Here is a 60,948-nt window from a genome sequence, read left to right as displayed (position 1 = left end):
TTATCAAGGTGATTTACCTACCTTCAGCCCTTTCAGTTTCCACAGAATCTTCTCCCTGGTAACGTCACTCATTTCTGAGCCCCAATACTCTTGAACTTTTACCATACTGCTAGTGTCTTCCACAGTGAAGATTGATGCAAAATACTTAACTGGTTTGTTCACCATTTCCTCATCCCCTATTACTACTTCTCATTTCCAGAGAAAATTTATTGAGAAAATCACTTTTGTTCTACTTCCTCTTGTTCTGGACCTTTCTACTGGTAAGAACATGTTGTGTATATTTTCTCTGGGTACATAATGATATCAAACACTTTGTCCCGGGCAACAAGTAATCTGCAGCTTTCACAACCCATTTCACAATATGCCACAGTCCATTGAGAAAGCCTATTCCCCTCTCCTTTATAGTCATTTGCATTACCATCGATGAGTTCATCACTGTCAATCATTTGCACAGAAGGGTTCAGTGTAATTGGAAAGACTCCAGGATCAGCCATGTAATATCATGTGTTCTTTGTAGTACTCTGGGGGACATGACAAGAACTTCAAATGATACTAATGTTCCCTGTAATTTAGTTTTTCAGCAACTGCACAGGCCAACTATTGGTCTGAGCAAGAAATTCTTACACAGCCTGAAAACTATGTGGCACTTTAAATCAACATTAAAATTAAATTAAAATTCCAGCTGTGCAGAGACAAAGGCTATCTGTGTGAGTGTATTTCAGTTACTGCATGGCCGTGCACCCATGCAGCTTAGAGGGACAAGTGAATAATACTGTTGGAGAGAGTCAAATTGAGCCACGTCACAGATGAAAAGTCCCATTCCAATACAAACAGGAAAATCATCAAAGAATTTGATGGCCACTCCAGAATGTCTGATCTGTGCCCAGTTAGACGATGAGTTGTTCCTCCAATTTGGGTTCAACCTGGCTGCAAAAGTGTTATGTCAGAGACCACCATAGTGATGAAAATTAACTCAACTGAAGTGCTGTCCTTCACCCATTGATGACTTTTGTAAATCTTATTACAGGTTAGAAACGACAGAGAATCAGTGTACGGGAATCTCAAACACAACAACACGTCAGTTTTGCTGCCTCTGTCCAGATATTTCCTTTATAAAACCAATGTATCTGTTGTTGATCTTTGGAGATGAAGAAGTATCTTTTCCCAGCCTGAAACGTGCTTTGTGTCTGAAATGAAGTTTTCTGTTGTAACTCAATGGAACCAGGGTGCTGAAAATATACCAGCATTTGTTCACCAGAGATCAGTTCTTCAACTGCAGTAATTGTACAAGGATTTTCCTACGTCTGACATCAATTTGTTGAATTGCCAGAGAATTGATAGAGAACTGTGAAAAGGAATTCTCTCACTCATTCCAGAGGAAGACACACTAGCAAAATCACACGGAGGAGAAGCCGTTCACCTGTTCTGTGTGTGGGAAGGGATTCACTCACTCATCCAACCTACAGACACCAGCAAGTTCATATGAGAGAAAGGCTATTCACTTGTTCTGTGTATGGGAAGCGATTCACTCAGTCACCCAGCCTACAGGCACACCAGTCAATTCACACTGGGGAAATGCTGTTAACATGCTTAGACTGTGGGAAGGGATTCACTCGGTCATGTGACCTACTGGCACACCAGTCAGTTCACACTGGGGAAAGGCCGTTCACATGCTCAGACTGTGGGAAGGGATTTACTCGGTCATCCAACTTACAGAGACATCAGCGACTTCACACTGGGGAGAGGCCATTCACCTGTTCTGTGTGTGGGAAGGGATTCATTCGCGCATACAGACTGCAGACACACCTGTCAGTTCACACTGGGGAGTGGCCTTTCATCTGCTCAGACTGTGGGAAGGGATTCTCTCAGTCATATGACCTGCTAGCACATCAGACAGTTCACAGTGGGGAGAGGCCATTCACCTGCTCAGATTGTGGGAAGGGATTCACTCACTTATCTAGCCTACAGAGACACAAGAGAGTTCACGCTAGGGAGAAGCCATTCACCTGCTCAGACTGATGGAAGTGATTCACTCTGTTATTGAACTGAAGGTATATCTGCAAGCTCACTAAGGGGAAAGGCCATTCACATCAAATTAAGTTTAATTATTTTTTAAACCATATGTAAATACAGCTGAACGAGACAGCGTTCCTCTGGGGCCAAGGCGGGAAACATTCAAAAATACCAAGTGACATAATAAAAGTAGCGAGCAAAGAAAGATATTCACTCAATAAAAAATCATATATATAGTCCAGGACCCTGAGCGACAATGTCCGGTGACCGATGGTAGTCCCCCAGCATTGTGCAGGCACACGTGATACAGCTTGTCATTCCACCGCTCAAACACAAGATGGCAGTATGAATGGATGAGTCCAAGCCCCAGCTCTGCTCAGACACCAAACCTGGACTGCAGCAGCAGACAAGTCCTAAGTTTCAAGAATAGTCTTCAGTATCACCAAGGCTACACAGCTTCCATGTTGTCTGTCCACCCACCAGAACAGGGTAACAGGCCTGCAGCAACTTACATGATCACAGGTGAAATGTCCGAGCTAATCTCTGACGGTTATACTTCACCAAACTGTCTCCTTCAACGTCTTGGCAGGCTCTTTCAATATCCTGACCTCGGCTGGCTCCGCATGCTCTGAATGTGGGAAGAGATTCACTCAGTCATCCAACCTTGTTGCACACTGGGGAAGGTGGTTAAATAAGCTGCATGCTTAATGTTAGGATGTTTGGATATGGTCCAAGCGCAGAGAGAAGCTCAGCTAAGTGGGTCAGTAGTTCACAGGCTTTAATGAAACTTCGCAGAATTTTAAGGGAAAGAAAAACAATAAGCACTAAGCCAACAGGACCAATAATTAAAACTCTGAATCTGAATGTAAAATGTCAATGCTGCATTTGAAAGCAATATCTAAATACTAAACGAATACTGCTCATTTTCAGCGTCAGTCTAAACAGTAGTCCTCTTTCTCAGACACGGACAAAGGTAGGCAGGAAGCATAACGTTGCTGTGCTTTGCTCAAGTCTCGACAAGACTACAGTGAAAAGAAGGAAGTTAAATGCTGCCATAATGAAACAGTAATTAGCTGGGAAGTGCATATTCAAAAGTGCAATTGCCGAACCTGTTAGGCAGTCTGCCAGTGGAGGTGCATAGACCACGCAGTTGACACTAGATATTTCACCATCACATCTGCTGACTCCAGAGGCAAGTTCAAAGTTGGTGTTGAATTCAGCAATTATTATTGCTACTCATCAAACCTGGTCCTGCACCCTGGTCACTGGGCATGGGTGGAGTTTATTCTGCTGATGTTCATCTTTAACAGGACTGAAATTTAATATTCTGGATCTATGACAAATAAATCAGTCCCATTTGTAAACTGTGTCTCAGGAGTCCAGTGACTCTACAACACACCCAGTGTACAGTAGAGAGTCAACTCAGCCCAGCTGGACACTGGGTGTTTCTGTTCCACGTTCCGTTCTTCGTATATTGGTGGTTAACCTCATTCCCTGCTCATTTCAGTTATTGTTGTTACAAGGATCTACCCCTTAGTAATAATGATCAGCAAGCACATAGAGAATCTGTAATTACCGACAAGTGCCCTTATTGTCTCAATGACAGAACACGTGAATTTACACAATTGAGTACCTGTATACACATCTACGAAGTTTTTCTGACCCTCTGTGAACAGATGGATGTTCAATGGAGCAGAGTTTGGGGCACTGGACAATGGTCGGTGTGTAAGAGCATATGGTGAGAAAGGAATCAACAGGGGGTGTGGCAAAGAATGGCAGAGAAGCAACATTTGGAAGCTGACGGACAGTTTTGAGATACTTTGTTGAGCATGGGGGTCTTGGTATGGAGCAGACGTGTGTGCTGGGAGCTGCGCCTACCTTCACCTTTTACCTCACCCAAATAGCAGTTAATTCTATTTTTTAAGTGACTTAAGTGAGCTGTAACGGGCTGAACGAAATGACAAAGCCAGGTAAGGGGAAGAAACAAGAAAAGGGCGCAGGAGAAGAAGATTTTGGCGAGGGCTCCGCGAAGCTAGCGGGCCCAGCTACCATCGAAGAAGTAAGTCCTTGAGGCGGTAAACAAACTGTACAGTTTGGTAGACGGGAGACATGCAGAGCACAATAAGTCGATCATGAACTTAACAGCGGCTCTAACCGAGGTCAGTAAGCGTGTTTCTTTAATGGAAGATGCCGACGAATCGAAAGAGTTGGAGAGGCGGCTTGAAAGTCTAATATCCCAAAACACGCAGCTACAGGCTAAGATGGATGACCTTGAAGCCGGGTCTCGCCGTCAAAACATTAGCATTATCAGGATTCAGGAGAAAGCCGAAAACAATAAGCCGACGGATTTTGTAGCCACGTTGCTTCCGAAGTTGCTGGGGGAAGAACATTTCCATCAGCCGATTAAAGTGGACCGTGCCCACCGGAGCCTAGCACCTGCTAAAAATGGTAGGCCAAGAGCTATTATTGCGAGGCTACACCATTATCAGGTTAAAGAGCTGGTGCTACGGTTGTCCAGGGAGAGAGCTCCACTGCTATATGACGGGCGTACGGTGTTCATTTACCCGGATTTAACCTCGGCTACCATGAAGAAACGTCAAGATTTTCAGTACATTAAGGAGAAATGAAAGGCCAGGAAAATTAGGTGTGGATTCCGGTATCCGGCGACGTTCGTGGTTACAGTTAACAATAGCACCAGTACATTTAGCCCTGCAGCCGTAGCGGGGGAGTTCCTGAACCAAGAAGTTAAAGATTAGCATTCGGACACCGTATAAACCTAAAAACGGATTAACGCTGAGTAACTGGATTCATCGTTGATAGATAGCGGCTTCATCTGGAGTCTGTTATGTTCAGCGCACGAGGAACTGAAAAATAAGCTCACACTAAGATGTGAGTGAGGACTGATTGTTATTGTTTATTTTTATATTTCATGGTGTATTTGTGAAGAGGTGCTTCTCCCGTGTTTAGTGAGTAATGGGCAGTTATCTTGCTATTCGGGGCCATGTGTTGGCCCGTGGATATAACTTTGACTTTAGGTTAAGTGTATGGAAGTACTACTCCTGGTGTTCTTTTAAAAATCTTTGGGAGGGTTTTTTGTGTTTCTCAAGGGGTTGTTACAGCACGTCTATTTGTTCGAGTTGCAGTTTGTGTTATGCCACGACCATACAGCATATTTTTTTGTTAAGCAGCAGATATGACATCTAATTCGCATATGCACAGCATTGGTGAAGCTAAATTTGTTAGCTGGTATGTACGGGGGATGAATAGTCCACTGAAGAGAGGGAAGGTGTATGCACATCTTCGTATACTCAAAGCTGATATTTGTTTTCTCCAAGAAACGCACATTAAGAAAACAGTGGCGAAAGTACTTTGTCCCTCCTGGGCATCTCAGGTCTACCAGTCGAATTTTAGTACTAAAAACTAGAGGTGTTGCAATCCTAATAAAAAAAAAACCATACCGTTTGTTCACACACAAGCTATCGCTGACCAGCACCAATCATGTGGGCGATGTTGATGATTCCACTCTTTGGGAGGCCATGAAGGCGGTTACTAGAGGTTGCATAATAGCATATGAGACAGCAGAAAAAAGAAGATTCAAGAAAAGGTTAACTGAAATAGATAATCAGTTGGCAAATCTGGAAGCCTCTTATAAAATAAACCAGGAATCAGAATTACTTAATAAGATTACTGCCTTACCTTATGAGTATCATTCTATAATGTCCAAGAATGTTGCAAAACTACTGACACAAGTCAAGACAGAGGTATTTTGAGCTTGGTGAAAAGCCCCATAAGTTATTAGCCCGTCAGTTAAGACAGATGCAGGCCTCCGGGGCCATACATCGTATAAAGGCAAAAGATGGCTTTTTATTGACGGACCTGGAAAAAAATTATTAAGTGTTTTGCTGAGTTCTATGCTAATGTTACCAATCACAAGGAGGTCTGGACGTTGAAGTTATGGAAGCATTTTTTGATAATCAATCTGCCCACGCTGTCAACAGATTCAGTAAATACACTTGATGCCAATATAAGCCTAGATGAGATCAAGAAGGTCATCTCTTCCCTCCCCAATAATAAGGCAGCTGGTCCGGATGGTTTTAGCATGGAATTCTTCAAAGTATTTGGTCCAAAATTGTCACCTCTGCTCTTAAGAATGTTTAATCACTCCAGGACAGCTTCCAGATTGCCACTTACTTTATGTAAAGCCAATGTTTCTCTGATTCCAAAACTAGGCCATGATCCCGAGGTGGTTTCATCATATCGCCCCATTTTGTTGCTGCCCATTGAAACCAAAATTCTTGGGAAAGTCCTGGCCAATAGGTTAAAAGAATGCATTTGTTCTATTATTCATCTAGATCAAACTGGCTTTATGCCAGGTAGACATATGCATTTTAATCTGCGTCATCTTTTCAATATTTTATATGCAAAACATGCAGAAGAGGCTGCAGTCATTTCATTAGATGCGCAACGTGTGTTTGACCAAGTGGAATGGCCATATATGATGTTTGCACTTAAGAAATTTGGATTTGGACCATCTTTCATCAAATGGATTGAGATAATTTATTCACACCCATTTGCCTCTATTATCACTAATCAGAATATTTCATTGTGGGACTCGTCAAGGCTGCCCCCTTCCTCCGTTTTTGTTTGCAGTTATCATTGAGCCACTGGCTGTTAGCATCAGACAGGACCCTTTGATATTTCCCATTGATATGCATGGACATAAACATCACCTTTCATTATACGCTGACGATGTCCTTTTATATATCTCCAGCCCACAAACGTCAATGCCCGCCCTTCTGACTCTAATTAATAATTTTGGTAGTTTCTCAGGTTTCTCTATTAATTGGGATAAGAGTGAACTAATGCCAGTCACTGCAGTGGTTAATACAGAGTATTTACAGTCTATTCCCTTTAAAATAACTTTTGATAATTTTTCCTATCTTGGTATGTCTATTACAAAAAAACCCAGCTGACCTTTTGCAAGTGAATTGGCAAAACAAGGTTGAACAGGTTAAATGCAATATTGACATTTGGAAAACCCTTTCAATTTTTTTGGTGGGTAGGGTTAACAGACAGACAGACATACTTTATTGATCCAGAGGGAAATTGCAATCAAGATGATTGTACTGCCACGATTTCTTCATCTTTTCCAGTCAATTCCATGTTTTATTCCTCTGTCATATTTTAAGCAATTGGATTCAATTATTATACCCTTTATTTGGAATAATAAAGCCATTAGAATTACTAAAAAAAAACACTTGTCAAAGCTCAAGGAAGCAGGAGGTTTTGCCCTACCAGACGTTAAAATGTATGACTGGACTGCCCACCTATCCATTCTTGCATGGTGGAAAAAAGGCCTGCCCTCTACCTCAGACTCGTGCCCGGCATGGTTACTCATAGAGCGAGTGCTTTGTAAGAAGACTTCCTTACCAGCTCTCCTTAATAGCCCCACTGCAGTTAATAAGTCACATTTTAGTAACAGCTTTTTGGTTGGCAGCACTATAAGAATGGAAGCAGATTCAACTACACATTAAGGCCCCAAAAACTTATATTGTCATTCCAATTTGTGACAATCATTCCTTTTTGCCTGGCCTAAATGATACTGTTTTTTCATCCTGGAAACAGAGTGCCATTTTGTAGTGTAGGTGACCTATATATTAATGGAAACTTTGTCTCATTTGCGCAGTTACAAGCAGTTTACAATATCCCTGCATCTAGTTTTTTTTAGATATTTACAGATTCGAGATTATGTTAGGAAATATATACCTAATTTCCAAGTTCTAGAGAAACATGAGCCCCTGGAGGCAATAAATAAATTTGATCCGGTTACTCGTAGGGCCGTATTCTATTTTCATCAGATCCTACATAATGGAGCTCGGGTGAATACTGCAGGTCTTAAACAGGCATGGGTGGATGAATTGGGTATAGAACTGATAGAGGAGGTCTGGGATGAGTGTTTAAAGAGTATACATGATTGTTCAGTCAATGTCAGATACAGACTTATACAGTTTAAAACAATACATAGACTCCATTATTCCAAAGAAAAGTTGCACAGCTTCTATCCTGATGTTTCACCAGTTTGTAATAGATGTAAATCTGAGAACAGTAACTTGTCACATTCATTCTGGTCATGTTGTAAGCTTTATGCATACTGGAAAAGTATTTTTCACTGTTTCTCTGAGGCTTATGGGAAGTGATGGGAACCAGACCTGCTCATAGCCATCCTTGGAGCAACAAGCTCCCCATCTTCAGCCAATATGTATGAAAAAGTGGCTGTATTGTTTGGAATGGTGATTGCTAAGAAGTTAATCCTGCAAATGGACTCTGCGCCTATGTACGATCTGTGGCTGAGAGAACTGGCAAATACTTTACATTTGGAGAGATTGAGACTATGTAATGTGGACAGAGGGGACATCTTTGAAAGGATATGGGGCCCTGTATTGAACTTTCTTACGGGGTGAGGACTGAGGTTTTTTGGTGCAGTGCACCTCTGCTGTGTATGTTTACTTTTGCCTTTATATTATTCTCCCTCTTGCTGCTCAATATTTAATTTAATTTTGTTATGGTCGTGGTTTTTGTGGATGTCCTTTTTTGTTGTTGTTTGTTAAAAAATAAAAAAAAATTTTAAAAAACTTTGTTGAGCATGAAATGTGTGTGTTTGGAATGGCAAGTTGTTCTTGTTTGATTATCCTGTAATATATCTGGACACTTTATATATATAGTACTATCTGTAATTTGTAAGATTCTGACTCTAAAACTGGATCAGGCTTGTATTTATTGTAAGGCATAGTGCCTTTTATGAGTTTGTATTTTAAAGCAAGATATTAGTGAATGATATTTGCCACTTGATTATGCCTGTGTAAGTAGTTAAATTGAGTTAAACTGCCACACACAAACAATGCTGGAGGAACTCAACTGGCCAGGAAACATCTATGGAAAAGAGTAAACAGCTAACATTTGGGACCAAAACCCTTTATCAGGACTGGAGTAAAACTATGAGAAGTCAGAGTAAGAAGGTAGGACGAGTAGAGGAAGAATTAAAAGGTAGTAGGTGGGTGAAATCAGGGGTTGGGGGGGTGAAGTAAAGAGCTGGGAAGTTGATTGGTGAAAGAAATAACGGGCTGAAGAAAGAGGAACCTGATAGGAGAGGATAGAAGGCTATAGAGGAAAGGGAAGGGGTGGAGGACCAGAGGGAGGTGATAGGCAAGTAAGGAGATAAGGTGAGAGACCATAAGACACAGTTTGTTAGAAGCTGCAGCTGGATGCACCCTGCAGTTGTAGTCATTGGGGACACTGGAGGTTTCCCGACCTTCCCACATTCCACAAGAGGAGCATTTCACTATCCTGCCATCCTACCTGACACATCTACTGTTCTAGCTGAGCAGATATAAAGAAGAAAAGGGGAAAAAAAATGAGCTTTTCTTTGTTTTCTCTGAGTGAAGCCTCTTTTCACAGAAGCCTTTAATCACCTATGACGATGGCCCAGAGAGGGAAATGGGAATGGTGAAGGGTGGGGGGGGGGGGGGGGGGGGGGAGCATTACTGAAAGTTCAAGAAATCAATGTTCATGCCATCAGGTTGGAGGCTACCCAGATGCCCACATGTTTCACACGCTCTTAATCTTTTCCATGATTTAAAGTTCCCTGAACTTAATCATCTTATTTTCACTATGGATGTCCAGTCCCTATACACCATCATCCCGAATCAGGAAGCCTCAAAGCTCTCCGTTTCTTTCTGGACACCAGACTCAACCAGTTCCCCTGCATTACCACTCTCCTCCATCTGGCAGAATTGGTCGTCATAATAATTTTCCGTCAGATCCTCCCACTTCCTTCAAACAAAAGGTGTATCCATCGGCACCCACATGGGCCCCAGCTATGCCTGCCCTTTTGTTGGCTACGTGGAATAAACTGTGTTCCAAGCCTACACATATCACTCCCCAACATTTCCTACACTACATTGATGACTGAAATGATGTCCGCATCAAATTTGCATTCAACTTCCACCCCATCCTCAAATTTACCTGGTCTATTTCTGACATCTCCCTCCCCCCTTTCCCAATATCTTTATCTCTAGAGACAGCTTACCTACTGATAACTTTTATAAACACATTGATTCTCACAGCTACCTGGACTATATCTTTTCCCACCCTGTTACTTGAAAAAAAATGCCACCCCCTTCTCTCAATTCCTCTGTCTCCACCGCATCTGCTCTCAGGATGAGGCTTTTCATTCTAGAACTAAGGAGGTATCCTCCTTCTTCAAAGAAAGGAGCTTCCCTTCCTCCATCATCAATACTGCCCTCAACCGCATCTCTTCCATATCACGCACGTCTGCCCTCAACCTATTGGGGATAGGGTTCCTTTTGTCCTCATCCACCACCCCACTAGCCTCCATGTCCAGTATATGATTCTGTGTAACTTTTACCATCTCCAATGGGATCCCATCACCAAGCACATCTTTCCCTTCCTCCCCTCCACCCCCACTTTCTGATTTCCAAAGGAATTGCTACCTATGTGACTCCCTTGTCCATTCATCCCTCCCCACTGATCTCTCCCTCCTGGCAGTTAACATTGCAAGTGGAACAAGTGCTACACTTGCCCTTACACCTCCTCCCTCATGACTATTCATGGCCCCAAGCAGTCCTTCCAGGTGAGGCAATACTTCACTTGTGAGTCAGTTAGGGTCATCCACTGTATCTGGTGCTCCTGGATGGCATCCTGTATATTGGTAAGACCAAACGTAGATTGGGGGACCACTGAGCACCTACACTCTGTCCGCCAGTGGCCACCATTTTAATCTACTTCCTATTCCCATTCCGATAGTTGCAATAAGGCCACGCTCAGGTTGGAGGAGCAATCATCCTACTGCACTGATACTCACCCTGCTAGCTGCAATTTTGTCCTAATATATTCCTGCCCTTCCTGACAGTCTGACAGCACACTGTCTGCAGGTGCTATAAATCCAGGCAACACACACTAAATGCTGGAGGAACTTAGCAGTACAGGCAGCACCTATAGAAAAAAGTATGGTCAATGTTTTGGGCCAAAACCTATCAGCAGAACTGAAGAGAAAAAGCTGAGGAGTAGATTTAAAAGGTGGGGGGAGGGGAGAGATAAACCACCAGGTGATGGGTGAAACCTGGAGGGGGAGAGATTAATTAAAGAGCTGGGAAGTAGATTGGTGAGATGAGGTGAGAGAGGGAAAAGGGGATGGGAAATGGAGGGGAAGGGATTTTGGGGGGCATTACCACAAGTCTGAGAAACCAATGTTTATGCTAACAGGTTGGAGGCTACCCAAACGGAATATAAGGTGTTGTTCCTCCAGCCTAACTGTGACCTCATCACGACAGAGGAGGAGGCCATGGATGGACATATCGGAATGGGAATGTGAACTGGAATTAAAATCAGTGACCACTGGGAGATCCCACTTGTTCTGGCTGACGGAGTGTGGGTGCTTAGCAAAGTGGTCTCCCAATCTAAGGCCACACTGGGAGCACAAAGCACAGTAAATAACCCCAACAGACTCACAGGTGAAGTGTTGTCTCATCTGGAAGGACTGTTTAGGGCCCGTGGATGGTATGGAGGGAGGTAGTGTAGGGGCAGATGTAGCACTTGTGCCAGAGTGCCAGGAGGGACAAATAGACAATGGAGTAGGAAGGGATACCTGTGGAAAGCAGAAAGTGGTGGGGGGGGGGGGGGGGGAGGAGGAGGAGATGAGGAGATACGCTTGGTGGTGGGATTCCCTTGGAGGTGGCGGAAGTTTCAGAGAATTATGTGCTGGACACGAGGGCTGGTGGGATGATAGGTAAGGACAAGAGGAACCCTATCCCTGGTAGGGTGGCTATCTTTGCTTTTATACCATCTGTCCTATCCTGAGTCCCTTCACTCCAGTTCCCACCACCCCCCACCAAATTTTGAGAGTACAAAGCTTGTATGTGCTGTCAGAATAAAAGGTAAAGATAACAGGTGTGGGGAACACATAAAATGCTAGAGGAACTCAGTGGGTCAGGCAGCATCTACAGATGGAAATCAGAGTTTCAGGCTGAGAGCATTCATAAGGACTCTTGATACCCATTTATCTGGGATATCAACAAGCAAAGAAAATAGATCATAGTGCGAAAAGGGGAAGACTTTTGACAAAATTTACTTTAAGGCTAAAGAAAATCTTCCAAGCAGAGCTCGATAGTATAACAAATATAATAAAAGCAATAAGCCCTTTTGTTATACCCACATTGATGCATTCTTTAGGCAAAATATCTTGGTCCCATTCCGATCTGGAAAATTTACAAAGAAAAATAAGAACTGAAATGACAACTTTAGAAAACACTATTTACACTCAAACACGCTTAGATTAATATTATCTAGGACAGAAGAGGAGGAATAACATACATTAAAAAAATTACACAACAGTCAGATAAAACTTCTGTATATATTTTCACCATAAATAAGCATAATTCAGCACTCAATGCAAGCATATGCAATTCTGATTTTTTAAAAAAGTACACGTCATTAAATTTAAATGAAAGCACAACTCAGGAAAAAAAGTAAAAATTATCACTAGAGAAGTTAACCAATGGAAGAGTATGATGCTCCATGGAAGACATCCCAACGATCTGAGCAGACTAGATGCTTACATGGAAGAGTCGAACCCCTGGCTCAGAGTTGGAGACCTCTTCCCAGAAACAGAGGGATTCCTTCTGGAAATACAGGACCAGGTGGTTAACATAAAAAAAATCAAAAATAAAAGACCAACAAATTCAAGATGATAAATGAAGAAAATGCTGAGAAACCAGAAACAATTCAACACAGTACAGAATCCAGCAGCAATTTAATTCAATCTGATTACTTACATAGGCATATATCAATCACCAAAATCTTGCTTTAAAACATGAATACATGAGAGACACCATAACTTACTATAAATTCATGCCTGATCCAGTTTTAGAGTCAGAATCTTACAAATTATATGTTGATCAATACATTAATACAGATAGGACAATCCATAATAACAGTCCGGATATCACAGGATAAACAATCAAGAACAACTTACTTAATAGATATAGCCATTCCAAACACACACATTCCTTGACTAATGGAATGCTTCACAATAAGGTATTGTTTGTGTTAAGTCATTCAGCCAAATTATTTTCTCTGTCAATCAGCTTCCAAATGTTGCTACTGTACTCTGTAATTCGTTGCCACACCCCCTATTGATTCACTTTCTCATCATATATTCACTGTCATACCTACCATTGTCCAGAGCCCCAGTCTCTGCCCTGTGCTGACCAGTCTCTGATTTCTGACCCTGCTCCACTGACCATCCAACTAATAGTTCCCCAATCTGCTTTCAGACTTTAGAAGACAGTGGTGTATTCTAACAATTGCTTAGAAGCAGTGAAAATGGCACATAATTTTGAAGTGAGCAGGGAATAAGAAGATTAACTAGCAATGTCATTCTTCCTTGGCCCAGAGATCTGAGGGACAAATAACATGCCAGAGTTAACTGCAGTCCACTCACTTTCTTCTTCAGTCTGTAGAAAGTGAGACAGGAAATTCAAGGAAACCTTTTCACCCACAGAGAGGTGTCTGTTTGGAACCCATCACCACGGGGAGAGCGAGGGGTGAACAGCAGGGATGGATTTAAAAGATCTGTTGTGGAAAAGACTGCAGGGTCCAGCTGGGCTGAGCTGACTCCTGACTGTACACAGGGTGTGTTGTAGATTCACTAAGTACTTGAGAGTACCCATTGAAGGTGAATATCAGCAGAAGAAACTCCTTCCCTGCTGAGTGACCAGGGTGCAGAACTAGGTTTAATGAGCAGCAGCAATAATCGTAGAGTTCGTCGCCAACAGTCACTTTTTAAACTTGTCTCTGGATGTGATGTTTACATATCCAGCATGTAGCTTATATAAACTCTTTCCCAGTGTGACCTCCATAGTGTGTCATAAGGTTAGATGACCGAGTGAATCCCTTCCAACATTCACAACAGGTGAACAGCCTCTTCCTGTGTGAACTCAATTATGTACATTCAGCTGAGATGACTTGGTGAATCTCTCCCACAGTCTGAGCAGGTGAACAACATCTCCCCAGTGTGAGCTCACCAGTGAGTCTGCAGACTGTATGGCCAAATTAATCCGTTCACATACACAGAACCGGTGACTGCCCTCTATCCAGTATGAACTCGTTGGTGTCTCTGTAGGCTGGATGACTGAGTGAATCCCTTCCCACAGACTGAGCAGGTGAACAGCCTCACCCCATTGTGAATTCGCTGGTGTGCCATTAGGTCAAATGACTGACTGAATTGCTTCCCACAATCAGAGCAGGTGAATGGCTTTTCCCCAGTGTGAACTCGCTGATGTACCTTCAGTTGAGATGACTGAGTAAATCCCTTCCCACAGTCTGAGCAGGTGAAAGGCCATACTCCAGTGTGAACTAACTGATGTGCCAGTAGGTGAGATGATAAAGTGAATCCCTTCCCACAGTCTGAGCAGTTGAACGGTCTCTCCCAGGTGTGAACTGACTGGTGTACCAGTAGGTCGGATGACCGAGTGAATCCCTTCCCACAGTCTGAGCAGGTGAATGGCCTCTCCCCAGTATGAACTCGCTGATGTACCTTCAGTTGAGATGACTGAGTGAATCCCTTCCCACAATCTGAGCAGGTGAATGGCCTCTCCCCAGTGTGAACTCGCTGATGTACCTTCAGTTGAGATGACTGAGTGAATCTCTTCCCACAATCTGAGCAGGTGAATGGCCTCTCCCCAGTGTGAACTCGCTGATGTACCTTCAATTGAAATGAGTGAGCAAATCCCTTTTCACACACAGAACAGATGAACGGCCTCTCTCCAGTGTGAACTCGCTGGTGTCTCTGTCGACTGGATGAGTGAGTGAATCCCTTCCCACAATCTGAGCAGGTGAACGGCCACATCCCAGTATGAACTGACTGGTGTGTCTGTAGGTCAGATGACTGAGTGAATCCCATCCCACAATCTGAACAGATGAACAGCCTCTCACCAGTGTGAACTTGCTGGTGTACCTTCAGTTGAGATGACCGAGTGAATCCCTTCCCACAATCTGAGCAGGTGAATGGTTTCTCCCCAGTGTGAACTCGCTGATGTACCTTCAGTTGAGATGACCGAGCGAATCCCTTCCCACAGTCTGAGCAGGTGAATGGCCTTTCTCCAGTGTGAACTGATGTGTGTATCTGTAGGTGGCATGACTGAGTGAACCCTTTCCCACAATCTGAGCAGGTAAATGGCCATTCCCCAGTGTGAACTGGCTGATGTGCCAGTAGGTGGGATGACCGAGTGAAACCCTTCCCACAGACTGAGCAAGTGAATGGCCTCGCCCCACTGTGAACTCGCTGGTGTGCCATTAAGTCAGACGATCGAGTGAATCCCTTCCCACAATCTGAGCAACTGAATGGCCTCTCCCCAGTGTGAACTCGCTGATGTACCTTCAGCTGAGATGACCGAGTGAATCCCTTCCCACATGCTGAGCAGGTAAATGGCTTCTCCCCAGTGTGAACTGACTGGTGTCCCAGTAGGTCAGATGATTGAATGAATCCCTTACCACAGTCTGAGCAGGTAAATGGTCTCTCCCCTGTGTGAACTCGCCGATGTACCTTCAGTTGATATGAGCAAGAGAATCCCTTCCCACACACAGAACAAGTGAATGGCCATTCCCCTGTATGAACTGACTGGTGTGCTAGTAGGTGAGATGACCGACTGAATCCCTTCCCACAGTCAGAACAGGTAAATGGCCTCTCCCCACTGTGAACTCGCTGGTGTGCCATTAGGTCAGATGACTGAGTACTTCCTTTCCCACAACTTCAGCAGGTAAATGGCCTCTCCCCAGTGTGAACTGACTGGTGTGTCTACAGGTAAGATGATCAACTGAATCCCTTCATACACACAGAACAGGTGAATGGCCTTGCCCCAATGTGAACTCACTGATGTACCTTCAGTTGAGATAATCAAGTGAATCCCCTCCCACAGCTGAGCAGGAAGGAGGAGTGAGTGAATCCCTTCACACAGTTGAGCAGATGAATCACTTCTCCCCTGTGTGAAATGACAGCCATGCCAGTAAATCAGATGACCGAGTGAATCCCTTCCCACAGTCTAAGCAGGAAGGAAGAGAGAATGAATCCCTTACTCCACTTCTTAATTATCTGGACAGAGACAGTAAAACTGACGTATGGTGTTTGAGATTCCTGTACACAAATTCTTTGCCGATTTTAACCTGTAAAAAGATTTACAGAATACATCAATGGATGAAGGATAACATTTCAGATGAGATTTTAATTGCCAATGTGAGATCTGACATCACACTATTACAGTAAGATTTATCCCAAGTTGAAGAAACAAATACAGGGCAAAATGCAGGAATCCGGACTGACCATCAAATTCTCTGATGGTCTTCCTGTCTGTGTAAGAATGGGACAAGCTGTATTCAATCTGTGACTTGGCTCAATTTGCCTCTCTCCTTTAATATTCACTGTTCCCTCTAAGCTGCACAGCTGTGCAATAACTGAAATATTCTCGCGCAAAAAACCTTTGTTGCCACACAGCTGGAATTTCCTTTTATATGATGTTAATTTGAAGTGCTGTACAGTTTTCAGGCTGTGCATATATTTCCTGCTCAGACCAATCGTTGTTCTGTGCAGCTGTTAAAAAGATATAAGTGAACATTAGTTCTGGTCACAGAGTCACAGAAAAATACAGCACAGAAAGAGGCCCTATGGCCCATCAAACTCGTGCCAAACTATTTAAACTGCCTATTCCCATCAACCTGCATCCAGACCATACCTCTCCACCTAGGTCCCTATGCAAATTTATCTTAAATGTTAAAAATCAAGCTCGCATGCACTACTTACATAGAAACATAGAAAGCCTACAGAAGATTACAGGCCTTTTGGCACACAATGCTGTGCCGAACATGTTTAGAAATTACCTCGGGCTACCCATAGCCCTTTATTTTTCTAAGTTCCATGTACCTATCCAGGAGTCTTTTAAAAGATCCTATTGTATCCGCCTCTACCACCATCGCTGGCAGCCCATTCCACATACTCACCATTCTGCATAGAAAACTTACCCCTGATCTCTGTACCTACTTCCAAGCACCTTAAAACTGTACCCTCTCATGGTAGCCATTTCAGTCCTGGGAAAAAGCCTCTGACTACCCACATGATCAATGCCTCTCATTGTCTTATATACCTCTATCAAGTCACCTCTCATCCTCCATTACTCTACGGAGAAAAGGCCAAGTTCACTCAACCTGTTCTCATAAGGCATGCTCCCCAATTCAGGCAACATCCTTGTAAATCTCCTCTACACCCTTTCTATAGCTTCCACATCCTTCCTGTAGGGAGGTGACTAGAACTGAGCATAGTACTCCAAGTGGGGTCTGAACATGATCCTATATAGCTGTAACAAGCTATATAGGATTATATAGCTATTTGAGCTGTTACACTCACAGCTCATTCCCACTCTCTGTCTAATGAGTGAAGAAGTTTCCCCTCATGTTCTCATTAAACTTTTCACTTTTTCACCCTTAACACATGACTTCTAGTTCTAGTCCCACCCAACCTTATTGGAAAAAGCCTGCTTACACTTACCCTATCTGTACCTTTCATAATTCTGTATACCTCTATCAAATCTCCCCGCAATCTTCTACCTTCCAAGGAATAAAGTCCTATCCTATTCAATCTTTCCTTATAACTCAGGTCCTCCAGACCTAGCAACATCTTTGTGAATTTCTCTGCACTCTTTCAAACTTATTGACAACTTTCCTGTAAGCAGGTGACCAAAACTTCACACAATACTCCAAATTAAGCCTCACCAAGGTCTTGTACAACTCCAACATAACATCCCATCTCCTGTGCTCAATACTTTCGATTTATGAAGCCAATGTAGCAAAAGCTTTGTTTACGACCCCATCTACCTATGACACCACTTTCAGTGAATTATAAACCTGTATTCCCAGATCCCTTTGTTCTACAGACCTCCTCGGTGCCCTACCATTCACCATGTAAGACCTACTCTGGTTAGTCCTACTGAAGAGTAACACCTCGCACTTGTCTGCATATTCCATTTTTCAGGCCATTTTTGCAGCTAGGCCAGATCCCACTGCAAGCTATAATAGTCTTCCTTGCTGTCCACTACACCCTCAATCAGCAAATTTAATGATCCAGTTAACCACATTATCATCCATTTCACAGATATAGATGACAAACAATAATGGACCTAGCACTGATGCCTGCGGCACACCACTAGTCACAGGCCTCCAGTCAGAAAGACAACCATCTAATACCACACTCTGGCTTCTCCCACAAAGCCAATGTCTAATCCAACTTACTACCTCATCTTGAATGCTGAGCAACTGAATCTTCTTGGCCAACCTTCCATGCGGGAATTTGTCAAGTGCTGTACTAAAGTCCATGTAGACAACATCCATCGCGGTGCCTTCATCAACATTCCTGATAACTTCCTTAAAAAACTCTATAAGGTGGTTAAAGATGACCTACCACGCATAAACCCATGCTGATCATCCTTAATCAGTCCATGACTATCCAAACACTTATATATCTGATCCCTTAGAATACCTTCCAGTAACTTTCTCACTACTGATGTCAAGCTCACTAGTGTATAATCTCCTGGTTTATTTTTAGAGCCTTTCTTGAACAGCGGAACCACACTGATTGTCCTTCAATCCTCTGATACCCCACCTGTCACTAAGGATAATTTAAATTTCTCTGCTAGGGTCCCAACAAATTCTGCACTAGCCCTGCAGGACCTAAGGGAACAACTTGTCAGGCCCTGGGGATTTATGCATGCTAATTTGCCTTGAGACAGCAAACACCTCCACCTCTGTAATCTGTATAGGGTCCATGAAGTTGATGTTGTTTTGCTTCACTTCTATAGACTGTCCATCTCTGAGTAAATACAGGTGCAAAAGATACCCCCATCTCTTTTGGCTCCTCATATGGATTACCATTCTGACTTCCAGAGGACCAATTCTGACCCTAGTAATCGTTCTGCTCTTAACATTTCTGTGGAATACCTTAGGATTCTTATTTACCTTGTTGGCTAGGGTAACCTCATTCTTCTTTTATCCCTCCTGATTTCTTTCTTAAGTGTTCTTCTGAATTGCTTACACTTCATAAGCACCCCATTTGTTCCTATTTGTCTTAACTTGCTATGCATCTTTTTTCTGACCTGGTAGAGAAAAGTAAAAGGTGTGATAGGGGATTTGTTAGGAGAACAGAACTAGAAGGGGACTAATATTCTAGTGGTAAGGCTTGCTAGTGTTACACAGGGGTGGGGTGGGGGGGGAGGGTGTTTAAACTAAAGTTACAGGGGGATGGGAGCCAGAGTGCCAGAACAGATAGTGGAAAGGCTGTGGAGACAGATATTGTAAGACCTCAGGCAAAGTCAGGAATCAAAAGGTTGAGCATGGTTGACCGACAAATGTCCTGAGCTCCATCTACTTCAATGCAAGAAGTATCATAGGAAAGGCAGTTGACCTCAGGGCATGGAATTATGATATTGTAGCCATTAGTGAGACTTGGTTACACCCGACAGCCTGAAGGATTTAAAAGGCATAAAAGCATAAAGAACATAAAAAAGTAGGAGCAGAAGTAGGCCATCTGGCCTGTCGAGCCTGCTCCGCCATTCAATAAGATCGTGGCTGATCTGGCCATGGACTCATCTCCACCTACCAGCCTTTTCCCCATAACCCTTAATTCCCCTACTATGCAAAAATCTATCCAACCTTGCCTTAAATATATTTACTGAGGTAGCCTCCAATGCTTCATTGGGCAGAGAATTCCACAGCTTCACAACTCTCTGGGAAAATCAGTTCCTCCTCATCTCCGCCCTAAATCTACTTCCCCAAATCTTGAGGCTATGTCCCCTAGTGCTAGTCTCACCTACCACTGGAAACGACTTTCCTGCCTCTATCTTATCTATCCCTTTCATAATTTTACATGTTTCTATCAGATTTCTTCTTGTTCTTCTGAGTCCCAGGCAACTCAATCTCTCCTCGTAGTCTAGCCCCCTCATCTCTGGAATCAATTTGGTGAACCTCCTCTGCACTGCCTCCAAAATCAGTATATCCTTCCTCAATCAGACCAGAACAGCATGCAGTACTCCAGGTGCAGCCTCACCAGTACCCTGTACAGTTGCAGCATAACCTCCCTGCACTTAAATTCAATCCCTCTTATAGCAAAGGCCAACATTCTATTTGCCTTCTCAATAGCCTGCTGCACCTGCAATCCAATCTTTTGTGATTCATGCACAAGCATTCCCAAGTCTCTGCATGCTGCAATTTTTACCATTTAAATAATAATCTGCTCTTTCATTCTTCCTTCCAAAGTGGATGACCTTGCATTTACCGGCATTGTACTCCATCTCCCAGACCCTTGCCCACTCACTCAGCCTATCTATCTCTCTGCAGACTCTCTGTATCTTCTGCACAATTTGCTTTTCCACTCAATTTAGTATCATCAGCAAATTTAGCTACACTACACTCGGTCCCCTCTTCCAGATTGTTAATGTTTATCATGAGCAGTTGCAGGCCCAGTACCGACTCCTGTGGCACACCGCTTACCACTGATTGCCAACCAGAGTAACACCCGTGTATCCCAACTCTGCTTTCTATTAGTTAACCAATCCTCTATTCATGCTAATACATCATCTCCAATTCTATGCATCCTAATCTTATGGATAAGTCTTTTATGTGGCACCTTATTGAACATCTTCTGGAAATCCAAGTAAATAACATCAATCTGCATGTGTATAAATGTCTCTCACCAGCAGACTTCATCATGATCGTCATGACTCCAATATTTCTACTATTTTTTTAATGCTTCTTAATTGTACATGATTTTTTAATGTTCTGTCGCTGAGCAGCAGCGAACCATCTGATTGGCCTATCAGAGTTTTCTTTGGGAACTAGTTGACTTGATCACAGCTACCCGGACTATTCCTCTTCCCACCTTGTCTCTTGCAAAAATGCCATCCCCTTCTCGCAATTCCTCCGTCTCCGCCGCATCTACTCTCAGGATGAGTCTTTTCATTCCAGGACAAAGGAGATATCTTCCTTTTTTAAAGGGGCTTCCCTTCCTCCACCAACAACTCCACTCTCAAACGCATCTCTCCCATTTCACGCACATCTGCTCTCACCTCATCCTCCCACCAGCCCATTGGGGATAGGGTTCCCCTTGTCCTCACCTACCACCCCATCAGCCTCTGGGTCCAACATACAATTCTCCGTAACTTCCGCCACCTCCAACGGGATCCCATCACCAAGCACATCTTTCCCTCCCCCCACCTTTCTGCTTTCCACAGGGATCGCTCCCTACGCGACTCCCTTGTCCATTCGTCTCCCCCATCCCTTCCCACCAATTTCCCTTCCGGCACTTATCCTTGTAAGTGGAACAAGTGCTACACCTGCCCTTACACCTCCTCCCTCACCACCATTCAGGGCCCCTGACAGTCCTTCCAGGTGAGGCGACACTTCACCTGTGAGTCAACTGGTGTGATATACTGCGTCCGGTACTCCCGGTGCGGCCTTCTATATATTGGTGAGACCCGACGCAGACTGGGAGACCATTTCGCTGAACACCTATGCTGTCCACCAGAGAAAGCAGGATCTCCCAGTGGCCACACATTTTAATTCCACATCTCATTCCCATTCTGATATGTTTATCCCTGGCATCCTCCACTGTCAAGATGAAGCCACACTCAGGTTGGAGGAACTACACCTTATATTCCGTCTAGGTAGCCTCCAACTTGATGGCATGAACATTGATTTCTCTAACTTCCATTAATGCCCCCCTCCCCTTCTTACCCCATCCCTATTTATTTATTTATCCCCCCTTTTTTTTCTTTTCTCTCTTTTTTCTCTCTCTGTCCCTCTCACAATCACTCCTTGCCTGCTCTCCATCTCCCTCTGGTGCTCCCCTCCCCTTTCTTTCTCCCTAGGCCTCCCTTCCCATGATCCTTTCCCTTCTCCAGATGTGTATCCCTTTTGCCAATCAACTTTACAGCTCTTAGCTTCATCCCACCCCCTCCTGTCTTCTCCTATCATTTTGGATCTCCCCCTCCCCCTCTCAAATCTCTTACTATCTCTCCTTTCAGTTAGTCCTGATGAAGGGTCCCGGCCCGGCGTCGACTGTACCTCTTCCTATAGATGCTGCTTGGCCTGCTGCGTTCCACCAGCATTTTGTGTGTTAGTTGACTTGATCAGCATTTCTGATCTGGCTATTGTTCACAATTGCACTTAATTTAAAAAACCTGTTCTCCTCTATCCACTTCGCTCATTATATCCTCAAAGAACTCCAGTCAGTTTGTCAAACAGGACCTGCCTTTGCTGAATCCATGCTGCGTCTGCCTGATGGATCCATTTCTTTCCAGATGCCTCGCTATTTCTTCTTTAAATATAGCTTCAAGTATTTTCCCAACTACAGATGTTAAACTAACTGGCCTATAGTTACCTGCCTTTTGCACACTGGCGTGACGTTCGCCATCTTCCAATCTGCCAGGAGCTGCCCAGAGTCCAGAGAATTTTGGTAAATCAACACCAAAGCCTTTATGATAACTTCTGCCATTTCTTTCAGTACCCTGGGATGCATTCCATTAAGATGAGGGGACTTATCTATCTTCAGGCTCACAAACTCGTTCAGCAATACCTCTTTAAATGATAGCTATTGTATCAAGGTCCTCACCTTCCAACAGATCAACAACATCTCTTTGGCATGTTAGTTGCATTGTCCACTGTGAAGACCGGCACAAAATAGTCATTCAAAGCCTCAGCTATTTCCTCATTACCCAATATCAATTCCCCCTTCTCGTCCTCCAAGTGACCTAAATTCACTTGAGCCACACTTTTCCAGTTTACATAATTATAAAAACTTTTACTTTGAATGGGGCATGACTGCGCAAGCGCATGTTCGTCAGCCAGTGTATCAAGAAGAGTTTAAAAACAACAGATTTATACAGCGGGCATCAGCGTAGAGGGAGACAGAGTAGGAAGGCTTTGGCTCAACGGGATTCAGCGATAACAGGTCGAGGCGAGGTAGGTTATCTGTGTAGAATACAGACTGAAAGTATGTGTGTGAGGCCGGTTTTCTGTGCTCGGTGTCAGATGTGGGAGGTCCGGACGGTCACATCTGCACCAGATGCATCGAGCTGCAGCTCCCTAGGGACTGCGTTAGGGAACTGGAGATGCAGCTTGATGACCTTCGTCTGGTCAGGGAGGTGATAAGGAGGTAGTCACTCCAGGGCCTGGGGAGACAGATAAGTGGATAACCGTCATGAAAGGGAAGGGCAAGAGGCAGATGCTAGAGTATCCCAGTGCTGTCCCCCTTAACAATAAGTATTCCTGTTTGAGTACTGTTGGGGGAGACGGCCTACCTGGAGGAAGCAATAGTGGCCATGCCTCTGGCACAGAGTTTAGTCCTGTGACTCAAAAGGTAAGGAAAGGAAGAAGATGTCAGCAGTGATAGGGGACTTTATATTTAGGGGGTCAGACAGGTGATTCTGTGAATGCAGGAAAGAAACACAGATGGTAGTTTGCCTCCCAGGTGCCAAGATCTTGAATGTTTCTGATCGCGTCCACGACATCTTGAAGTGGTAAGGAGAACAGCCAGAGGTCGTGGTACATATTGGTACCAATGACATAGGTAGAAAAAGGGAGGAGGTCCTGAAAATAGACTATAAGGAGTTAGGAAGGAAGTTGAAAAGCAGGACCTCAAAGGTAGTAATCTCCGGATTACTGCCTGTGCCACGTGACAGTGAGTATAGGAATAGAATGAGGTGGAGGATAAGTGCGTGGCTGAGGGATTGGAGCAGGGGGCTGGGATTCAGATTTCTGTATCATTGGGACTTCTTTTGGGGCAGGTGTGACCTGTGCAAAAAGGATGGGTTGCACTTGAATCCCAGGGGGACCAATATCCTGGTGGGGAGGTTTGCTAAGGCTATTGGGGAGAGTTTAAACTAGAATTGCTGGGGGGTGGGAACCGAACTGATGTGACGGAGGAAAGGGAGGTTGTCTCACAAATAGAGAAAGCTTGGAGACAGTGCGAGAGGGAGGATAGGCAGGTGATTGAGAAGGGATGCACTCAGACCAATGGTTTGAGATGTGTCTATTTTGATGCAAGGAGTATTATGAAGAAAGTGGATGAGCTTAAGAGCGTGGATCAGCTCTTGGAACTATGATGTTGTGGCCATTACAGAGACTTGGATGGTGCAGGGGCAGGAATGGCTACTTCAAGTGCCAGGCTTTAGATATTCCAGAAAGGACAGGAAGGGAGGCAAAAGTGGTGGGAGCATGGCACTGTTGATCAGGGATAGTGTCACGGCTGCAGAAAAGGAGGAAGTCATGGAGGGGTTGTCTACGGAGTCTCTGTGGGTGGAAGTTAGAAATAGGAAGGGGTCAATAACTCTACTGGGTGTATTTTATAGACCACCCAATAGTAACAGGGACATCGAGGAGCAGATGGGGAAATCGGATTCTGCAAAGGTGTAATAATAACAGGGACGTTGTGGTGGGAGATTTTAATTTCCCAAATATTGATTGGCATCTTCCTAGAGTGAGGTGTTTAGATGGGGTGGAGTTTGTTAGGTGTGTTCAGAAAGGTTTCTTAACACAGTATGTAGATAAGCCTACAAGAGGAGAGGCTGTACTTGATCTGGTATTCGGAAATGAACCTGGTCAGGTGTCAGGTCTCTCAGTGGGAGAGCATTTTGGAGATAGTGATCACAATTCTATCTCCTTTCCCATAGTATTGGAGAGGGATAGATGCAGACAAGTTAGGGAAACGTTTAATTGGAATAAGGGGAAATATGAGCCTATCAGGCAGGAACTTGGAAGCATAAATTGGAAACAGATGTTCTCAGGGAAATGTACAGAAGAAATGTGGCAAATGTTCACGGGATATTTGTGTGGGGTTCTGCATAGGTACGTTCCAATGAGACAGGGAAAGGATGTAGGGCACAGGATCTGTGGTGTACAAAGGCTGTTGTAAATCTAGTCAAGAGGAAAAGAAGAGCTTATAAAAGGTTCAAAAAAACTAGGTAATTGTAGAGTTCTAAAAGATTATAAGGCTAGCTAGCAGGAAAGAGTTTAAGAATGAAATCAGCAGAGACAAAAGGGCCATGAGAAGGCCTTGGTTGACAGGATTAAGAAAAGCCCCAAGGCATTCTACAAGTATGTGAAGAGCAAGAGGATAAGATGCGAGAGAATAGGACCAATCAAGTGTGACAGTGGAAAAGTGTGTACGGAACCGGAGGAGATAACAGAGGTACTGAATGAATACTTTGCTTCAGTACTCACTACAGAAAAGGATCTTGGCGATTGTAAGGATGACTTGCAGCGACTGAAAAGCTTGAGCATGTAGATATTAAGGAAGAGGATTTGCTGGAGCTTTCGGAAAGTATCAAGTTGGATAAGTCACCGGGACCGGACGGGATGTATCCCAGGCTACTGTGGGAAGCAAGGGAGGAGATTGCTGAGCCTCTGGGGGTGAGCTTTGCATCATCAATGAGGACGAGAGAGGTTCCGGAGGATTGTGGATGTTGTTCCCTTATTCAAGGAAGGGAGTAGAGATAGTCCAAGAAATTATAGGCCAGTGAGTCTTACTTCAGTGGTTGGTAAGTTGATGAAGAAGATCCTGAGAAGCAGGAATTATGAACATTTGGAGAGACATAATATGATCAAGAATGGCTTTGTCAAAGGCAGGCCATGCCTTACGGGCCTGACTGAATTTTTGAGGATATGACTAAATACATTGATGAAGATGAGCCGTAGATGTAGTGTATATGGATTTCAGCAAGGCATTTGATAAGGTACCCCATTTAAGGCTTATTGAGAAAGTAAGGAGGCATGGGATCCAAGGGAACATTGCTTTGTGGATCCAGAACTGGCTTGCCCATAGAAGGCAAAGAGTAGTTGTAGATGGTTCATATTCTGCATGGAGGTCAGTGAACAGTGGTGTGCCTCGGGGAACTGTTCTGGGACCCCTACTCATTGTGATTTTTATGTGACCTGAATGAGCAACTGGAGGGATGGGTTAGTAAATTTGCCGATGACACAAAGTTTGGGGTTTGGGGATGTTGTGGATAGTGTGGAGGGCTGTCAGAGGTTACAGCGGGACATTGATAGGATGCAAAACTAGGCTGAGAAGTGGCAGATGGAGTTCAACTCATGTAAGTGTGAGGTGGTTCATTTTGGTAGGTCAAATATGATGGTAGAATATAATATTAATGGTAAGACTCTTGGCAGTGGGGAGTATCAGAGGAATCTTGGGGTCCAAGTCCATAGGATACTCAAAGCTGCTACGCAGGTTGACTGTGGTGCATTGGCCTTCATCAACCATGGGATTGAGTTTAAGAGCCGAGAGCTATATAGGACCCTATTCATACCCTACTTGGAGTACTGTGTTTAATTCTGGTCGCCTCACTACAGGAAGGACGTGGAAACCATAGAAAGGGTGCAGAGGAGATTTACAAGGATGTTGCCTGGATTAGGGAGCATGCCTTATGAGAATAGGTTGAGTGAACTCGGCCTTTTCTCCTTGGAGCGACGGAGGATGAGAGGTGACCTGATAGAGGTGTACAAGAGGCATTGATCATATGGATAGTCAGAAGCTTTTTCACAGGGCTGAAATGGCTAGCACGAGAGGACAAAGTTTTAAGGCGCTTGGAAGTGGGTAGTTTTTTTTTTTGTTTTTTTTTTAAACGCAGAGAGTAGCGAGTATGTGGAACGGGCTGCTGGTGGCAGTGTTGGAGCCGGAAACAATAAGGTCTTTTAAGAGACTCCTGGATAGGTACATGGGGCTTAGAAAAATAGAGGGCTATAGGTAAGCCTCAGTAGTTCTAGGGAAAGGACATATTTAGCACAGCTTTGTGGGCTGAAGGGCCTGTATTGTGCTGTTGGTTTTCTATGTTTCTACTAACCGTTTTAATATTTTGTGATAGTTTATTTTCACGATCTAGCTTCCTTTTCTTAATTGCTCGCTTAGTGGTTCTTTGTTGCTTTTTAAATTTTTCCCAATCTTACAGTTTCCAATACTCCTGGCAACTTTGTATACATGAGCTTTTAGTTTGATGCCTTCTTTTATTCCTTAGTTATCCAAGGCTGGCTCTCCCCACCCTTACTGTCCTTGATTTTAACTGGAATATAGTTGAGCACAGTGAAAAATTTATTTGAAAGTCTTCCACTGTTCCTCAACTGTCCCACCATATACAATGTGCTCCCAGTCTACACTAGCCAAATCCTCCTTCATCCCATTGTATCTCCATTGTTTAGGCAGAATACACCGTTTTAGATTGAACTATTGCACCCTCCATTTGTATGAGAAATTCAATCATACTGTGATCACTCTTTCCAAGAGGATCCCTAACTACAAGATCATTAAACCCTAACCCTTCCTAATGCTTCCGTATCCTTGGATATTTAATTCCCAATCCTCTCCACCTGTAACCACGTCTCTGTAATGACCATTAAATCATACCTCTTTGTACTGATTTGAGCCACAAGTTCACTGACCTTGATTCGAATAAAGTGCCCTTACACTCATCGTGCTTTTAAAATCTTGTAACCTTTTACTCTTTTGCACTTGACTTTTCTTCACTCTTACTCTTTTTTTCTTTTGCTTTTTCTTTAACTTTACCACACTATTTTTACTTTATCCATACTTCTCCAATCTGTTGAACCCACCCCACCCCACTATTTAGTTTAAAGCCCTATCCACAGCCCCAGTTATATGATTCTCTAGGATCCAGGTCCCATCACCGTTCAGGTGGAGCCTGCGCTATTGGTACAGCTCCCTCTTTCCCCAATACTGGAGTCAATTTCCCGTGAATTCAAACCTACTTCTCCCACATCAATCCTTGAGCCACACATTTAACTCTGTAATCCTCTTGATCTTATGCCAAGTTGCACGTGGCTCAGGTAGTAATCCAGAAATTTTGGTTCTGCTTTTTAATTTTGTCCCTAGTGGCTCAAATTCCCTCAGCAGAACTTCTTTCCTCATTCTACCTACGCCATTGGTATGCCTCATGGACCATGACAACTGAATCTTTCCCCTCCCACTGCAAATTCCTCTATAGGTCAGATAAGATGTCCCGAACCCGGGTACCAGGCAGGCTTCGGGACACTCTATGCTGATGACAGAGAACTCCGTCTATTCCCCTGACTATACCATCCCAATTACCACTACATTTCTCTTCTCTTCCCGCTCTTGAATGGCTCGCTGAACTATTGTGCTACAGTTAGGTTGGTCATCCTTCCTACAGCCCCCACTTTCATTCACACAGGGAGCAAGAATCTCAAACCTGCTGGACAAGCTCAAGGGCTGAGGCTCCTCCAGCACTGTCTCTTGGATCCCACTACCTGGCTCACTTGCAGTCACACCCTCTTTTCCCTGACCAGAGCTCTTGATATCTCTTCAATATCTCTTGAAAACCAAGGTTCCTTATACAAGTTATCTTTCATCTTTTATTCTGACAAGCATATACAAGCTTTGTACTTTCAAAATTTTACTTTTGAAGGCCTCCCACTTATCAAGTACACCTTTGCCAGAAAACAGACTGTCAAAATCCACACTTGCCAGATCCTTTCTGATAGCATCAAAATTGATGTTCCTCCAATTTAGAATCTCTACCCATGACCCAGATTTATCTTTTTCCATATTTACTTTCAATCTCATGGCATTATGATCACTAGATGCAGTGTCCCTTACAATCTTCTGTCACCAGCCCTGAATCATTTCCTAATAGCAGATGAAATATCACACACTCTGTCACTGCGGCTTCTTCATACTGATTAAGGATGCTTTCCTAACACATTTGACAAACTCTATCCTATCTCGTCTTTTTACAGCATAGGAGCCCCAGTCAATACATGGAAAGCTAAAAATAGTTCCTATAACAGCCTTATGTTTCTTGGAATAGGCTGCAATCTCTCTACAAAGTTGTTCCTCTAAATCCCTCAGACTGCTGGGTGCAACCAAGTCTCACCAGTAGCTACAATATCATAATTCCACACCCTGAGCTCATCTGCCTTTCCTATGATACTTCTTGCATTGAAATATATGGAGCTCAGGAAGTTGCACCATCCTCAACCTTTTGATTCCTAACTTTGTCTGAGGTCTTAACAACACCTCCACAATCTCTCCACTATCTGGGCACTCTGGTTCCCAAACCCCGCAACTCTAGTTTAACCCGCCTCCCAACCTTTGCAGCACCAGCAAGCCTTACTGCTAGGATATTACTCCCCTTCTAGTTCTGTTCCCCTAACAAACAAATCCCTTATTACCACTTTGACTTTTCTCTGCCAGGTTATTCGATCCTAACCAACAGTATCTAAAGAGGTATGCCTTTTGTTTAGGGGGGTAGCCATAAGAGTACTCTGCAATGGCTATTTAACTCCATTCCCCTTTTTGACTGACACCCATTTGCCTGTTTCCTGCACCTTAGGGGTAACTCACCTCTCTTCATGTCATATCTATCATCCCCTCCTACTCCCAAATGATTGTAATTCATCCATTTCCAGTTCCATCTCCTTAAAGTGCAGTGTTACAAGCTGCAGCTGGATGTACATGTTCTAGGTGAAGGTGTCAGGGACACTGGAAGTCTCCCTGCCTTCCCACAAAAGTAGCATTCCACTATCCTGACTGGCACCTCTACCTACAGTTTTTATTGCCTCATCGGACTGAAGCCTCAAAATCCCCGCTCTAACGTTGTCCACTCCACTTGCCCCTGGCTTATATTAATTTTTTCTTGCCAATCAATCCCAAATGCTGGTTATCAGCTGCTCAAAATACCAAACTGCCTTGAGTCGACCTCTTTTCTACTCGATCACTGCTCTATAAAGCACCACAGTCCATTGGGAGTTTAGCACAGTAGTGGTGTGAAAGCCATAGGTCACTTGTTATCCAGGACAAAGGTGTTTAATAAATCATTATGTACCCAGGAAGAATGGGACAAAACATGTTCCCACGAGCAGAAAGGTTCAGACGAGGAGGTAGAACAAAAATGATTTTTCTCAAGACCTATAACTGACGAAAGGATTTTTTCTCTTTTTTCCGAGTTCCTTATCCTTGTATTTAGTTAGCTGGAGCTCGCCTTTGTCTGAGAGGTCCATCCGCTCCCATTCCCTCCGTCTTCGCTCATTAGCACAAAATTCCCCACGGCTTAGGTACGGATCGTGGGGCTGAGAGAAAGGGAAAGGACCGGGACTGTCCCGGGTGTCCGGAGCTCACAACAATAGTCCCTCAGTACGGGTACGGCAGCTGGTGCTGATGAAACCCCGCCCAGATCCCCGCTCCTACCTGTTACGGAAACTCCTGAGCCTTTTGTCTACTGAGCGCGTGCGCGACCACTGCGAACATCCATGACCCCGACGCCTGCGCTTTTGACAGCTTGCGAATTCTGAAACACGGAAGTTTCTGGGTAAGCACGGTGCGATGAAAGGTGTCTGCAAGCTCCGGTTCCATGTCTCATGCCTCAGTGTTTTTATGTAGAAAATTCAGCAGCTACTTTAACGCAGTAAGCTCCCATAAACAATACACTCAATATTAACGAGCATTCCGCATGTCAAATGTCAAAGTCCAACCCACTTACAGATTCAGGTTTCAAACACAAAAGATGTTGCAGTTGCTGGAAATACAGCGCAACACACACGAAGTGCTGGAGGAACTCAGCAGGTCAGGCAGCATCTAAGCAGAAGAATATATAGTCCAGGCATGCTGAAGGGGCTCGGTCTAAAACGTCGACTATTTATTCCTCTCCATAGTTGCTGCCTGATCCCCTGAGATCCTCCGGTATCTTGCAGAAGTAAACAACACTTTTTTTTCAGTCAGTCTCCAAATCTGATCATTTATCTATAGCCACATCCGATCTGATTCCCTCCTCCTCCCCGTAAACTTTAACACCCATCTCTTTCTGGAGCCTTAAAGCCTCGCTCATGTTGGTCCCGCTGACCCTGCCCTATCAAAGGTTCAAGGGTTCATTTTTTTCAAAGGTTCAACGAAGATTTACCTACCATTCTGCTGTTAAACTTTAGAGGAGATTGGTGTATTGCACCAACCCAGTAGTCGTTGTCATGTCGGTACAACTACATATCAATTAAAATAAAAGCGCGCGCACACACACAGGAAGTGAGGTTAACGCTTACGTTCACTTTGCAGAGCGGGAGCAGATCAATGCGCATGCGTAGTAATCAGTCCCTAATCAAAGCTGAGAAGAGTCTGCGCTAAAAGAGATTACACATACATTACACGCACTCCCCCTTTAGATGATGTAACATATAACTATATGTAACAATTTCCCTTTAATAAACCATATTTAAATAGGCATGCTTTCACCATAGCAGTCCATAAGTAACTTCACTTTCCTAAAGAGTCAGTCTTTTGGACGGCGCTCTGTTTCTTTCACGATAGCGCTTTTGAACCTGTGAAACGGTATTAGGTTTAACAGGTGTCTTGCCAAAGACAGCTTTCTCTATTGCAGGTGGCACGTTGCTTTTAGTGACACGATCACCACTGAGAAGTAGGTCCGGTGGTGATAATGTGTACGTTTTGTTGGATGCATTCGACTCAGGTGTGTTCAGGTGTGTTCTTTGGCTAGGCATCCAGTAGTTGGTCCTCATGACATCTCCATGTATAATCTCCAACATCCACTGTATATATCAGTAGTCCAGTTCTTGTGGCTATCCTTGTCTTCTCGGGAATCATGCGCTAGGAGTTCCTGTCCAACCTCGAAGCTCCTTGCCAATTCACTTGGAAACTGGCTGAACTGTTTATACTGCAGTTTTCTCTGTAGATCTGATTTCAGGAGGTCTATGCAAAACCACAGATTCCTGCTTATGAACAGTATTGCAGGTCTTTGATTTGTTATCACATGAACAGAGTTCCGATAAAGAAAAAAGAAGCTGTCCATCTTATGCTGTGCAGCAATGTCCTCCCTGTCCATCGCTTTAATAGATTCCTTGAAGGCTTCAATAAACCTTTCAGCTCACCCATTCTTTGCTGGGTGGTGAGGAGCTGACTTAAAGTGTTTGATGCCAATTTTTTCATCAATAATCCAAACTCTTCTGATGTGTTAATAGTTTCAATAGAAACTATAGTTTCTAATAGTGTCAATAGAAGCTGGTGCTAATAGTTTACCAGGCCAAAGTATGACCTGAGGTGTGACACATTTTCCAGTTTGGGTGCCTGCGGCACTGCTTCAATCTTCTCTTGTGAGAAGATGAGCATGGCCAAGTCCCTCTACTCAACCTTGGTGATAATGCCAGATGCCTCCAAGCTCTACAGTGCAGCATCCTCTTTAGGACGTGCTTTATGGAATCTTGGTGTTGCTGCTTCACCTAGTTCAATTCAGGCCTTCATGCCTTTGAGTTTGCCAGTACTCTTCTCAAACACTTTCTCATTATCATTAAGCAGCTATGACAGTCTCTGGTTAGTACTATTGTTTGGACTGCAGTTGCCTGTTGATGACACATTGAGAGCTTTGAATATATGCCATTCTAGTTGGATTGTTCTCATCATTCATATCTGAAAAGTGCTGGCCCTCGACTTTTCAACACATAAAGCTCCGTCTGATGTGTTTTGCCTCCGTACATCACATTTACTTTCAGTTTGCCTCTGGGAGACACTTTTTCACCTGTGTAGGTCCTTACCGAAGTCTTTTCTAATGGTAGCTTACAAAACTGTCAGCCTCTGAAATTATAGACAAAGCTGACACTGTATCCAGCTCCATTTTCAGTTTTACACCAGTCTCTGTGGTTTTCCTGTTTGGTTGTGCTTTTTATCTGACTTGCACATTCTCTCAACGTGACTTGTCTGTGACAATTCCTGCAAATTTTTTTCTTTGAACCAACAGTTATTTGTATCATAGGTTGATATGCCATATTGATAACTTTTTTGGTCCCTTCAGGGACATTTATTTGGTTTCACAATCTAAATTCTCTTTCTGTGGTTCTGCTGCATCCTTTGCTGCAGTGTCTAATGATATTGCAATGGTCAATCTCAGTTCTAAGGTTAGGTCTCTTTCTGACAGTAGCCTTTTTTGAATGTTTTGACTATGTATGCTACATACAAACCTGTCCCTTAAAGCATCAGGAAGTCCATTTCTAAAGTCACAGTTACTGGGAAGTGTGCACATTTCTGCAATGTATTCAGAAATGCTTTCATCCTTTGACTGGTTGCTTTTGTAAAATCTAAATCTCTCAGCTATTACTAATGCTTTAGGACTTAAGTGATTTTGTAAAGTTGTGACAATTTCCTTGAACAGCTTGCTTGCTGTCTTTTCAGGAGTTGCTAAGTTGTGTAAAAGCCTGTACGTTTTAGCACCCATTAAGCTAAGAAGCGTGGAAATTTTATTTTCCTCATCCATATCGTTCATGTTACAATATAGTTCAACCCTCTCCATATACCGACAGCCCAATCAGCAGCAGGAGCAGGCCACGGTGATGAGGATTCTTGCAGGTCCACGATGCTTGTTTAAAAGGAGAGTTTTTCACTGTTCAGGCTCATTTTGATGGCTTAATCAGCGGCAGGAGCAGGCCACAACAACAAAGTTTCTCGCAGGTTGGCGACACTTGTTTAAAAGGAGAGTTTCACAGGAGTTTAGGCTCATTTCAGATGGGACAAGCGGGGCAGGCATTGTTGGGAGTGGACAAGTGGTGAAAGTAGGAGTGTCAGGCTTTGGCTCAAAATAGGTTTCGGCTTGGAAAAGGCTTTGGCTCTGGGCAAGTTTCTGGTAAGGTTAAAGTTTTTTAAATTTTTCTCTTACAGTACCAAATGTAGTAAATGGCTGTTGTGTGTTCTTCATGCCAGATGTTAGAGTCCTGGGAAGAATCTTCCAGGGAACTACCTCTGCATGAAGTACATCTGGCTGCAGCTCCTTGAAAACTGTTAGGGATCTGGAGCAGCAGCTGGATAAGTGAGGAGATAATCGATCAGAGTTACAGGGAAGTAGTCACACCAAAGTTGCAGGAGGCAAATAGCTGGGTGACTGTCAGGAGAAATGGAAAAGTGAATAGGCAGTTAGCGTAGAGCACCCCTGTGGCCATTCCTCTCAATAATAAGAATAGCATTTTGGATACTGTAATGGGGTATGACTTCCCAAATGAATGCCATGGAGACTGGGTTACTGGCACTGAGCACAGGTCCGTGATGCAGAAGGGAAAGAGGGAGAAGAGGGGAGTGGTAGTGATATGGGACTCATAGACAGGGGGACAGACAGGAGATTCTGTGCTTGTGAACGGGACACTGGGATGGTATGTTGCTCCCAGGTGCCAGGGTCAGAGACATCTTGAATTGTGTCCACAATATTTTGAAGAGGGAGGGAGAACAACTTGATGTCTTGGTACATATTGGTACCAATGACACAGGAAGGAAAAACAATGAGGTCCTGAAAACAGAAGTTAGAGAGGGTGCTGTGGTTATGGAGAGAAGGCAGGAGATTGAGGCTGATGGCTAAATGGATCAGCCACGATGAAATGGTGGAATAGAATTGGTGGGCCAAATAGCTAATTCTACTCCTAGTTCTTATATCTTAGACCTTATAACTCCAGCCCCCTCACCGGACTTGTATGGAAACTTGGCTCATTGCCAGTTCTGCTAACAGCCAAGGGACTCAACGTTGAGAAGGCTACCCTTCATAAAGAATAGGTGTCTAGAGTCGGTATGATTTGGGATTCAATCAAACAGGAACATCATGAGGTTCTGATGAAAGAAACTTGATTTCAGCAAATGCAGCATTAATATTGCCTATACACAATTGACAGTCGGCAAAAAGTGACAAATACTGTAAATTCCAGTGTATAAGCTGACCCGGAGTATAAGCTGGCCCCCCATTTTCAAGGTTAAAAAAGTGACTTTTTCATGTTACCTTTGTATAAGCCGACCCCTTTTGTAAAGGTTTTTGATTTAACCAGAAAAGATCACAAGATCTCACATGCCGGTACTCAGCTTTGCCGAATCCGGAAACTGGAAATTTTGTGAACCAGTACCTGCTAAGAAAATAAGCCTACACATTGTAGAGCATTATAAGCAAATTCTTAATAAGTAAATAAATCAGGGAGGGAAGTTTTGGATTACGTTCCCAATGGTAATGAATCCTCTGAAATGTAACCCCCGTGAAACCATTTAGCGCCCATCATAATCTCGTTAAAACATAACACAGAGTGGCAGGATCAGTACGCACACTCAGTATTGAGTTTGCGACCACCATGTACAAAAGATTAAAACGAATGCGATATGATGCTGGCTTCAAGCTGAGGGTTGTTGATTTTGCTAAAGGAACGGATAATTATGCAGCTGCTAAGAAGTTTAGTGTAAACGAGAAACAAGTGAGAGAGTGGAGAAAGGCATGCTGAGGGAAATGCCAAAGACGAAATGCGCGAACCGCGGGAAAACATGCCAGTGGCCAGAACTCAAAGAAAATGTTTTAGGGTGGGTGAATCACCAGCAATCGTCTGGATACATTGTTACCAGAGAAATGATTTGAGTTCAAACGTTGAAATGGGACAAAAAACACCGTGAAGTCAGTGAAAATTTCAAAGCTACACAAAGTTGGTGCACCCGATTTATGAATAGACATGATCCTGTGTTGAGACAAAAAACAAAGATTGCTCAGAAAATTCCCGCGGGGTGTTGTTGTTTACGTTCAAGAACGCTGCTGGATGGACAAAGCGGGTTGCTTGAAGTGGGTTAAAAGGGTGTGGCATCGACGTCCCGAAGGTTTCAGGAAGGAAAAGTCACTACTTATCTGGGACATGTTCAAAGTGCACTTGTCAAGTGAGACAAAAGCAGCATTGAAAGTTGAAAATACAGATATTGCAGTCATCCCCAGTGGTTTGACATCCATGCTCCAGCCACTAGATGTGAGTTTAAACAAACCATTCATGTGTCGACAGTGCAACGAATTTGACTCAAAAACAGCCAATAAATATGACCCGTCTTCCGTGTATTTGTTTTTCCAAAGTTGACACCCTCTGTATAAGCCAACCTCTTAATTTTAGGACCGTAATTTAGGGCCAATTTCTCGTCTTGTACACCGGAATCTACGGTACTTAGACTTTCAAAAAGCCTTTGTCAAGGTGCCACACATGAGGCTGTTTACCAAGTTAAGAGCCCATGTATTACAGGAAATTTTCTGGCATGGTTAGAGCATTGGCTGATTGGTAGGAGGCTGCAAATGGGGAAAAAAGGATCCTTTTCTGGTTGGCAGCCAGTGACTAGTGGTGTTCCACAGGAGTCAGTGTTGGGACCACTTCTTCTTATGCTGTATATGAATGATTTAGATGATGGAATAGATGGCTTTGTTGCCAAGTTTGCAGATGATACGAAGATTGGTGGAGGGGCAGGTAGTGTTAAGGAAACAGGTAGGATGCAGAAGGACTTAGACAGGTTAGGAGAATGGGCAAGAAAATGGCAAATGAAATACAATGTTGGAAAATGCTTGATCATGCACTTTGGAAGTAGAAATACAGTGCAGACTATTTTCTAAAAGGGGAGAAATTCCAGGAATCTGAGATGCAGAGGGACTTGGAAATCCTTGTGCAGAATACCCTGAAGGTTAACTTGCAGTTCAATTTGGTGGTGAGGAAGGCAAATGCCATGTTAGCATTCATTTCAAGAGGTCTAGGATACAAAAGCAAGGGTGTGATGCTGAGGCTTTATAAGGCACTGGTGAGGCCTCACCTTGCATATTGTGAACAGTTTTGGGCTCCTCATCTTAGAAAAGATGTTCTGGCATTGGAGAGCGTCTAATGGAAGTTTACAAGGATGATTCCACAAATGAAATGGTTATCATATGAGGAACGTTTGATAGCTCTGAGTCTGTACTTGCTGGAATTCAGAAGGAATTGGGGGGGGGGGGGGGCTTCTCATTGAAACCTTTTGAATATTGAAAGGCCTAGACAGAGTAGATGAGGAAAGGATATTTTCCATGGTGGGAAAATCTAGGACAAGAAGGCACAGCCTCAGGATAGAGGGACGCCCTTTCAAAACAGAGATGCTGAGAAATTTCTTTAGCCAAAGGGTAGTGAACTTGTGGAATTTGTTGCCATATGCAGCTGTAGGTGCCAGGTCATTGGGTGCATTTAAGGCAGAGATTGATAGGTTCTTGATTGGACATGGAATCAAAGGTTATGGGGAGAAGGCCGGGAACTATAGTTGAAGAAGAGATAGAAAAAAGAATCAGCCATGATTGAGTAGTGGAGGAGACTTGATGAAGATGGCCTAATTCTGCTTCTATGTCTTATGGTCTCTCCGAACATCTAAAGTTCTCTTATCTATCCATCCCTGGCCTTCAAGTCCAGGAGCTTTACCTGATTGCTTTGACAACACAGCTTTCTGAATTTCATGCTCTGTAATTGGAGCATCAAGCATCTGTTGATCTTCAACAGTAATTTGAGGAAATTTAATCTTATGTAAAAAAAGCATTCATATTGGAAGAATCTGCAGGAAATTGAGATTTATAAAGATCAGAATAAAAATCCTGAAAAATATTATTAATGTCTTCATGGTTACTTACTATATCCCCATTATCTTTATGAATCTTTAAAATTTGTCTTTTGGCTCTAGCTGCCCTTAATTGGGAAGCTAAGAGCTTATTATTTTTATCCCCAAAAATATAAAACTGACTTTTCAATTTAAGCAAATATCCTTCAGTAGGATAAGTTAATAATAAATTATATTGTGATTCTAATTCCACTCTTCTTTTAAACAAATCAATATTTGGAGAGGTTGCATTGATGTTATCTAAATCTTTATTTGTTATCTAAATCTAAATTTGTTTAGAAATTTTATCTAATTCCATTCTTGTCTGTTTCTTCAGCTTAGCTATATACGAAATAATCTGACCACATAAATAAGCTTTTAATGTATCCCAAATCACTAACTTTGAAATGTTTCCTGTATTATTAAAGAGAAAAAACTCTTTTATCTGAGTTTCAATAAACTCAACAAATTCTGAACTTTGTAATAAATGTTCTGGAAAATGCCATAGTGGTCTTGTAGAAGCAACATCTTTCAGTTCAAATATTAGGTTTAAAGGAGCATGATCAGAGATAACAATTGCATCATATTCACATTTCTGAACATTAAATAGAAGTCGAGGGTCAACTATAAAAAAGTCGATCCTCGAATATTTATTATGAACAGGTGAAAAAGAAGGAATATTCTCTATCACTAGGATGCATATGTCTCCAACTATCAGTTAAGCCATAATCTGTTAAAAAGGAATTAATAAGTGATGCAGAACAATTAGGTAGTTGGTGTTTGGAAGATAATTTATCCATTAAAGGATTTAAAAAAGTATTAAAATCACCACCCATTAATAGCAAATATAACATATATTAATTTAGATTAGGTAATAGAGCAAAAACAGCTTTAAAAATGAGGGATCATCAACATTTGGTCCATATATATTAACCAAAACCATTTTTCTGTTGTAAATTGTTCCTTTAAGAATCAAAAATCTACCATTAATATCAGCTATAATATCCTCCTGGTTTAAAGGAATATTGGAATCAATAAAAATAAAAACACTTCTAATTTTACTTTGAGAATTTGCATGAAACTGAGAATCCTTCCAAAATTAAAAAAATCAATTTTTATCACATAACCTGATATGCATCTCTTGTGTAAAGATTATATCAGGTTGGAATCAGTTGATAGCTTTAAATGTTTTCTTGCACTTAATAGGATGATTCCAACCACAAACATTCCAACTTAAAACATTTAACTGTTTAAATATCATCATGAGACTTTATATCTAAAAAAAAGTAGTTAGACACATGTCAGGATAAGGTAGTCGAGAATGGCAGAGATAAACAACAATAATAATAATTTGCATACGCTCTGGAATTCCATAATGGGGATAAAAAAAAGAAAAAAGGAAAAAACCCACCCAAACTACAAAGCCCAGAAAAAAGTCAATGTCAATCGACGCATGCCCCAAAGAATGCATAAAAAGCAATTATAAACTCCACCTGCCTGATTAAAAGATTTTTAAAAAAGTAATCTCTATCTCCCTCTTCTGGATTCATTACAGTCGATATACAGTTCATTATAACTGAGCTGAAGAAAATAGTTATTAGACATGACCTTCAGTTTTGAAAATAGCCTACCTAATATTAGATAAGGAAAAAAGTACACCCAAAAAAATTCTTGAAATATTTGCTCAGAAGAAAAACAATCATCATCTTTAAAATATCAAATCTATCTTTAAAGCATAAAGAAACACAGATAATTACTTAAAAGTTCTTAACAAAAGCATACGAAGCAAAACAACAATTAATTCATTTAAATGCTGCAAACAGAAAAAAAGTTTAGATGGTTCAGTTATCTACAGTCTTTCGACAGTTCCCTCGCTGTGACTTTTGAGGTTAAAACCACCCAAACCAGTCTATTTCAGAGCTAACAGTACATTTTAAGGTAAAGACTTTCTATAGCCATCAAATCTTCCGATTTCATCACTCCTTACATCTCGAGACAATCAAACCATTGTAAATCATTCAAACTTCAGGCTTCAGACTCATCAGGGAGAGAATTAATAAAATGCAGTGCTTCAGCTGGGTCATCAAAAATACAAACCCCAGAATTTTTGACAAAAAGCCTTAATTTAGCTGGCTATTGAAGAGATGGATACAACTGTCTTTGATAAGCCATACGCATAACAGCAGCGAATCCAGAACATTTCTGAACAATTTCACGTGGAAAATCTTTGAAGAAGCGAATTTCAGAGCTTTGAAATTGAAATAACCTTTGTTTCTAGCAAGCTTAATAATGTGGTCTTTGTCTCTGAAATGAAGAAAATGCACAACCACATGCCGGTTTTTACCTTGACCCAAGGATTTTAAGGAGCTGATTCTATGAGCCATTTCGATCTCCAGGGGTTGTAGGCAAGCCTCCGGAAATAAATATTGAAACATTTTAGCAAAATAATCCAGTGTGGCGGCGGATTCTAATCTCTCTTCTAATCCAACAATTCGAATATTGTTCTGACAAGAGCGAGCCTCCAAATCCACAATCCATTGTTGAGCCTTTTCCAAACAAGAAGAAATATAAGCCGCATTTCGACTAACCTCTGTAAGATCAAGGCTCAAAGAGTCAATTTTTTCCTCCAAAGGAAGAAATCTTTCTTTTAGTTGAGTTAATTCAGCAATGACATAGCTGATCTGAGACTCTAATCTATTTACCCAGGGTGGCTCCTCTGAAGTCTTGTCAGTTTTCTTAAGCTTACCTACTGTTACCAGCTTTGGGATTCTCTTTAGAGCTTCTTAGCTTAGACATAATTATAACTGTCACTCTACAGGATCCGACGGAATAAATTTGAAATTTCGGAGTTTAAGTCGGAAAAGGGAGAGACTGAAGGTGGACAGAAAGAAACTATGTCTTACATGTCCACGAGTGGTAGGCGGAGTCCAGAATCAGATTCAGAATCAGGTTTATTATCACCGGCATGTGACGTGAAATTTGTTAACTTAGTAGCAGCAGTTCAATGCAATACATAATCTAGCAGAGAGAAAAAAAGAAAATAATAATAACAAATGAACATTTAGAAATAATAATAAATAAACAAGTAAGTCAATTACAGTGTACATATATTGAATAGATCTTTTAAAAATGTGCAAAAACAGAAATACTGTATATTAAAAAAAAGTGAGGTAGTGTCCAAAGATTCAATGACCATTTAGGAATTGGATGGCAGAGGGGAAGAAGCTGTTCCTGAATCACTGAGTGTGTGCCTTCAGGCTTCTGTACCTCCTACCTGATGGTAACAGTGAGAAAAGGGCATGCCCTGGCTGCTGGAGGTTCTTAAAAATGGATGCTGCCTTTCTGAGACACTGCTCCCTGAAGATGTCCTGGGTACTTTGTAGGCTAGTGCCCAAGATGGAGCTGACTAGATTTACAATTGTCTGAAGCTTCTTTCGGTCCTGTGTAGTAGCCCCTCCATACCAGACAGTGATGTAGCCTGTCAGAATGCTCTCCACGATACAACTATAGAAGTTTTTGAGTGTATTTGTTGACATGCCAAATCTCTTCAAACTCCTAATAAAGTATAGCCACTGTCTTGCCTTCTTTATAACTGCATTGATATGTTGGGACCAGGTTAGATCCTCAGAGATCTTGACACCGAGGAACCTGAAACTGCTCACTCTCTCCACTTCTGATCCCTCTATGAGGATTGGTATGTGCTCCTTCATGTTACCCTTCCTGAAGTCCACAATCAGCTCTTTTGTCTTATTGATGTTGAGTGACAGGTTGTTGCTGCAGCGCCGCTACATTAGTTGGCATATCTCGCTCTTGTACCCTCTCATCATCACCTGAGATTCTACCAACAATGGCTGTATCATCAGCAAATTTATAGATGGTATTTGAGCTATGCCTAGCCTCACAGACATGTGTATATAGAGAGTAGAGCAGTGGGCTAAGCACACACCCCTGAGGTGTGCCAATGTTGATAGTCAGTGAGGAGGAGATGTTATCACTAATCTGCACAGATTGTGGTCTTCCGGATAGGAAGTCAAGGATCCAATTGCAGAAGGAGTGATGATGGAATGATGGTATTAAATGCTGAGCTGTAGTCGATACCAGCATTCTGACATAGCTGTTTGTGTTGTCCAGGTGGTCAAAAGCCGCGTGGAAAGCCATTGAGATTGCGTCTGCCATTGACCTGTTCTGGCGATAGGCAAATTGCAATGGGTCCAGGTCCTTGCTGAGGCAAGAGTTCAGTCTAGTCATGACCAACCCCTCAAAGGTTGTAGATGTGAGTGCTACCAGGTGATAGTCATTAAGACAGCCCAGACCTGTCATTAAAGAGATTATGATGAGCAAACTGGAGGGCCTGAAGGTAGATAAGTCCTCTGGTCCTGATGGGTTGCATCCCAGGGTGCTGAGGGAATTAGCAGAGGTTATAGTAGATGCGTTGGTAATCATTTATCAAAACTCTCTAGACTCTGGGCAGATCCTGGTGGATTGGAAGACAGCAAATGTCACACCACTTTTTAAAAAAGGATGTAGGCAAAAGACGGGCAACTATAGGCCAGTTAGCTTAGCATCTGTAGTCAGGAAAATGCTTGAAGCTGTCATTAAGGAAGAAATAGCGTAACATTTAGAAAGGAGTGGTTCCATTAGACAGACGCAGCATGGATTCAGAAAGAGCAGGTCCTGTTTGAGAAACTTATTGGAGTTCTTTGAGGACATAATGAGTGCAGTGGATAGAGGGGAACAGGTGGGTGTCGTATACTTGGATTTCCAAAAGGCGTCGATAAGGTGCCGCACAAGAGACTTATAAATAAGATATGGATGCATGGAATCGGAGGAAGTGTATTGGCATGGATATTGGATTGGTTAGCCAATAGAAGGCAGAGAGTTGGTATAAATGGGTGTTTCTCTGGTTGGCAGTCAGTGGTGAGTGGGGTGCTGCAGGGGTTGGTGCTGGGCCTGCAGCTGTTTACCATTTACATTGATGATTTGGAAGAGGGGACTGAGTGTAGCATAACTAAATTTGCTGATGATATTAAACTGAGTGGAAAAGCAATTGTACAGAGGGTGTGGAGAGTCTGCAGAGGGATATAGATAGGTTAAGTGTGTGGGCCAAGGTCTGGCAGATGGAATACAATGTTGGTAAATGTGAGATCATCCACTTTGGAAGGAATAATAGAAGAGCAGATTATTATTTAAATGGTGAAAGATTGCAGCATGCTATTGTGCAGAGAGACTTAGGAGTGCTTGTTCATGAATCGTAAAAAGTTGCTTGCAGTTACAACAGGTTATTAAGAAGTGTGGCAGCTGCAATTACCAGCCGCACCATCAACTGGGCATATTAAAGTGTCCTGTAACCGACCATCCTCCAGATAATCTGGCAAACGACTGAACTGTTGTATTACACCTGCCTAAGTAGATGGGGCTGGATAATTGGATTGTGCCATTCTGCTACTGCCAGAGGTGTGTTCTCTGGAGCTGCTTCATTTATGCCATATCTTTTTAAGGAGAGGAATGCTTTTTCTCCCCTGCAATTTACTATGGACTGGCCAGCATCGAATATAAACCCGCAGTCACAAGATGAGTGGTGTCTCTTGGCTTGAGGAGTATTTACTATGTTGTTGTAACCAAGTTCTGCTTTGTTTAGCTGATTCAAGTTTGGACTCTGGAACAGTTCTGTTGAGTTTGTAAACCCCTATTTTTTTCACCTTTACCTGCTCTCCTAGTTTTATGCTTACCCTGGTCCTTCACAAGAAGGCAAACAGAATGTTGGCCTTCATTGCTAGAGGGATTGAATTCAAGAGTATGGAGGTCATGCTGCAACTATACAGGGTACTGGTGAGGCCGCACCTGGAGTACTGTGTGCAGTTCTGGTCTCCATACTTGAGGAAGGATATACTGGCTTTGGAGGGAGTGCAGAGCAGGTTCACCAGGTTGATTCCAGGGATGAAGGGGTTAACCTATGAGGAGCGATTGAGTCACCTGGGACAATATTCTCTGGAATTCACAATAAGTAGTGGGGATCTTATAGAAACATACAAAATTTTGAAAGGGATAGATAAGATAGAAGTAGAAAAGCTGTTTCCATTGGTAGGTGAGACTAGAACTAGGGAACATTGCCTCAGAATTCAGAGGAGAAGATTTAGGATAGAGATGAGGAGAAACTGTTTTTCCCAGAGAGTGGTGAATCTGTGGAATTCTCTCCCCAGAGAAGCAGTTGAGGCTTCTTCACTAAATATATTTAAGATACAGTTAGATAGATTTTTACATAGTAGGGGAATTAAGGGTTATGGGGAAAAGGCAGGTAGATGGAGCTCAGTTTACGGACAGATCAGCCATGATCTTATTGAATGGCATGGTAGGCTCGATGGGCTGGATGGCCTACTCCTGCTCCTATTTCTTATGTTCTTATGTTTTTTCTTCTTCAGCACTGGTATAATTGTTGCCTTTTTGAAGCAAGTGGGAACTTCTGCCCATAGCAGTACGAGGTTGAAAATGTCCTTGAATACTCCTGCCATTTGGTTGGCGCAGGTTTTCAGAGCCTTACCAGGTACTCCATTGGGACCTTCTGCCTTGCGAGGATTCACCCTCTTTAAAGACAGCCTAACATTGGCTTCTGAGACAGAGATCATAGGGTTATCAGGTGTAGCAGGGATCTTCACAGCTGTAGTTGTGTTCTCCCTTTCAAAGTGGGCATAGAAGGCATTGAGTTCATCTGGCAGTGAAGCAGCCCTGCCATTTATGGTATTGGGTTTTGCTTTGTAGGCAGTAATGTCTCGCAAACCCTGCCAGAGTTGCTATGTATCCAACGTCGCCTCTGACGTCATACAAAATTGTCTAATCACCCTTGAGATAGCCCTCTGCAAATTATACCTGGTTTTCTGGTACAGGTCTGAGTTGCCAAACTAGAATGCCACAGCTCTAGGCTTCAGCAGATGACATACCTTGTGAACCATAACTGGTTCATTCACAGTTTTTGATTTGGGAATGTACAGTAAGTCTTTATAGGCACACACTCATCCACACAGGTTTTAATGAAGTCAGTAACAACTGCAGCATACTCATCCAGGTTAAAAGATGAATCCCTGAATACAGTCCAGTCCATCAATTCAAAGCTGTCCTGTAAGCGCTCCTGTGCTTCCCTTGTCCATATCTTCTTGGTGCTCGCTACCTGTGCTGCAGTATTCAGTCTCTGCCTATACTCAGGGAGTAAAGTACAGTAGGTGATCAGCTTCTTGAAGTAAGGGTGTGGAATAGCAGGGTAGGCATTCTTCATGGTAATGTAGCAATGGTCCAGTGTGTTGTTTCCTTTAGTATTGCAAGTGATCTGTTGGTGGTAGTTGCTTATTGATTTTTTCAGACCAGCCTGGTTAAAATCACCCAAACCGATGGTGAAGATGTTAGGATGCACTGTTTTGTGTATGTTGATCCCATTGCTCAGACCATCTAAAGCCTGCTTGACATTGGCCTGAGATTAACCTTAAACTGCTACCAAAATGACACCAGAGAACTCCCGTGGTAGGTAAAAAGGATGGCACTTAACTGCTAGATATTCCAGGTCTGGTGAGCAGAATTGGGACAGCACTGATATATTTGTGCATCAAGAAGAGTTGATCATGAGGCATACTGCTCCACCTCTGCTTTTGAGAAACTCTGTAGATCTATCCCGACAATGTATAATAAATCCGTCGATCTGAATCACTGCATCAGTACAGAAGGGGTTAACCAGGATTCTGTGAAACAAAAGACACACACGGTCCTAATGTCCCTCTGATTCAGCACCTTAGCTCTGAGATCATCGATTTTATTCACCAGAGACTGCACGTTTGCCAGCCAGATAGTCAGTATAGGGAGTTTAAAACCCCGCTTCTTTAAACGCACTTGTAACCCCACTCTACACCAGCGCTTCCCCTGAGGTGTCCTATGTGGGTGCTTCCAATCCCCATCGGTGTTGTTTCCATCGGTTTCAAGCAGCAATAGTTCATTTAAACACATCAAGTCCAATATGGCCCCTCCTCTTGTTAAACTATTTACATATTGATTTAAGAAACTTAACTGGAGACACCTCTGCCCCATCTAAACCCCTTGGACTAAGAAGGTCCCAGTTTATATTAGGGAAGATGAAATCCCCCATGACAGCAACCCTATTATTTTCACACATTTCCTTAAACTGTTCATCAATGTCCCTGTGATTATCAGGGGGGGTCCGTAGTACAATCCCATCAGTATGATTGCACCTTTCCTATTCCTGAGTTCTAACCAAATGGACTCAGTGTCTGACCTGTTATGTCTCCCCTGAGTGAAGCTCTGATATTGTCCCTGATTAGTAGTGCAACTTCCCCCTTCTTTTACTTCCTCCTCTATCTTTTCTTAAGCTTTGAAAACCTGATTATTAATCATTCATTCCTGCCCCTCTCTCAACCAAGTTTCAGTCACAGCTACAACATTATAGTTCCATGTACTGATCCATGCTCTAAGTTCATCATCCTTACCCATAATACTGCTAGCATTAAAATATACACACTTCCAACCATCCGATCCATCATACCTATATCAATTTTGCATTTCAACATTTTCCCTGACATCTACCTTCCTTAAAAAAATAAAAGAGAGAAAAAATTAAATCATATGAAAATATTGAATAAAGGGTCGCCAGACTTGCTCAAAGTTAAAAGATGTGTCAAACGTCTGGCTTCTAATTTTCTCCAAACAAACAGGACATAATGGAGGAGAGCCAGTTAAAAACAGTAGGTGGATTAGAATCTTTCCAGTATAACAAGATAGCTCTCCTAGCCAGTAAAGTTGAAAAGGCTATCACATGTTGAGCGGAAGCAGGAACTCTTCCTATTTCCTCTGAAATAATCCCAAAGATTGCCGTAAGTGAATTGGGTTGTAAATCCACACCTATAACTTTTGATAATATTCTAAACACGTCCTTCCAAAAATTATTTAACTTTACAGAGGACCAAAACATATGAGATATAGTAGCCACCTCAGCATTACATCAGTCACAGGTGGGGCTTATATTAGAAAAAATATGTGCTAATTTATCTTTTGATATATGGGCCCTGTGTACTATCTTAAACTGAATTAGGGAGTGACGTGCACAGATAGATGAATTATTAACTAGATAATAAATTTTACTCCATTGATCATCTGAAAGTGAATGTTGAAGTTCAATTTCCCAAGTACGTTTAACCGTATCATTAGGCATCATACATGCATTCATTAACTGTAGCTGTTAATCGTCTTTGAAGTGGTTTAAGCTGAAAAATAGCATAAATCAAATTTGGTGAAGAAGCCAATGGATAATTCAGTAAAATATCACGTAAAAAATTCCTAACTTGTAAATATCTAAAAAAATGTGCACTAGATGTATCATATTTATCCACTAACTGCGAAAAAGACATTAAACAATCCTCTGAAAACAAATCTAAAAAAGTTTTTATTCCCTTAGTTTTCCATATTAAAAAAGCCTTATCCAGAGTTGGTTTAAAGAAAAAGTTAGAATGGATATTACTAGAGAGTACAGTTATTTAATTCAAAAAATCTAAGAAACTGAAACCAAATTTTTAAAGTATGTTTAACAATAGGACTAAGACCTTGTCTACCTATCCTGAAGAATGAAAAAGGAAGAGCAGTTCACAGTAAAGAAGCTAAAGAAAACCCCCTTACCGAATTCTCCTCCAAATGTAACCACAAAGGGCAGTCCTGGTTATCTATACCATGAATACAAAACGTGATATAACAAATATTAATTGCCCAATAATAAAATCTAAAGTTTGGTAGTACCAGTCCTCCATCTTTTTTTGAATTTTGCAATAAAAATTTATTCACTCTGGAGCTTTTATTATTCCAAATGTAAGAGAAGATCATGAAATCTATCAAAAAATATTTTCGGAACAATCTATTGTTTCGGAACTGCTTGAAATGTATATAAAAATTTCGGTAAAATAACCATTTTTATAGCATTAATTCAACCAATTAATGACATCGACATAGGCGACCATTTAGAAAGCACTTGTTAAGTATATTCAATTAGAGGGGAAAAATTATACTTATATAGGTCTTTAAAACTTTTTGTAATTTTAATACCAAGATAAGTAAAATAGATTTTAGTAATATTAAAAGGTATTTGATCTTAATGTACAATGTCCTGTGTATGTTACTCAAAATGGGTTTTTTTGGTTTGTTAAGAGTAGGAATGCTTCTTTGTCTGATAAGTGTTTCTCTCGCAGTTGTTTTGCTTTATACTTGCTGATATGGTAATTGTATTCATTTGTTAACCAATGGGGAATGTTATTTTGTCTTGTGAGGCTGGGCACGTGGGGAAGGGGTTTTCGCGGGCTTTTGGTGGAAAGTCGGGAAGAAGATGCCGAGGATGGTGGATGTGCGCTGCACTGCTCGGAAGACCACCAGGGGGTCCTAGGTGCGAAGACGTGGAGGTCGGAGGCAAGCGACGAAGGGTCGGATGGTTCGATGGTTGAGCTCCAACGATGTGCACTAAACTGAATGAACTTTGATAAGTTGGCGCCTTTTTTTTTCCTTGCATATATATTGTATTGCCTAATACTTATAATTTTAGTAAACTCTTTAAAGTGTATTTCATAACGGTATTTGTTGTGTGTTTGATACTGTGGGCGGGCACGAAGCATAAACTCGATTCTCACATCACCTGCGTGTACGGGAGGCGGGGTTGGTGTGTGGCTGGATCTCCTTTTCCCCTAGACATATACCAGCCTGTTGGGTAAGTGTTACATTAATAATCAGAATAATTATTAATAGGAAATAGTTCACTTTTATGTAAGTTGAGTTTATTTCCAGAGAAAATAGTAAATTCCATAAATGTAGATAACATAAAAGGAACAGATTTCCTAGGGTCTGAAATGTAAACTAATAAATCATCCACATATAACAAAACCTTATGTAATTTATCCCCTCTTTTAATATCCTACACAGAATTAGAATCCCTAAGAGTGATAGCAAGTGGTTCTAAAACCAAATTAAATAATAAAGGGCTGAGAGGACAACCCTGACAGGTTCATCTATATAATCTAAAATAAGGAGACTTTTGATTATTAGTTACAATCGCAGCCATTGGGGCTTGATAAATCAGTTTCATCCAGGAAATAAATCCCGGACCAAAATTAAACCTCTTCAAAACCTGAAACAGATAAGGCCACTCCACCCTACCAAAAGCTTTCTCTGCATCCAGAGACACAATATATTCAGATTCTTTAACTGAGGGGGAATAAATGATTTTTTAACAATCTTTCAATATTAAAATGTGAGTACCTATTTTTAATAAATCCAATTTGATCATTTGAGATAACAGTAGGCAAAATATTCTCAAGTCTATTGGCTAGAATCTTAGAGAGAATTTTAAAATCTACATTCAGTAAAGAGGTAGGTCTATAGGATGCACATTCCGATAAATCTTTTCCTTTTTTAGGAATCAAGCAAGTTAATGCCTCATAAAAAGTTTTCGGAAGATTCCCAGAGGATATAGAATCAGTAAAAGTTTGATGAAGATGTGGTATAAGCATTTCATGGAAGGTCTTATAAAATTCCACCGTGTAACCATCTGGTCCCAGAGCTTTCCCTAATTGTGTAAAGGATATAGCTTTCACTATCTCCTCTTGTTTAATAGATGCATCTAATATATCAATATCTTGAGTCAAAATTTTGGGTATACAGTCAGCCCTCCTTATCCGCGGGGGATTGGTTCCAGGACCCCTCGCCGATACCAAAATTCGCAGATGCTCAAGTCCCTTATTCAACCTGTCTCAATCTGGTGAACCTTAGGACCCAGCAGAACCCCAGACCTTACTTAACCTGTCTCAATACGGTGGACATTAGGACCTGGCACCAGAGCTCTGAATACGCAGTGTTTCTGTTCACGAAAATAATCACGATCACGATTCAAAATAAAGTAGAAATAATAAAGCGATCGGAAAGAGGTGAAACGCCATCAGTAATTGGAAAAGCATTAGGCTACGTCAGTCAATGATCAGAACAATTTTAAAGGATAAAGTGAGAAAGGCTCTGCCCCGATGAAAGCTACAATTATTACTAAGCAACACAATGGTTTAATTATTGGGTTTTGGGGTTTTGAGTTTTTGATCCTCCACATCAACCCGGCATGGCGGAGAGCACACTAGGGAATGATCTGTCCCGAGTTCCGAGAACTTCTGTTCCCGAGCCCAGCGCTGAAACATACGTTCTTAAGTGTTTTATATGAACAGAAAGGTAAAATATATACTATATACTAAGACAAATGTTTGACTAACTGACATTAAATAATACCAGATGTACCTGTTCTGACTTACTTATTAAGAGAACTTCTGATTTTTTTTTCGATTCTGATGCATGATAATCCACGCACATCCTCCTGTGTACTTTAAATCATCTCTAGATTACTTATAATACCTAATACAATGTAAATGCTATGTAAAATGGTTGTTATACTGCATTGTTTAGGGAATAATGACAAGAAAAATGAAGTCTGTATGTACTCGAACACCAAGTGCTGGAAGAGCACTTCCAGGTTTTCGCGATTCGCGGTTGGTTGAATTTGTGCATGCGGAATTCGCGGATAAGGAAGGTTGACTGTATTTAATTTTTGCAAAAATCTATTCATAATAAAAGTATTGTCAGAGAATTCATATTTATAAAGATTAGAGTAAAAATCCATAAATATCTTATTAATTTCATAAGGATCCAAGGTTTCAGTTCTATCTGGTCTATGTATTTTTAAAATCTGTCTTCTAACCATACCAGCCTTTAACTGACCAGCCAAAAGCTTACCTGACTTATCTCCATGTATATAAAACAAACTTTTAGATTTAAGAATTTGCTGTTCGATGGGAAAGGTCAGAAGCAAATCATATTGTGTTTGAAGTTCAAACATTTCCTTATATAAATCTTCAGTAGGTTTTACTGAATACACTTTATATATATCTCTACTTTTATTAGTAAGCACTGACAGTTCCGCTTTAGTTTTCTTTCTTAAAGCTGCTGAATATGAAATTATCTGTCCCCTAAGAAAAGATTTCATCGGGTCCCATATAACCAAGTTTGACATTCCTTCAGTTGTATTAAATTCAAAAAATATAGAAATTTGCTCCTTAATAAAACTAACAAAAGCTGGATCCTGTAACAATACAAGATTCAATCTCCACTGTGACATTTTCAAAAAGCTATCAGAGAGCTACAGGGTTCATTTCAAAGGCGCGTGGTCCGACAAGGCAATGACGACATACGCACATTCAACAATGAAGTGTAGCAAACATGTGTCTAGAAAAAAGTAATCAATTCTAGAGTATTTATGATGAACGTGAGAAAAAAAAGAAAAAATCTTTGTCGTCAGGGCGTTTATATCTCCAGATATTGACCAGGCCATATTCTAGTAGAAAGGAATTAATACAAGCTGCCGCGTTATTAGGAAGCGATGGATTGGTTGATGACCTGTCAATCGCCAGGTTCAGACAACAATTAAAGTCACTGCCCATGATCAACTTATATTCATTCAGATTCGGTAGCTCAAAAAAAAAGCTTCTTAAAAAATTCAGGACTATCTACATTAGGTGCATATGCACACACCAAAGCTACCTTTTGATCGCATAATAAACCATTAGCAATTAAATATCTTCCAATCTAATCAGTAATAATATTAAAATGTACAAAAGGTATTTTAGAGTTAACAAAAATAGATACCCCTCTAACTTTATTAGTTGATTAAGAATGAAATAAAGGTTCTTTCCAAAATTTGAAAAACCGATCCTCATCTTGTCTCCATATATGATTTTCTTGCGCAAAAATAATATCTGCATTAAGTGTTTTTAATTTCTTAAAAATCTTTTTACGCTTAATAGGATGATTCACACCGTTCAAATTTCAAGAGATTATATTAATTTTATTAACATCCATGTTTTAAATTTAATTTAATATTTTATAAAGAAAACTATTGCGCAATCCGAAAGGTACGGATATGACTAGAAGGAATGATGTATTTGAGAGAAAATGTCCATCAAAAGAACCGCCCAATCGAGAAGGAAAACCTATTCTAATAGCCCCACACCCCGACAAAGCCAGAAAAACAGCAACCAATAGGCTGGTTGCATGCTAAACTAATAACCCTTGACCCTATCCTCCATTTTGCAGCTACATATATTAAAATTGAAATATTAATCCCATCCAATTTAGCCATAATAAAAGAGTCAAACAAATTTCAAATACTGCAATGTTATGTCTAACAGTAATAAAAATATAACTGGCAACCTCCATCTTAAATTCATCTAAAGTATATTAATCATATATTCAAAGAAAAGTAAATCCAAGCAAATAATATTACAACTGAAGTTCTTTCTTTCAAAAAAAACTTACAAGTCATAAAAAAAAGGATGAATATATATATAAAACAAACCTAAAACTATATTAATGTTGAAACAAACAAACAAAAATTTTTAAATAGTACACCGCAGGTCCTGTATGGACCTCTATAGTATAATACTATAAGAATTCCCTACAAAGCAATTATAAGTATATACTAATTATTAATGAATAAAGAAAAAAAATTATCAGCCAAATCCCATATGGAGCTTCAAAAACATAGAATAAACTTTGCTCAGGACATCTATAAACATCTCATACATCAGAATTACCTATTCAGCAATTGGCTTAACTTTAAGGTTTTTAATGTACTCCCATCCTTCTTGAGGGGAGTAGATTCTCTGTGGCTGAGACTCAGCAGGAAAGATTATCAGCCACGTTGGGTACCAAAGAGATGAATGTAAATTTTTCTTATACATTTCGCTCATAATTTCCCGGTATTTCCTTCTTTTGGCAAAAATCTTAGGAGGAAAATCTTCGACTATATGAATCTCTGTTGTTTGAAGATTATCTTTCACTTTCTTCTGGCCTCTCGAAGTATGGCTTCTTTGGTTGTATAATAATGCAAACAAAATGCGATTGGCCGAGGATGCAATTCAGATGAACGCCGAAATCTTGGAACTCTATGGACTCTATCGAGTAAAGGGCTACCTTCCAGGGTCTCACTAAAAAGTGAGTACAGCATATCTGAGAAGAACAGGTCACCAGCTTCAGTATTTTCAGGCAATCCTAGTATACGCAAATTCCTCTGAAGTGCTCTACTATCTAAATCAATCATTTTTTTCTTCATTTTAGATAGTTCTGAGGTAATTTCATTAGTTTTCTTTTCTTTTGAAGATATCTTCACTCCTTGTTCTTTAATAGTTTGCCTGAATTGTTCATGTTCGTTCTCAATTCAGTTTGTAGTCAACTTGAGCGTCTGAAATTGAAAGTCCAAATTCTTCAAAGATTCTTGGACATTAAAGATAGATTTTTCAAGCTTCCCGTTGGTATCCGTCAGCTTATCAATCTTAGTATTGAGTGATCCAAATTCAAACTTCATATCTTGTATTGAAGAAAATATTCCTGCTAAAGTAACCGGTTCCTCCGATTTCTTTATTTGTTCAGTTTGCTCCATTTCAGGAAAAGTCTTGCCGCTTCTCAATTCAATACCAGATCGACTTCTGACCGTCGTAATTAAATTGTAAATCCTTCAACAGAAGTAATAAATCATCAGACTTAAAAGGAATCTGTCATTGGGATGTAAAATATAAAGAAAAGTGGAGCCGCTAAAAAACGCGTCTCACTCCATGTGCTGCAAAATGGCGGATCACCATATCCTTTGATGCCCTGGCGGATCAGGAAACGATCAACTTCTGCCTTAAGTATATTCACAGATTTGGTCTCCACCTCAGTCTGTGGCAGAGCATTCCACAGATTTACTACTCTTTGGCTAAATGTTTGTCCTTACCTCTGTTCTAAAGTTGGCACCCTCTGTATAAGCTGACCCCCTAATTTTAGCACCATAATTTAGGGCCAAATTCTTGGCTTATACACTGGAATTTATGGTAATACGTCACATAAAATTATAAAGAAAGTATGTTTACGAAGTAAAAACACAAAATGCTGGCAGAACTCAGCAGGCCAGACAGCATCTACGGGAGGAGGTAGTGACGACGTTTCGGGCCGAAACCCTTCATCAGGAGTGAAGTAACATGGGATGGTCAAGGGGGGATAAGAAGTGGGGGGAGGGATAGAGAGCTAGGAAGTGATAGGCTGGAGGGAAATGGGCTAGGGGGAAAGTGGAGAATTATGGGAAATAAAAGAGAAAGAAAGGTAGGGCTGGGGGAGATTATAGTGAGGGGGGAAAAGAGAGAGAAAGAGAACCAGACTAAAATTATAGATAGGGATGGGGGTAAGGGGGGGCAGGGGTATCAACGGGGGTCTGTGAGTTGGATGTTCATGCCGGCAGGTAGGAAGCTACCTAGGCAGGAGATAAGGTTCCTGGGCCCTCGGGGGCTTCAGCTTCCTCTCACCCTCACCCCTTCCCCACTGACTCCACCAGCCTCCCACCCCCTCGGGCCAGAGCTCTCAGCCCTGCTGGGTCTTCACCACGATACCTTATCTCCCGCCTAGGTAGCCTTCTACCTGCCGGAATGAACATCCAACTCACAGACCCCCGTTGATACCCCTGCCCCCCCTTACCCCCATCCCTATCTATTATTTTAGTCTGGTTCTCTTTCTCTTTTTTCCCCCCTCACTATAATCTCCCCCCAGCCCTACCTTTCTTTCTCTTTTATTTTCCATAATTCTCCACCTTCCCACTAGCCCATTTCCCTCCAGCCTATCATAGAAACATAGAAAATAGGTGCAGGAGTAGGCCATTCAGCCCTTTGAGCCTGCACCGCCATTCAGTATGATCATGGCTGATCATCCAACTCAGAACCCTGCACCTGCTTTCTCTTCATACCCCCTGATCCCTTTAGCCACAAGGGCCATATCTAACTTCCTCTTAAATATAGCCAATTAACTGGCCTCAACTGTTTCCTGTGGCAGAGAATTTCACAGATTCACCACTCTCTGTGTGAAGAAGTTTTTCCTCATCTCAGTCCTAAAAAGCTTCCCCTTTATCCTTAAACTGTGACCCCTCGTTCTGGACTTCCCCAACATCGGAAACAATCTTCCTGCATCTAGCCTGTCCAATCCCTTGAAAATTTTATACGTTTCAATAAGATCCCCCCTCAATCTTCTAAATTCCAGTGAGTATAAGCCTAGTCGATCCAGTCTTTCTTCATATGAAAGTCCTGCCATCCCAGGAATCAATCTGGTTGATGCACCATCAATAACTCACGCTGAGACTTAGGAAGTGAGATATCGGCTTTTATTGACTGGAAGAACAACACTACATCCTGGGAAAATGAGGGAGAGCAGCAGACCACAGTCGCCTTTATACAGGGGTCTGTGGGAGGAGCCACAGGAGCAGTCAGCAGGGTCTGTGGGAGGAGCCACAGGAGCAGTCAGACAGGTATATCTAGTTCACCACATTGGTGAACCTTCTCTGTACTCCCTCTATGGCAAGAATGTCTTTCCTCAGATTAGGGGACCACAACTGCACATAATATTCTAGGTGCGGTCTCACCAAGGCCTTGTACAACTGCAGTAGAACCTCCCTGCTCCTGTACTCAAATCCTTTTGCTATGAATGCCAACATACCATTTGCCTTTTTCACCACCTGCTGTACCTGCATGCCCACCTTCAATGACTGGTGTACAATGACACCCAGGTCCTGTTGCATCACCCCTTTTCCTAATCGGCCACCGTTCAGATAATAATCTGTTTTCCTGTTCTTGCAAACAAAGTGGATAACCTCACATTTATCCACATTAAATTGCATCAGCCATGAATTTGCCCACTCACCTAACCTATCCAAGTCACCCTGCATCCTCTTAGCATCCTCCTCACAGCTAACACCGCCGCCCAGCTTCATGTCATCCACAAACTTGGAGATGCTGCATTTAATTCCCTCATCTAAATCATTAATATATATTGTAAACAACTGGGGTCCCAGCACTGAGCCTTGCGGTACCCCACTAGTCACTGCCTGCCATTCTGAAAAGGTCCCATTTACTCCCACTCTTTGCTTCTTGTCTGCCAACCAATTCTCTATCCATATCAATGCCATACCCCCAATACCGTGTGCTTTAAGTTTGCACAATAATCTCCTGTGTGGGACCTTGTCAAAAGCCTTTTGAAAATCTAAATATACCACATCCACTGGCTCTCCCCTATCCACTCTACGAGTTACATCTTCAAAAAATTATATAAGATTCGTCAGACATGATTTTTCTTTCATAAATCCATGCTGACTTTGTCCGATGATTTCACCTCTTTCCAAATGTGCTGTTATCACATCTTTGATAACCGACTCTAGCATTTTCCCCACCACCGATGTCAGACTAACCGGTCTATAATTCCCCGGTTTCTCTCTCCCTCCTTTTTAAAAAAGTGGGGTTACATTAGCCACCCTCCAATCCTCAGGAACTAATCCAGAATCTAAGGAGTTTTGAAAAATTATCACTAATGCATCCACTATTTCTTGAGCTACTTCCTTAAGCACTCTGGGATGCAGACCATCTGGCCCTGGGGATTTATCTGCCTTTAATCCCTTCAATTTACCTAACACCACTTCCCTACTAACATGTATTTCCCTCAGTTCCTCCATCTCACTAGACCCTCGGTCCCTTACTATTTCCGGAAGATTATTTATGTCCTCCTTAGTGAAGACAGAACCAAAGTAGTTATTCAATTGGTCTGCCATGTCTTTGTTCCCTATGATCAATTCACCTGTTTCTGACTGTAAAGGACCTACATTCGTCTTGACCAATCTTTTTCTTTTCACTTATCTATAAAAGCTTTTACAGTCAGTTTTTATGTTCCTTGCCAGCTTTCTCTCATAATCTTTTTTCCCTTTCAATTAAGCCCTTTGTCCTCCTCTGCTGGTCTCTGAATTTCTCCCAGTCCTCAGGTGTGCCGCTTTTTTTTGCTAATTTATATGTTTCTTCTTTGGACTTGATACTATCCCTAATTTCCCTTGTCAGCCACGGGTGCACTACTTTCCCTGGTTTATTCTTTTGCCAAACTGGGATGAACAATTGTTGTAGTTCATCCATGCGATCTTTAAATGCTTGCCATTGCATATCCACCGTCAACCCTTTAAGTATCATTTGCCAGTCTATCTTAGCTAATTCACATCTCATACCTTCAAAGTTACCCTTCTTTAAGTTCAAAACCTTTGTTTCTGAATTAGCTATGTCACTCTCCATCTTAACGAAGAATTCCACCATATTATGGTCACTCTTACCCAAGGGGCCTCGCACGACAAGATTGCTAACTAACCCTTCCTCATTGCTCAATACCCAATCTAGAATGGCCTGCTCTCTAGTTGGTTCCTCGACATGTTGGTTCAGAAAACCAACCCGCATACATTCCAAGAACCCGCATACAATTTGGTTCACCCAATCTATATGTAGATTGAAGTCACCCATTATAACTACTGTTCCTTTATTGCATGCATTTCTAATTTCCTGTTTAATGCCATCCCCAACCTCACTACTACTGTTAGGTGGCCTGTACACAACTCCCACCAGCATTTTCTGCCCCTTAGTGTTATGCAGCTCTACCCATATGGATTCCATATCCTCCAGGCTAATGTCCTTCCTTTCTATTGCATTAATCTCCTCTCTAACCAGCAATGCTACCCCACCTCCTTTTCTTTCCTGTCTATCCCTCCTGAATATTGAATATCCCTGGATGTTGAGCTCCCATCCTTGGTCACCCTGGAGCCATGTCTCTGTGATCCCAACTATATCATATTCATTAATAACTATCTGCACATTCAATTCATCCACCTTGTTACGAATGCTCCTCGCATTGACCAACAAAGCCTTCAGGCATGTTTTTACAACACTCTTAGCCCTTATACAATTATGTTGAAAAGTGGCCCTTTTTGCTTTTTGCTCTGGATTTGCCTGCCTGCCACTTTTACTTTTCACCTTACTACTTTTTGCTTCTACCCTCATTTTACACCCCTCTGTCTCTCTGCACTTGTTCCCATCCCCCTGCCACATTAGTTTAAAGCCTCCTGTACAGCAGTAGCAAATGCTCCCCCTAGGACATTGGTTCCAGTCTAGCCCAGGTGCAGACCGTCCTGTTTATACCGGTCCCACCTCTCCCAGAACTGGTTCCAATGCCCCAGAAATTTGAATCCCTCACCCTTGCACCATTTTTCAAGCCACATATTCAACTGAAATATCCTCCTATTTCTACTCTGACTAGCACGTGGCACTGGTAGTAATCCAGAGATTATTACCTTTGTGGTCCTACTTTTTAGTTTATCTCCTAACTCCCTAAATTCACCTTGTAGGACCTCATCCCATTTTTTACCTATATCATTGGTACCTATGTGCACCACGACCACTGGCTGTTCACCCTCCCATTCCAGAATGTCCTGCAGCTGCTCAGCGACATCCTTGACCCTTGCACCAGGGAGGCAACATACCATCCTGGAGTCTCGTTTGCAGCCGCAGAAACGCCTATCTATTCCCCTTACAATCGAATCCCCTATCACTATAGCTCTCCCACTCCTTTTCCTTCCCTCCTGTGCCGCAGAGCCACCCATGGTGCAATGAACTCAGCTGCTGCTGCCTTCCCCTGGTGAGACATCTCCCCCAACAGTATCCAAAACAGTATATCTGTTTAGGAGGAAGATGACCTCAGGGGACTCCTGCACTACCTGCCTACTGCTACGCTGTCTAGCGGCCACCCCTTCCCTTTCTGCCTGTGTAGCCTTTACCTGCGGTGTGGCCAACTCACTGAACGTGCTATTCACGACTTTCTCAGCATCACCGATGCTCCAGTATGAATCCAATCGCTGCTCCAGATGCTCAACGCGGTCTGCCAGAAGCTGCAGTTGGACACACTTCCTGCACACATAGTCATCAGGGACACTGGAAGTATCCCTGATTTCCCACATGCTGCAGGATGAACAAACCACGGGGCCGATCTCAGCTGCCATGACCTACCCAATACTTGCCTCAACTTTTGAAACTTTCTGCTTTGAAAGGAACTTACCAGGCCTTACTTCACTTGGAGTGAGGCTCGTCCTCCGCCTCTTCTCGTCGAAGCCTCTCAAGTCAAAGCCTCAAATCTCCACTCTTTCACTGGCCCACTCACTCACTGGCCACTTTCCACAGGCTGCTCCACTTGAGCTACCCCTCTATTTATTCATTTGAGCTTTTCAAACTGCTTGGTCACCTGACCTTGATTGCCCAATCAGCTGCTTTCTGCTGTGAGAAAGCCTCAAACTCCATGCCTGAAACTACACCCCTCAATGTCACGCCTCAAACTCCATGCCTCAAACTCCACACCTCAAACTCCACACCTCAAACTCCAACCCTCAAACTCTATACTCAAACTCCTCCCATTGAACTCCATGGCTCAAGCTCCATGTCTGAAATGCCATGCCTCAAACTCCACCTCTCAACCCCCCCCCCCATAGTCCACGCCTCAAACTTCAGTCATCAAACTTAACACCACAAACTCCACGCCTCAAATTCCTTGCCTCAAAGTTCAACCCTTAGACTCCAGGGTTCAAACTCCATGTCCCAAACTCCAAACCTCTAACTCCATTCTTCAATCTCCATCCCTCAAATGCCACCCCTCAAACTCTACACTCAATCTCTTCCCCTCATCCACAAACTCCATGCCTCAAAATCCACCCCTCAACCACCCCCCCCATAGTCCATGCCTCAAAATCCACCCCTCAACCACCCCCCCATAGTCCATGCCTCAAACTTCAGTCATCAAACTTAACGCCACAAACTCCACGCCTCAAATCCCTTGCCTCAAAGTTCAACCCTTAGACTCCAGGGATCAAACTCCATGATTCAAACACCATCCCTCAAACTCCATGTCCCAAACTCCAAACCTCTAACTCCATTCTTCAATCTCCATCCCTCAAACTCCAACCCTCAAACTCTGTACTCAAAACTCCTCCCTTCGAACTCCATGGCTCAAACTCATGTCTGAAATGCCACACCTCAAGCTCCACCTCTAAACCACCCCCCCATAGTCCACGCCACAAACTTCAATCATCAAACTTAACACCATAAACTCCACACCTCAAAATCCAACCCTCAGACTTCAGGGTTCAAACTCCACAATTCAAACACCACCCCTCAAACTCCATGTCCCAAACTCCAAACCTCAAACTCCATGCCTCAAAATGTACACTCAAAGTCCTCCCCTCAAGCTCCATGCCTGGAACAATACCCCTCAAACTCCATGCCACAAACTCCACTCCTCAAACTCCATACCTCAAAATCCACCCCTCAAACTCCACTCTTCAAACTCCACCCCTCAAACTCCATCCTTCAACCTCCACCCCTCAAACTCCATCCCTCAAAGTCCACCCTTCAGACTCCATGCCTCAACATCCTCCCCTCAAATTCCACACCTCCAACTCCTCCCCTCAAACTCCACGCCTCCAACTCCTCCCCTCAAACTTCACTCTTCAAACTCCATGGCTCAAGCTCCATGCCTGAAATGCCACGCTCAAACCCCACCTCTCAACCCCCGCATAGTCCACGCCTCCAACTTCAGTCATCAAACTTAATGCCACAAACCCCACGCCTCAAAATCCATGCCTCAAACTCCTCACCTCCAAGTCCAACCCTCAAACTCCACGCTTCAAATTCCACCCCTCGATCTACACCCCTGGAACTCCACCCCACATACTCTATGGCTCAAAGTCTACGACTAAAAATTCCATGTGTTAAACTCCACCGCTGAAACTCCACACCTCAAATACTCGCCTTAAACTCAATCATTCAAATTCTACACCTCAAACTATTCCTGATAAACTCCACCCCTCAAACTCCATCCCTCAAAACCCAACCCTAAAACCCCACTCCTCAAACCCCACCCTTCAAACCCACCACTCAAACTATACCCCTCAAACTCCTCCTGATAAACCCCAGCCCTCAAATTCCATGCCTCAATCTCCACACCTTAAATGCCACACCTCAAACTCCACGCCTCAAACTCCATGCCTCAATCTCCACGCCACAAATGCCACACCTCAAACTCCAGGCCAAAAACTCCAACCAAACTCCATGCCTCAAACTCCAATGTTCAAACTCCATGCCTCAAACTCTACACCTTAAACTCTACGCCTCAAACTCCTCGCCTCAAAGTCCAACCCTCAGACTTCAGGGTTCAAACTCCACAATTCAAACACCACCCCTCAAACTCCATGTCCCAAATTCCAAACCTCGAACTCTACCCTCAAAGTCCTCCACTCATACTTCACGCCTGAAACAATATCCCTCAAACTCCATGCCTCAAACTCCACCTCTGAAATTACACACCCAAATTCCACCTCACATATTCCACACCTCAAAATCCAAACATGAAACTCCATGGTTCAAACTCCACCCTTCAAACTCCATCCCTCAAACTCCACACCTCAAATTCCACACACACAATTCACCCCTCAAAATCCG

The 60,948-nt window shown here is 42.3% G+C and overlaps 1 protein-coding gene across 3 annotated transcripts; it reads right to left on the bottom strand.

Moving 5' to 3' along the window:
* Positions 1 to 2,084: 2,084 nt before the first annotated feature.
* LOC140735007 (uncharacterized) lies at positions 2,085 to 31,196 on the bottom strand. 3 transcript variants are annotated; one of them, XR_012100657.1, is made up of 5 exons: positions 31,060 to 31,196; positions 30,347 to 30,446; positions 12,648 to 16,675; positions 12,245 to 12,287; positions 2,085 to 2,641 (listed from the first exon to the last, which is right to left on the bottom strand). XR_012100657.1 is itself a non-coding variant. In XM_073059814.1 (4 exons), the coding sequence occupies exon 4, from the start codon at positions 15,803 to 15,805 to the stop codon at positions 14,180 to 14,182; it is 1,626 nt and encodes a 541-aa protein (XP_072915915.1). In that variant the 5' UTR covers positions 15,806 to 16,675; positions 19,090 to 19,226; positions 30,347 to 30,446; positions 31,060 to 31,196; the 3' UTR covers positions 12,309 to 14,179. The 3 variants fall into 3 exon arrangements, 2 of the variants coding, with proteins under 2 accessions (XP_072915915.1, XP_072915914.1); XM_073059814.1 differs by lacking the exons at positions 2,085 to 2,641; positions 12,245 to 12,287 and adding an exon at positions 19,090 to 19,226 and having other exon boundaries at positions 12,309 to 16,675; XM_073059813.1 differs by lacking the exons at positions 2,085 to 2,641; positions 12,245 to 12,287 and having other exon boundaries at positions 12,309 to 16,675.
* Positions 31,197 to 60,948: the final 29,752 nt, after the last annotated feature.

Source organism: Hemitrygon akajei, chromosome 10 (genome assembly GCF_048418815.1).
Source record: "Hemitrygon akajei chromosome 10, sHemAka1.3, whole genome shotgun sequence".
Taxonomy (NCBI): domain Eukaryota; kingdom Metazoa; phylum Chordata; class Chondrichthyes; order Myliobatiformes; family Dasyatidae; genus Hemitrygon; species Hemitrygon akajei.
This window is presented reverse-complemented; position numbering and strand designations above follow the sequence as displayed.

Coding starts and splice junctions, on each gene's coding strand:
- LOC140735007 (XM_073059814.1), bottom strand. CDS start 15,805: ATGGCACACCAGCGAGTTCACAGTGGGGAGAGGCCATTTACCTGTTCT.